The sequence below is a fragment of the Oncorhynchus nerka genome, linkage group LG3 (genome assembly GCF_034236695.1).
Source record: "Oncorhynchus nerka isolate Pitt River linkage group LG3, Oner_Uvic_2.0, whole genome shotgun sequence".
Lineage (NCBI taxonomy): Eukaryota > Metazoa > Chordata > Actinopteri > Salmoniformes > Salmonidae > Oncorhynchus > Oncorhynchus nerka.
Window position 1 is genome coordinate 81,367,115 of NC_088398.1, and position 61,982 is coordinate 81,429,096.

General features: G+C 42.6%; 1 protein-coding gene across 2 annotated transcripts; it reads right to left on the bottom strand.

Annotated features, from left to right (window-relative positions):
* Positions 1-30,741: 30,741 nt before the first annotated feature.
* On the bottom strand, positions 30,742-52,374 carry LOC115127605 (hemopexin-like). Of its 2 annotated transcripts, XM_065016091.1 has the most exons (9): positions 52,202-52,374; positions 49,966-50,085; positions 45,500-45,657; positions 42,871-43,024; positions 39,580-39,792; positions 38,719-38,814; positions 32,629-32,759; positions 31,516-31,663; positions 30,742-31,288 (listed from the first exon to the last, which is right to left on the bottom strand). In XM_065016091.1, exons 1-9 carry the CDS (start codon positions 52,287-52,289, stop codon positions 31,059-31,061), a joined length of 1,338 nt encoding a protein of 445 aa, XP_064872163.1. In that variant the 5' UTR covers positions 52,290-52,374; the 3' UTR covers positions 30,742-31,058. The 2 variants fall into 2 exon arrangements, with proteins under 2 accessions (XP_064872163.1, XP_064872162.1); XM_065016090.1 differs by lacking the exon at positions 52,202-52,374 and having other exon boundaries at positions 49,966-50,118.
* Positions 52,375-61,982: the final 9,608 nt, after the last annotated feature.

Genomic DNA, 61,982 nt, shown 5'->3' on the forward strand with positions numbered 1-61,982 from the left:
TATATAACCTCTCTACTGTATATAGCCTCTCTACTGTATATAGCCTCTCTACTGTATATAGCCTCTCCTGTATATAGCCTCTCTACTGTATAGAGCCTCTCTACTGTATATAGCCTCTCTACTGTGTATAGCCTCACTACTGTATATAGCCTCTCTACTGTATATAGCCTCTCTACTGTATATAGCCTCACTACTGTATATAGTCTCTCTACTGTATAGAGCCTCTCTACTGTATATAGCCTCTACTGTATATAGCCTCACTACTGTATATAGCCTCTCTACTGTATAGAGCCTCTCTACTGTATAGAGCCTCTACTGTATAGAGCCTCTCTACTGTATATAGACTCTACTGTATATAGCCTCTACTGTATATAGCCTAAACTACTGTATATAGCCCCTCTACTATATATAGCCTCTCTACTGTATAGAGCCTCTCTACTATATATAGCCTCTCTACTGTATAGAGCCTCTCTACTGTATATAGCCTCTCTACTGTATATAGCCTCTCTACTGTATATAGCCTCTCTACCCTTTATAGCCTCTCTACTGTATATAGCCTCTCTACTGTATATAGCCTCACTACTGTATATAGCCTCTCTACTGTATATAGCCTCTCTACTGTATATAGCCTCTCTACTGTATATAGAGCCTCTACTGTATATAGAGCCTCTACTGTATATAGCCTCTCTACTGTATATAGCCTCTCTACTGTATATAGCCTCTCTACTGTATATAGAGCCTCTACTGTATATAGCCTCTCTACTGTATAGAGCCTCTCTACTGTATATAGCCTCTCTACTGTATATAGCCTCTCTACTGTATATAGCCTCACTACTGTATATAGCCTCTCTACTGTATATAGCCTCTCTACTGTATATAGCCTCTCTACTGAATATAGCCTCTCTACTGTATATAGCCTCTACTGTATATAGCCTCTCTACTGTATATAGCCTCTCTACTGTATATAGCCTCACTACTGTATATAGCCTCTCTACTGTATATAGCCCCTCTACTGTATATAGCCCCTCTACTGTATATAGCCCCTCTACTGTATATAGCCTCACTACTGTATATAGCCTCTCTACTGTATATAGCCTCTACTGTATAGAGCCTCTCTACTGTATATAGCCTCTCTACTGTATATAGCCCCTCTACTGTATATAGCCTCTCTACTGTATATAGCCTCACTACTGTATATAGCCCCTCTACTGTATATAGCCCCTCTACTGTATATAGCCCTCTACTGTATATAGCCTCTACTGTATATAGCCTCACTACTGTATATAGCCTCACTACTGTATATAGCCTCTACTGTATATAGCCTCACTACTGTATATAGCCTCTCTACTGTATATAGCCTCTCTACTGTATATAGCCTCTCTACTGTATATAGCCTCACTACTGTATATAGCCTCTCTACTGTATATAGCCTCACTACTGTATATAGCCTCACTACTGTATATAGCCTCTACTGTATATAGCCTCACTACTGTATATAGCCTCACTACTGTATATAGCCTCTCTACTGTATATAGCCTCTCTACTGTATATAGCCTCTCTACTGTATAGAGCCTCTCTACTGTATAGAGCCTCTCTACTGTATATAGCACTACTGTATATACTACTGTATATAGCCTCTCTACTGTATATAGCCTCTCTACTGTATATAGCCTCTCTACTGTATATAGCTCTCTACTGTATAGAGCCCTCTACTGTATAGAGCCTCTACTGTATATAGACTCTACTGTATATAGCCTCTCTACTGTATATAGCCTAAACTACTGTATATAGCCCCTCTACTGTATATAGCCTCTCTACTGTATAGAGCCTCTCTACTGTATATAGCCTCACTACTGTATATAGCCTCTCTACTGTATATAGTCTCTCTACTGTATAGAGCCTCTCTACTGTATATAGCCTCTCTACTGTATATAGCCTCACTACTGTATATATCCTCACTACTGTATATAGCCTCACTACTGTATATAGCCTCTACTGTATATAGCCTCTCTACTGTATATAGCCCCTCAACTGTATATAGCCTCTCTACTGTATATAGCCCCTCAACTGTATATAGCCTCTCTACTGTATATAGCCCCTCTACTGTATAGAGCCTCTCTACTGTATAGAGCCTCTCTACTGTATATAGCCTCACTACTGTATAGAGCCTCTACTGTATAGTTCCTCTCTACTGTATATAGCCTCTCTACTGTGTATAGCCTCACTAATGTATATAGCCTCTACTGTATATAGCCTCTCTACTGTGTATAGCCTCACTACTGTATAGAGCCTCTCTACTGTATATAGCCTCTCTACTGTATATAGCCTCTCTACTGTATATAGCCTCACTACTGTATATAGCCTCTCTACTGTATATAGCCTCTCTACTGTATATAGCCTCTCTACTGTATATAGCCTCTACTGTATATAGCCTCTCTACTGTATATAGCCTCACTACTGTATATAGCCTCACTACTGTATATAGCCCCTCTACTGTATATAGCCTCTACTGTATATAGCCTCTACTGTATAGAGCCTCTCTACTGTATAGAGCCTCTCTACTGTATATAGAGACTCTACTGTATATAGCCTCTCTACTGTATATAGCCTCTCTACTGTATAGAGCCTCTACTGTATAGAGCCTCTCTACTGTATATAGCCTCTCTACTGTATATAGCCTCACTACTGTATATAGCCTCTCTACCCTTCATAGCTTCTCTACTGTATATAGCCTCTCTACTGTATATAGCCTCTCTACTGTATATAGCCTCTCTACTGTATATAGCCTCTCTACTGTATATAGCCCCTCTACTGTATATAGCCCCTCTACTGTATATAGCCTCTCTACTGTATATAGCCTCTCTACTGTATATAGCCTCTCTACTGTATATAGCCTCACTACTGTATATAGCCTCTACTGTATATAGCCCCTCTACTGTATATAGCCTCTCTACTGTATATAGCCTCTCTACTGTATATATCCCCTCTACTGTATATAGCCTCTCTACTGTATATAGCTTCTCTACTGTATATAGCCTCTCTACTGTATATAGCCTCACTACTGTATATAGCCTCACTACTGTATATAGCCTCTCTACTGTATATAACCTCTCTACTGTATATAGCCTCTCTACTGTATATAGCCTCTCTACTGTATATAGCCCCTCTACTGTATATAGCCTCTCCTGTATATAGCCTCTCTACTGTATAGAGCCTCTCTACTGTATATAGCCTCTCTACTGTGTATAGCCTCACTACTGTATATAGCCTCTCTACTGTATATAGCCTCTCTACTGTATATAGCCTCACTACTGTATATAGCCTCACTACTGTATATAGTCTCTCTACTGTATAGAGCCTCTCTACTGTATATAGCCTCTCTACTGTATAGAGCCTCTCTACTGTATAGAGCCTCTCTACTGTATAGAGCCTCTCTACTGTATATAGCCTCACTACTGTATATAGCCTCTACTGTATATAGCCCCTCTACTGTATATAGCCTCTCTACTGTATATAGCCTCTCTACTGTATATATCCCCTCTACTGTATATAGCCTCTCTACTGTATATAGCTTCTCTACTGTATATAGCCTCTCTACTGTATATAGCCTCACTACTGTATATAGCCTCACTACTGTATATAGCCTCTCTACTGTATATAACCTCTCTACTGTATATAGCCTCTCTACTGTATATAGCCTCTCTACTGTATATAGCCCCTCTACTGTATATAGCCTCTCCTGTATATAGCCTCTCTACTGTATAGAGCCTCTCTACTGTATATAGCCTCTCTACTGTGTATAGCCTCACTACTGTATATAGCCTCTCTACTGTATATAGCCTCTCTACTGTATATAGCCTCACTACTGTATATAGCCTCACTACTGTATATAGTCTCTCTACTGTATAGAGCCTCTCTACTGTATATAGCCTCTCTACTGTATAGAGCCTCTCTACTGTATAGAGCCTCTCTACTGTATATAGACTCTACTGTATATAGCCTCTCTACTGTATATAGCCTAAACTACTGTATATAGTCCCTCTACTGTATATAGACTCTCTACTGTATAGAGCCTCTCTACTGTATAGAGCCTCTCTACTGTATATAGCCTCTCTACTGTATATAGCCTCTCTACTGTATATAGCCTCTCTACCCTTTATAGCCTCTCTACCCTTTATAGCCTCTCTACTGTATATAGCCTCTCTACTGTATATAGCCTCACTACTGTATATAGAGCCTCTACTGTATATAGCCTCTACTGTATATAGCCTCTCTACTGTATATAGCCTCTCTACTGTATATAGAGCCTCTACTGTATATAGAGCCTCTACTGTATATAGCCTCTCTACTGTATATAGCCTCTCTACTGTATATAGCCTCTCTACTGTATATAGAGCCTCTACTGTATATAGCCTCTCTACTGTATAGAGCCTCTCTACTGTATATAGCCTCTCTACTGTATATAGCCTCTCTACTGTATATAGCCTCACTACTGTATATAGCCTCTCTACTGTATATAGCTCTCTACTGTATATAGCCTCTCTACTGAATATAGCTCTACTGTATCTCTACTGTATATAGCCTCTCTACTGTATATAGCCTCTCTACTGTATATAGCCTCTCTACTGTATATAGCCTCACTACTGTATATAGCCTCTCTACTGTATATAGCCCCTCTACTGTATATAGCCCCTCTACTGTATATAGCCCCTCTACTGTATATAGCCTCACTACTGTATATAGCCTCTCTACTGTATATAGCCTCTACTGTATAGAGCCTCTCTACTGTATATAGCCTCTCTACTGTATATAGCCCTCTACTGTATATAGCCTCTCTACTGTATATAGCCTCACTACTGTATATAGCCCCTCTACTGTATATAGCCCCTCTACTGTATATAGCCCCTCTACTGTATATAGCCTCTCTACTGTATATAGCCTCACTACTGTATATATCCTCACTACTGTATATAGCCTCTCTACTGTATATAGCCTCACTACTGTATATAGCCTCTACTGTATATAGCCTCTCTACTGTATATAGCCTCTCTACTGTATATAGCCTCACTACTGTATATAGCCTCTCTACTGTATATAGCCTCACTACTGTATATAGCCTCACTACTGTATATAGCCTCTACTGTATATAGCCTCACTACTGTATATAGCCTCACTACTGTATATAGCCTCTCTACTGTATATAGCCTCTCTACTGTATATAGCCTCTCTACTGTATAGAGCCTCTCTACTGTATAGAGCCTCTCTACTGTATATAGCCTCACTACTGTATATAGCCTCTCTACTGTATATAGCCTCTCTACTGTATATAGCCTCTCTACTGTATATAGCCTCTCTACTGTATATAGCCTCTCTACTGTATAGAGCCCCTCTACTGTATAGAGCCTCTCTACTGTATATAGACTCTACTGTATATAGCCTCTCTACTGTATATAGCCTAAACTACTGTATATAGCCCCTCTACTGTATATAGCCTCTCTACTGTATAGAGCCTCTCTACTGTATATAGCCTCACTACTGTATATAGCCTCTCTACTGTATATAGTCTCTCTACTGTATAGAGCCTCTCTACTGTATATAGCCTCTCTACTGTATATAGCCTCACTACTGTATATATCCTCACTACTGTATATAGCCTCACTACTGTATATAGCCTCTACTGTATATAGCCTCTCTACTGTATATAGCCCCTCAACTGTATATAGCCTCTCTACTGTATATAGCCCCTCAACTGTATATAGCCTCTCTACTGTATATAGCCCCTCTACTGTATAGAGCCTCTCTACTGTATAGAGCCTCTCTACTGTATATAGCCTCTCTACTGTATATAGCCTCACTACTGTATAGAGCCTCTACTGTATAGTGCCTCTCTACTGTATATAGCCTCTCTACTGTGTATAGCCTCACTAATGTATATAGCCTCTACTGTATATAGCCTCTCTACTGTGTATAGCCTCACTACTGTATAGAGCCTCTCTACTGTATATAGCCTCTCTACTGTATATAGCCTCTCTACTGTATATAGCCTCACTACTGTATATAGCCTCTCTACTGTATATAGCCTCTCTACTGTATATAGCCTCTCTACTGTATATAGCCTCTACTGTATATAGCCTCTCTACTGTATATAGCCTCTCTACTGTATATAGCCTCTCTACTGTATATAGCCTCACTACTGTATATAGCCTCACTACTGTATATAGCCCCTCTACTGTATATAGCCTCTACTGTATATAGCCTCTACTGTATAGAGCCTCTCTACTGTATAGAGCCTCTCTACTGTATATAGAGACTCTACTGTATATAGCCTCTCTACTGTATATAGCCTCTCTACTGTATAGAGCCTCTACTGTATAGAGCCTCTCTACTGTATATAGCCTCTCTACTGTATATAGCCTCACTACTGTATATAGCCTCTCTACCCTTCGTAGCTTCTCTACTGTATATAGCCTCTCTACTGTATATAGCCTCACTACTGTATATAGCCTCTCTACTGTATATAGCCTCTCTACTGTATATAGCCTCTCTACTGTATATAGCCCCTCTACTGTATATAGCCCCTCTACTGTATATAGCCTCTCTACTGTATATAGCCTCTCTACTGTATATAGCCTCTCTACTGTATATAGCCTCACTACTGTATATAGCCTCTACTGTATATAGCCCCTCTACTGTATATAGCCTCTCTACTGTATATAGCCTCTCTACTGTATATATCCCCTCTACTGTATATAGCCTCTCTACTGTATATAGCTTCTCTACTGTATATAGCCTCTCTACTGTATATAGCCTCACTACTGTATATAGCCTCTCTACTGTATATAGCCTCTCTACTGTATATAGCCTCTCTACTGTATATAGCCCTCTCTACTGTATATAGCCCCTCTACTGTATATAGCCTCTCCTGTATATAGCCTCTCTACTGTATAGAGCCTCTCTACTGTATATAGCCTCTCTACTGTGTATAGCCTCACTACTGTATATAGCCTCTCTACTGTATATAGCCTCTCTACTGTATATAGCCTCACTACTGTATATAGCCTCACTACTGTATATAGTCTCTCTACTGTATAGAGCCTCTCTACTGTATATAGCCTCTCTACTGTATAGAGCCTCTCTACTGTATAGAGCCTCTCTACTGTATAGAGCCTCTCTACTGTATATAGCCTCACTACTGTATATAGCCTCTACTGTATATAGCCCCTCTACTGTATATAGCCTCTCTACTGTATATAGCCTCTCTACTGTATATATCCCCTCTACTGTATATAGCCTCTCTACTGTATATAGCTTCTCTACTGTATATAGCCTCTCTACTGTATATAGCCTCACTACTGTATATAGCCTCACTACTGTATATAGCCTCTCTACTGTATATAACCTCTCTACTGTATATAGCCTCTCTACTGTATATAGCCTCTCTACTGTATATAGCCCCTCTACTGTATATAGCCTCTCCTGTATATAGCCTCTCTACTGTATAGAGCCTCTCTACTGTATATAGCCTCTCTACTGTGTATAGCCTCACTACTGTATATAGCCTCTCTACTGTATATAGCCTCTCTACTGTATATAGCCTCACTACTGTATATAGCCTCACTACTGTATATAGTCTCTCTACTGTATAGAGCCTCTCTACTGTATATAGCCTCTCTACTGTATAGAGCCTCTCTACTGTATAGAGCCTCTCTACTGTATATAGACTCTACTGTATATAGCCTCTCTACTGTATATAGCCTAAACTACTGTATATAGTCCCTCTACTGTATATAGCCTCTCTACTGTATAGAGCCTCTCTACTGTATAGAGCCTCTCTACTGTATATAGCCTCTCTACTGTATATAGCCTCTCTACTGTATATAGCCTCTCTACCCTTTATAGCCTCTCTACCCTTTATAGCCTCTCTACTGTATATAGCCTCTCTACTGTATATAGCCTCACTACTGTATATAGCCTCTCTACTGTATAGAGCCTCTCTACTGCATATAGCCTCTCTACTGTATATAGCCTCTCTACTGTATATAGCCTCTACTGTATATAGCCTCTCTACTGTATATAGAGCCTCTACTGTATATAGCCTCTACTGTATATAGCCTCTCTACTGTATATAGCCTCTCTACTGTATATAGAGCCTCTACTGTATATAGCCTCTCTACTGTATATAGCCTCTCTACTGTATATAGCCTCTCTACTGTATAGAGCCTCTCTACTGTATATAGCCTCTCTACTGTATATAGCCTCTCTACTGTATATAGCCTCACTACTGTATAGAGCCTCTCTACTGTATAGAGCCTCTACTGTATAGAGCCTCTCTACTGTATATAGACTCTACTGTATATAGCCTCTCTACTGTATATAGCCTAAACTACTGTATATAGCCCCTCTACTGTATATAGCCTCTCTACTGTATAGAGCCTCTCTACTGTATATAGCCTCTCTACTGTATAGAGCCTCTCTACTGTATATAGCCTCTCTACTGTATATAGCCTCTCTACTGTATATAGCCTCTACTGTATATAGCCTCTCTACCCTTTATAGCCTCTCTACTGTATATAGCCTCTCTACTGTATATAGCCTCTCTACTGTATATAGCCTCTCTACTGTATATAGCCTCTCTACTGTATATAGAGCCTCTACTGTATATAGCCTCTCTACTGTATATAGCCTCTCTACTGTATATAGCCTCTCTACTGTATATAGAGCCTCTACTGTATATAGCCTCTCTACTGTATAGAGCCTCTCTACTGTATATAGCCTCTCTACTGTATATAGCCTCACTACTGTATATAGCCTCTCTACTGTATATAGCCTCACTACTGTATATAGCCTCACTACTGTATATAGCCTCTCTACTGTATATAGCCTCTACTGTATATAGCCTCTCTACTGTATATAGCCTCTCTACTGTATATAGCCTCACTACTGTATATAGCCTCACTACTGTATATAGCCTCTCTACTGTATATAGCCCCTCTACTGTATATAGCCTCTCTACTGTATATAGCCTCTCTACTGTATATAGCCTCACTACTGTATATAGCCTCTCTACTGTATATAGCCTCTACTGTATATAGCCTCTCTACTGTATAGAGCCTCTCTACTGTATATAGCCTCTCTACTGTATATAGCCTCTCTACTGTATATAGCCTCACTACTGTATATATCCTCACTACTGTATATAGCCTCTACTGTATATAGCCTCTACTGTATATAGCCTCTCTACTGTATATAGCCTCTCTACTGTATATAGAGCCTCTACTGTATATAGCCTCTCTACTGTATATAGCCTCTCTACTGTATATAGCCTCTCTACTGTATAGAGCCTCTCTACTGTATAGAGCCTCTCTACTGTATAGAGCCTCTACTGTATAGAGCCTCTCTACTGTATATAGACTCTACTGTATATAGCCTCTACTGTATATAGACTCTACTGTATATAGCCTCTCTACTGTATATAGCCTAAACTACTGTATATAGCCCCTCTACTGTATATAGCCTCTCTACTGTATAGAGCCTCTCTACTGTATAGAGCCTCTCTACTGTATAGAGCCTCTCTACTGTATATAGCCTCTCTACTGTATATAGCCTCTACTGTATATAGCCTCTACTGTATATAGCCTCTCTACTGTATATAGCCTCTCTACTGTATATAGCCTCACTACTGTATATAGCCTCTCTACTGTATATAGCCTCTCTACTGTATATAGCCTCTCTACTGTATATAGCCTCTCTACTGTATATAGCCTCTCTACTGTATATAGCCTCTCTACTGTATATAGCCTCACTACTGTATATAGCCTCACTACTGTATATAGCCTCTCTACTGTATATAGCCCCTCTACTGTATATAGCCTCTCTACTGTATATAGCCTCTCTACTGTATATAGCCTCACTACTGTATATAGCCTCTCTACTGTATATAGCCTCTACTGTATATAGCCTCTCTACTGTATAGAGCCTCTCTACTGTATATAGCCTCTCTACTGTATATAGCCTCTCTACTGTATATAGCCTCACTACTGTATATATCCTCACTACTGTATATAGCCTCTACTGTATATAGCCTCTACTGTATATAGCCTCTACTGTATATAGCCTCTCTACTGTATATAGAGCCTCTACTGTATATAGCCTCTCTACTGTATATAGCCTCTCTACTGTATATAGCCTCTCTACTGTATAGAGCCTCTCTACTGTATATAGCCTCTCTACTGTATATAGCCTCTCTACTGTATAGAGCCTCTCTACTGTATAGAGCCTCTACTGTATAGAGCCTCTCTACTGTATATAGACTCTACTGTATATAGCCTCTCTACTGTATATAGACTCTACTGTATATAGCCTCTCTACTGTATATAGCCTAAACTACTGTATATAGCCCTCTACTGTATATAGCCTCTCTACTGTATATAGCCTCTCTACTGTATATAGCCTCTCTACTGTATATAGCCTCTACTGTATATAGCCTCTCTACTGTATATAGCCTCTACTGTATATAGCCTCTCTACTGTATATAGCCTCTCTACTGTATATAGCCTCTCTACTGTATATAGCCTCTACTGTATATAGCCTCTCTACTGTATATAGCCTCTCTACTGTATATAGCCTCTCTACTGTATATAGCCTCTACTGTATATAGCCTCTCTACTGTATATAGAGCCTCTACTGTATATAGCCTCTCTACTGTATAGAGCCTCTCTACTGTATATAGAGCCTCTACTGTATATAGCCTCTCTACTGTATAGAGCCTCTCTACTGTATATAGCCTCTCTACTGTATATAGCCTCTCTACTGTATATAGCCTCTACTGTATATAGCCTCTCTACTGTATATAGCCTCACTACTGTATATAGCCTCACTACTGTATATAGCCTCACTACTGTATATAGCCTCTCTACTGTATATAGCCTCTCTACTGTATATAGCCTCTCTACTGTATATAGCCTCACTACTGTATATAGCCTCACTACTGTATATAGCCTCTCTACTGTATATAGCCTCTCTACTGTATATAGCCTCTCTACTGTATAGAGCCTCTCTACTGTATAGAGCCTCTACTGTATAGAGCCTCTCTACTGTATATAGACTCTACTGTATATAGCCTCTACTGTATATAGACTCTACTGTATATAGCCTCTCTACTGTATATAGCCTCTACTGTATATAGCCTCTACTGTATATAGCCTCTCTACTGTATATAGCCTCTCTACTGTATATAGAGCCTCTACTGTATATAGCCTCTCTACTGTATATAGCCTCTCTACTGTATATAGAGCCTCTACTGTATATAGCCTCTCTACTGTATATAGCCTCTCTACTGTATATAGCCTCTCTACTGTATATAGCCTCTCTACTGTATAGAGCCTCTCTACTGTATAGAGCCTCTCTACTGTATAGAGCCTCTACTGTATAGAGCCTCTCTACTGTATATAGACTCTACTGTATATAGCCTCTACTGTATATAGACTCTACTGTATATAGCCTCTCTACTGTATATAGCCTAAACTACTGTATATAGCCCCTCTACTGTATATAGCCTCTCTACTGTATAGAGCCTCTCTACTGTATAGAGCCTCTCTACTGTATATAGCCTCTCTACTGTATATAGCCTCTACTGTATATAGCCCCTACTGTATATAGCCTCTCTACTGTATATAGCCTCTCTACTGTATATAGCCTCACTACTGTATATAGCCTCTCTACTGTATATAGCCTCTCTACTGTATATAGCCTCTCTACTGTATATAGCCTCTACTGTATATAGCCTCTCTACTGTATATAGCCTCTCTACTGTATATAGCCTCACTACTGTATATAGCCTCACTACTGTATATAGCCTCACTACTGTATATAGCCTCTCTACTGTATATAGCCTCTCTACTGTATATAGCCTCTCTACTGTATATAGCCTCTCTACTGTATATAGCCTCTCTACTGTATATAGCCTCACTACTGTATATAGCCTCACTACTGTATATAGCCTCTCTACTGTATATAGCCCCTCTACTGTATATAGCCTCTCTACTGTATATAGCCTCTCTACTGTATATAGCCTCACTACTGTATATAGCCTCTCTACTGTATATAGCCTCTACTGTATATAGCCTCTCTACTGTATAGAGCCTCTCTACTGTATATAGAAACTCTACTGTATATAGCCTCTCTACTGTATATAGCCTCACTACTGTATATATCCTCACTACTGTATATAGCCTCTACTGTATATAGCCTCTACTGTATATAGCTCTCTACTGTATATAGCTCTCTACTGTATATAGAGCCTCTACTGTATATAGCCTCTCTACTGTATATAGCCTCTCTACTATATAGCCTCTCTACTGTATAGAGCCTCTCTACTGTATATAGCCTCTCTACTGTATATAGCCTCTCTACTGTATATAGCTCTCTACTGTATAGAGCCTCTACTGTATAGAGCCTCTCTACTGTATATAGACTCTACTGTATATAGCCTCTCTACTGTATATAGACTCTACTGTATATAGCCTCTCTACTGTATATAGCCTAAACTACTGTATATAGCCCCTCTACTGTATATAGCCTCTCTACTGTATATAGCCTCTCTACTGTATAGAGCCTCTCTACTGTATATAGCCTCTCTACTGTATATAGCCTCTCTACTGTATATAGCCTCTACTGTATATAGCCTCTCTACTGTATATAGCCTCTCTACTGTATATAGCCTCTCTACTGTATATAGCCTCACTACTGTATATAGCCTCTCTACTGTATATAGCCTCTCTACTGTATATAGCCTCTCTACTGTATATAGCCTCTCTACTGTATATAGCCTCTACTGTATATAGCCTCTCTACTGTATATAGCCTCTACTGTATATAGCCTCTCTACTGTATAGAGCCTCTCTACTGTATATAGAGCCTCTACTGTATATAGCCTCTCTACTGTATAGCCTCTCTACTGTATATAGCCTCTCTACTGTATATAGCCTCTCTACTGTATATATAGCCTCTACTGTATATAGCCTCTCTACTGTATATAGCCTCACTACTGTATATAGCCTCACTACTGTATATAGCCTCACTACTGTATATAGCCTCTCTACTGTATATAGCCTCTCTACTGTATATAGCCTCTCTACTGTATATAGCCTCACTACTGTATATAGCCTCACTACTGTATATAGCCTCTCTACTGTATATAGCCTCTCTACTGTATATAGCTCTCTACTGTATAGAGCCTCTACTGTATAGAGCCTCTCTACTGTATATAGACTCTACTGTATATAGCCTCTACTGTATATAGACTCTACTGTATATAGCCTCTCTACTGTATATAGCCTCTACTGTATATAGCCTCTACTGTATATAGCCTCTCTACTGTATATAGCCTCTACTGTATATAGAGCCTCTACTGTATATAGCCTCTCTACTGTATATAGCCTCTCTACTGTATATAGCTCTCTACTGTATATAGCCTCTCTACTGTATATAGCCTCTCTACTGTATATAGCCTCTCTACTGTATATAGACTCTACTGTATATAGCCTCTACTGTATATAGACTCTACTGTATATAGCCTCTCTACTGTATATAGCCTAAACTACTGTATATAGCCCTCTACTGTATATAGCCTCTACTGTATAGAGCCTCTCTACTGTATAGAGCTCTCTACTGTATATAGCCTCTCTACTGTATATAGCCTCTCTACTGTATATAGCCTCTACTGTATATAGCCTCTACTGTATATAGCCTCTCTACTGTATATAGCCTCTCTACTGTATATAGCCTCACTACTGTATATAGCCTCTCTACTGTATATAGCCTCTACTGTATATAGCCTCTCTACTGTATATAGCCTCTCTACTGTATATAGCCTCTACTGTATATAGCCTCTCTACTGTATATAGCCTCTCTACTGTATATAGCCTCTCTACTGTATATAGCCTCACTACTGTATATAGCCTCACTACTGTATATAGCCTCTCTACTGTATATAGCCCCTCTACTGTATATAGCCTCACTACTGTATATAGCCTCTCTACTGTATATAGCCTCTACTGTATATAGCCTCTCTACTGTATAGAGCCTCTCTACTGTATATAGCCTCTCTACTGTATATAGCCTCTCTACTGTATATAGCCTCTCTACTGTATATATCCTCACTACTGTATATAGCCTCTACTGTATATAGCCTCTACTGTATATAGCCTCTACTGTATATAGCCTCTCTACTGTATATAGAGCCTCTACTGTATATAGCCTCTCTACTGTATATAGCCTCTCTACTGTATATAGCCTCTCTACTGTATAGAGCCTCTCTACTGTATATAGCCTCTCTACTGTATATAGCCTCTCTACTGTATATAGCCTCTCTACTGTATAGAGCCTCTCTACTGTATAGAGCCTCTCTACTGTATATAGACTCTACTGTATATAGCCTCTCTACTGTATATAGACTCTACTGTATATAGCCTCTCTACTGTATATAGCCTAAACTACTGTATATAGACCCTCTACTGTATATAGCCTCTCTACTGTATATAGCCTCTCTACTGTATAGAGCCTCTCTACTGTATATAGCCTCTCTACTGTATATAGCCTCTCTACTGTATATAGCCTCTACTGTATATAGCTCTCTACTGTATATAGCCTCTCTACTGTATATAGCCTCTCTACTGTATATAGCCTCACTACTGTATATAGCCTCTCTACTGTATATAGCCTCTCTACTGTATATAGCCTCTCTACTGTATATAGCCTCTACTGTATATAGCCTCTCTACTGTATATAGAGCCTCTACTGTATATAGCCTCTCTACTGTATAGAGCCTCTCTACTGTATATAGCCTCTACTGTATATAGCCTCTCTACTGTATAGAGCCTCTCTACTGTATATAGCCTCTCTACTGTATATAGCCTCTCTACTGTATATAGCCTCTACTGTATATAGCCTCTCTACTGTATATAGCCTCACTACTGTATATAGCCTCACTACTGTATATAGCCTCACTACTGTATATAGCCTCTCTACTGTATATAGCCTCTCTACTGTATATAGCCTCTCTACTGTATATAGCCTCACTACTGTATATAGCCTCACTACTGTATATAGCCTCTCTACTGTATATAGCCTCTCTACTGTATAGAGCCTCTCTACTGTATAGAGCCTCTCTACTGTATAGAGCCTCTACTGTATAGAGCCTCTCTACTGTATATAGACTCTACTGTATATAGACTCTACTGTATATAGCCTCTCTACTGTATATAGCCTCTCTACTGTATATAGCCTCTACTGTATATAGCCTCTACTGTATATAGCCTCTCTACTGTATATAGCCTCTCTACTGTATATAGAGCCTCTACTGTATATAGCCTCTCTACTGTATATAGCCTCTCTACTGTATATAGCCTCTCTACTGTATATAGCCTCTCTACTGTATAGAGCCTCTCTACTGTATAGAGCCTCTACTGTATAGAGCCTCTCTACTGTATATAGACTCTACTGTATATAGCCTCTACTGTATATAGACTCTACTGTATATAGCCTCTCTACTGTATATAGCCTAAACTACTGTATATAGCCCCTCTACTGTATATAGCCTCTCTACTGTATAGAGCCTCTCTACTGTATAGAGCCTCTCTACTGTATATAGCCTCTCTACTGTATATAGCCTCTACTGTATATAGCCTCTCTACTGTATATAGCCTCACTACTGTATATAGCCTCTCTACTGTATATAGCCTCTCTACTGTATATAGCCTCTCTACTGTATATAGCCTCTCTACTGTATATAGCCTCTACTGTATATAGCCTCTCTACTGTATATAGCCTCTCTACTGTATATAGCCTCACTACTGTATATAGCCTCACTACTGTATATAGCCTCTCTACTGTATATAGCCCCTCTACTGTATATAGCCTCTCTACTGTATATAGCCTCTCTACTGTATATAGCCTCACTACTGTATATAGCCTCTCTACTGTATATAGCCTCTACTGTATATAGCCTCTCTACTGTATAGAGCCTCTCTACTGTATATAGCCTCTCTACTGTATATAGCCTCTCTACTGTATATAGCCTCACTACTGTATATATCCTCACTACTGTATATAGCCTCTACTGTATATAGCCTCTACTGTATATAGCCTCTACTGTATATAGCCTCTCTACTGTATATAGAGCCTCTACTGTATATAGCCTCTCTACTGTATATAGCCTCTCTACTGTATATAGCCTCTCTACTGTATAGAGCCTCTCTACTGTATATAGCCTCTCTACTGTATATAGCCTCTCTACTGTATAGAGCCTCTCTACTGTATAGAGCCTCTACTGTATAGAGCCTCTCTACTGTATATAGACTCTACTGTATATAGCCTCTCTACTGTATATAGACTCTACTGTATATAGCCTCTCTACTGTATATAGCCTAAACTACTGTATATAGCCCCTCTACTGTATATAGCCTCTCTACTGTATATAGCCTCTCTACTGTATAGAGCCTCTCTACTGTATATAGCCTCTCTACTGTATATAGCCTCTCTACTGTATATAGCCTCTACTGTATATAGCCTCTCTACTGTATATAGCCTCTCTACTGTATATAGCCTCTCTACTGTATATAGCCTCACTACTGTATATAGCCTCTCTACTGTATATAGCCTCTCTACTGTATATAGCCTCTCTACTGTATATAGCCTCTCTACTGTATATAGCCTCTACTGTATATAGCCTCTCTACTGTATATAGAGCCTCTACTGTATATAGCCTCTCTACTGTATAGAGCCTCTCTACTGTATATAGCCTCTCTACTGTATATAGCCTCTACTGTATATAGCCTCTCTACTGTATATAGAGCCTCTACTGTATATAGCCTCTCTACTGTATAGAGCCTCTCTACTGTATATAGAGCCTCTACTGTATATAGCCTCTCTACTGTATAGAGCCTCTCTACTGTATATAGCCTCTCTACTGTATATAGCCTCTCTACTGTATATAGCCTCTACTGTATATAGCCTCTCTACTGTATATAGCCTCACTACTGTATATAGCCTCACTACTGTATATAGCCTCTCTACTGTATATAGCCTCTCTACTGTATATAGCCTCTCTACTGTATATAGCCTCACTACTGTATATAGCCTCACTACTGTATATAGCCTCTCTACTGTATATAGCCTCTCTACTGTATATAGCCTCTCTACTGTATAGAGACTCTCTACTGTATAGAGCCTCTACTGTATAGAGCCTCTCTACTGTATATAGACTCTACTGTATATAGCCTCTACTGTATATAGACTCTACTGTATATAGCCTCTCTACTGTATATAGCCTCTCTACTGTATATAGCCTCTACTGTATATAGCCTCTACTGTATATAGCCTCTCTACTGTATATAGCCTCTCTACTGTATATAGCCTCTACTGTATATAGCCTCTCTACTGTATATAGCCTCTCTACTGTATATAGCCTCTCTACTGTATATAGCCTCTACTGTATATAGCCTCTCTACTGTATATAGCCTCTCTACTGTATATAGCCTCTCTACTGTATATAGCCTCACTACTGTATATAGCCTCACTACTGTATATAGCCTCTCTACTGTATATAGCCCCTCTACTGTATATAGCTCTCTACTGTATATAGCCTCTCTACTGTATATAGCCTCACTACTGTATATAGCCTCTACTGTATATAGCCTCTACTGTATATAGCCTCTCTACTGTATATAGCCTCTCTACTGTATATAGCCTCTCTACTGTATATAGCCTCTCTACTGTATATAGCCTCACTACTGTATATATCCTCACTACTGTATATAGCCTCTACTGTATATAGCCTCTACTGTATATAGCCTCTACTGTATATAGCCTCTCTACTGTATATAGAGCCTCTACTGTATATAGCCTCTCTACTGTATATAGCCTCTCTACTGTATATAGCCTCTCTACTGTATAGAGCCTCTCTACTGTATATAGCCTCTCTACTGTATATAGCCTCTCTACTGTATAGAGCCTCTCTACTGTATAGAGCCTCTACTGTATAGAGCCTCTCTACTGTATATAGACTCTACTGTATATAGCCTCTCTACTGTATATAGACTCTACTGTATATAGCCTCTCTACTGTATATAGCCTAAACTACTGTATATAGCCCCTCTACTGTATATAGCCTCTCTACTGTATATAGCCTCTCTACTGTATAGAGCCTCTCTACTGTATATAGCCTCTCTACTGTATATAGCCTCTCTACTGTATATAGCCTCTACTGTATATAGCCTCTCTACTGTATATAGCCTCTCTACTGTATATAGCCTCTCTACTGTATATAGCCTCACTACTGTATATAGCCTCTCTACTGTATATAGCCTCTCTACTGTATATAGCCTCTCTACTGTATATAGCCTCTCTACTGTATATAGCCTCTACTGTATATAGCCTCTCTACTGTATATAGCCCTCTACTGTATATAGCCTCTCTACTGTATAGAGCCTCTCTACTGTATATAGAGCCTCTACTGTATATAGCCTCTCTACTGTATAGAGCCTCTCTACTGTATATAGCCTCTCTACTGTATATAGCCTCTCTACTGTATATAGCCTCTACTGTATATAGCCTCTCTACTGTATATAGCCTCACTACTGTATATAGCCTCACTACTGTATATAGCCTCACTACTGTATATAGCCTCTCTACTGTATATAGCCTCTCTACTGTATATAGCCTCTCTACTGTATATAGCCTCACTACTGTATATAGCCTCACTACTGTATATAGCCTCTCTACTGTATATAGCCTCTCTACTGTATATAGCCTCTCTACTGTATAGAGCCTCTCTACTGTATAGAGCCTCTACTGTATAGAGCCTCTCTACTGTATATAGACTCTACTGTATATAGCCTCTACTGTATATAGACTCTACTGTATATAGCCTCTCTACTGTATATAGCCTCTACTGTATATAGCCTCTACTGTATATAGCCTCTCTACTGTATATAGCCTCTCTACTGTATATAGAGCCTCTACTGTATATAGCCTCTCTACTGTATATAGCCTCTCTACTGTATATAGCCTCTCTACAGTATATAGCCTCTCTACTGTATATAGCCTCTCTACTGTATAGAGCCTCTCTACTGTATAGAGCTCTCTACTGTATAGAGCCTCTCTACTGTATATAGACTCTACTGTATATAGCCTCTACTGTATATAGACTCTACTGTATATAGCCTCTCTACTGTATATAGCCTAAACTACTGTATATAGCCCCTCTACTGTATATAGCCTCTCTACTGTATAGAGCCTCTCTACTGTATAGAGCCTCTCTACTGTATATAGCCTCTCTACTGTATATAGCCTCTACTGTATATAGCCTCTACTGTATATAGCCTCTCTACTGTATATAGCCTCTCTACTGTATATAGCCTCACTACTGTATATAGCCTCTCTACTGTATATAGCCTCTCTACTGTATATAGCCTCTCTACTGTATATAGCCTCTACTGTATATAGCCTCTCTACTGTATATAGCCTCTCTACTGTATATAGCCTCTCTACTGTATATAGCCTCACTACTGTATATAGCCTCACTACTGTATATAGCCTCTCTACTGTATATAGCCCCTCTACTGTATATAGCCTCTCTACTGTATATAGCCTCTCTACTGTATATAGCCTCACTACTGTATATAGCCTCTCTACTGTATATAGCCTCTACTGTATATAGCCTCTCTACTGTATAGAGCCTCTCTACTGTATATAGCCTCTCTACTGTATATAGCCTCTCTACTGTATATAGCCTCACTACTGTATATATCCTCACTACTGTATATAGCCTCTACTGTATATAGCCTCTACTGTATATAGCCTCTACTGTATATAGCCTCTACTGTATATAGAGCCTCTACTGTATATAGCCTCTCTACTGTATATAGCCTCTCTACTGTATATAGCCTCTCTACTGTATAGAGCCTCTCTACTGTATATAGCCTCTCTACTGTATATAGCCTCTCTACTGTATAGAGCCTCTCTACTGTATAGAGCCTCTACTGTATAGAGCCTCTCTACTGTATATAGACTCTACTGTATATAGCCTCTCTACTGTATATAGACTCTACTGTATATAGCCTCTCTACTGTATATAGCCTAAACTACTGTATATAGCCCCTCTACTGTATATAGCCTCTCTACTGTATATAGCCTCTCTACTGTATAGAGCCTCTCTACTGTATAGAGCCTCTCTACTGTATATAGCCTCACTACTGTATATAGCCTCTCTACTGTATATAGCCTCTCTACTGTATATAGCCTCTCTACTGTATATAGCCTCTCTACTGTATATAGCCTCTCTACTGTATATAGCCTCACTACTGTATATAGCCTCTCTACTGTATATAGCCTCTCTACTGTATATAGCCTCTCTACTGTATATAGTCTCTCTACTGTATATAGCCTCTACTGTATATAGCCTCTCTACTGTATATAGAGCCTCTACTGTATATAGCCTCTCTACTGTATAGAGCCTCTCTACTGTATATAGAGCCTCTACTGTATATAGCCTCTCTACTGTATAGAGCCTCTCTACTGTATATAGCCTCTCTACTGTATATAGCCTCTCTACTGTATATAGCCTCTCTACTGTATATAGCCTCACTACTGTATATAGCCTCACTACTGTATATAGCCTCACTACTGTATATAGCCTCTCTACTGTATATAGCCTCTCTACTGTATATAGCCCCTCTACTGTATATAGCCTCTCTACTGTATATAGCCTCACTACTGTATATATCCTCACTACTGTATATAGCCTCTACTGTATATAGCCTCTCTACTGTATATAGCCTCTCTACTGTATATAGCCTCTACTGTATATAGCCTCTCTACTGTATAGAGCCTCTCTACTGTATATAGCCTCTCTACTGTATATAGCCTCTCTACTGTATAGAGCCTCTCTACTGTATAGAGCCTCTCTACTGTATATAGCCTCTCTACTGTATATAGCCTCTCTACTGTATATAGCCTCTACTCAATATAGCCTCTCTACTGTATATAGCCTCACTACTGTATATAGCCTCTCTACTGTATATAGTCTCTCTACTGTATATAGCCTCTCTACTGTATAGAGCCTCTCTACTGTATAGAGCCTCTACTGTATAGAGCCTCTCTACTGTATATAGACTCTACTGTATATAGCCTCTCTACTGTATATAGCCTAAACTACTGTATATAGCCCCTCTACTGTATATAGCCTCTCTACTGTATAGAGCCTCTCTACTGTATATAGCCTCACTACTGTATATAGCCTCTCTACTGTATATAGTCTCTCTACTGTATAGAGCCTCTCTACTGTATATAGCCTCACTACTGTATATAGCCTCACTACTGTATATAGCCTCACTACTGTATATAGCCTCTCCTGTATATAGCCTCTCCTGTATATAGCCTCTCCTGTATATAGCCTCTCTACTGTATATAGCCCCTCAACTGTATATAGCCTCTCTACTGTATATAGCCCCTCAACTGTATATAGCCTCTCTACTGTATATAGCCCCTCTACTGTATAGAGCCTCTCTACTGTATATAGCCTCTCTACTGTATATAGTCTCACTACTGTATAGAGCCTCTCTACTGTATAGAGCCTCTACTGTATATAGCCTCTCTACTGTGTATAGCCTCACTAATGTATATAGCCTCTCTACTGTATATAACCTCTCTACTGTGTATAGCCTCACTACTGTATATAGCCTCTCTACTGTATATAGTCTCTCTACTGTATAGAGCCTCTCTACTGTATATAGCCTCTCTACTGTGTATAGCCTCACTAATGTATATAGCCTCTCTACTGTATATAACCTCTCTACTGTGTATAGCCTCACTACTGTATATAGCCTCTACTGTATATAGCCTCTCTACTGTATAGAGCCTCTCTACTGTATATAGCCTCTCTACTGTATATAGCCCCTCTACTGTATATAGCCTCTCTACTGTATATAGCCTCACTACTGTATATAGCCTCTCTACTGTATATAGCCCCTCTACTGTATATAGCCCCTCTACTCTATATAGCCTCTCTACTGTATATAGCCTCACTACTGTATATATCCTCACTACTGTATATAGCCTCTCTACTGTATATAGCCTCACTACTGTATATAGCCTCTCTACTGTATATAGCCTCTCTACTGTATATAGCCTCTCTACTGTATAGAGCCTCACTACTGTATATAGCCTCTCTACTGTATGTAGCCTCACTACTGTATATATCCTCACTACTGTATATAGCCTCACTACTGTATATAGCCTCTACTGTATATAGCCTCACTACTGTATATAGCCTCTCTACTGTATATAGCCTCTCTACTGTATATAGCCTCTCTACTGTATATAGCCTCACTACTGTATATATCCTCACTACTGTATATAGCCTCACTACTGTATATAGCCTCTACTGTATATAGCCTCTCTACTGTATATAGCCCCTCTACTGTATATAGCCTCTACTGTATATAGCCTCTACTGTATATAGCCTCTCTACTGTATATAGAGCCTCTACTGTATATAGCCTCTCTACTGTATATAGCCTCTCTACTGTATATAGCCTCTCTACTGTATAGAGCCTCTCTACTGTATATAGCCTCTCTACTGTATATAGCCTCTCTACTGTATAGAGCCTCTCTACTGTATAGAGCCTCTACTGTATAGAGCCTCTCTACTGTATATAGACTCTACTGTATATAGCCTCTCTACTGTATATAGACTCTACTGTATATAGCCTCTCTACTGTATATAGCCTAAACTACTGTATATAGCCCCTCTACTGTATATAGCCTCTCTACTGTATATAGCCTCTCTACTGTATAGAGCCTCTCTACTGTATAGAGCCTCTCTACTGTATATAGCCTCTCTACTGTATATAGCCTCTCTACTGTATATAGCCTCTACTGTATATAGCCTCTCTACTGTATATAGCCTCTCTACTGTATATAGCCTCTCTACTGTATATAGCCTCACTACTGTATATAGCCTCTCTACTGTATATAGCCTCTCTACTGTATATAGCCTCTCTACTGTATATAGCCTCTCTACTGTATATAGCCTCTACTGTATATAGCCTCTCTACTGTATATAGAGCCTCTACTGTATATAGCCTCTCTACTGTATAGAGCCTCTCTACTGTATATAGAGCCTCTACTGTATATAGCCTCTCTACTGTATAGAGCCTCTCTACTGTATATAGCCTCTCTACTGTATATAGCCTCTCTACTGTATATAGCCTCTCTACTGTATATAGCCTCTCTACTGTATATAGCCTCACTACTGTATATAGCCTCACTACTGTATATAGCCCCACTACTGTATATAGCCTCACTACTGTATATAGCCTCTCTACTGTATATAGCCTCTCTACTGTATATAGCCCCTCTACTGTATATAGCCTCTCTACTGTATATAGCCTCACTACTGTATATATCCTCACTACTGTATATAGCCTCTACTGTATATAGCCTCTCTACTGTATATAGCCTCTCTACTGTATATAGCCTCTACTGTATATAGCCTCTCTACTGTATAGAGCCTCTCTACTGTATATAGCCTCTCTACTGTATATAGCCTCTCTACTGTATAGAGCCTCTCTACTGTATAGAGCCTCTCTACTGTATATAGCCTCTCTACTGTATATAGCCTCTACTGTATATAGCCTCTCTACTGTATATAGCCTCTACTCTATATAGCCTCTACTGTATATAGCCTCACTACTGTATATAGCCTCTCTACTGTATATAGTCTCTCTACTGTATATAGCCTCTCTACTGTATAGAGCCTCTCTACTGTATAGAGCCTCTACTGTATAGAGCCTCTCTACTGTATATAGACTCTACTGTATATAGCCTCTCTACTGTATATAGCCTAAACTACTGTATATAGCCCCTCTACTGTATATAGCCTCTCTACTGTATAGAGCCTCTCTACTGTATATAGCCTCACTACTGTATATAGCCTCTCTACTGTATATAGTCTCTCTACTGTATAGAGCCTCTCTACTGTATATAGCCTCACTACTGTATATAGCCTCACTACTGTATATAGCCTCACTACTGTATATAGCCTCTCCTGTATATAGCCTCTCCTGTATATAGCCTCTCCTGTATATAGCCTCTCTACTGTATATAGCCCCTCAACTGTATATAGCCTCTCTACTGTATATAGCCCCTCAACTGTATATAGCCTCTCTACTGTATATAGCCCCTCTACTGTATAGAGCCTCTCTACTGTATATAGCCTCTCTACTGTATATAGCCTCACTACTGTATAGAGCCTCTCTACTGTATAGAGCCTCTACTGTATATAGCCTCTCTACTGTGTATAGCCTCACTAATGTATATAGCCTCTCTACTGTATATAACCTCTCTACTGTGTATAGCCTCACTACTGTATATAGCCTCTCTACTGTATATAGTCTCTCTACTGTATAGAGCCTCTCTACTGTATATAGCCTCTCTACTGTGTATAGCCTCACTAATGTATATAGCCTCTCTACTGTATATAACCTCTCTACTGTGTATAGCCTCACTACTGTATATAGCCTCTACTGTATATAGCCTCTCTACTGTATAGAGCCTCTACTGTATATAGCCTCTCTACTGTATATAGCCCCTCTACTGTATATAGCCCCTCTACTGTATATAGCCTCTCTACTGTATATAGCCTCACTACTGTATATAGCCTCTCTACTGTATATAGCCCCTCTACTGTATATAGCCCCTCTACTCTATATAGCCTCTCTACTGTATATAGCCTCACTACTGTATATATCCTCACTACTGTATATAGCCTCTCTACTGTATATAGCCTCACTACTGTATATAGCCTCTCTACTGTATATAGCCTCTCTACTGTATATAGCCTCTCTACTGTATAGAGCCTCACTACTGTATATAGCCTCTCTACTGTATGTAGCCTCACTACTGTATATATCCTCACTACTGTATATAGCCTCACTACTGTATATAGCCTCTACTGTATATAGCCTCACTACTGTATATAGCCTCTCTACTGTATATAGCCTCTCTACTGTATATAGCCTCTCTACTGTATATAGCCTCTCTACTGTATATAGCCTCACTACTGTATATATCCTCACTACTGTATATAGCCTCACTACTGTATATAGCCTCTACTGTATATAGCCTCTCTACTGTATATAGCATCTCTACTGTATATAGCCTCTACTGTATATAGAGCCTCTACTGTATATAGCCTCTCTACTGTATATAGCCTCTCTACTGTATAGAGCCTCTCTACTGTATAGAGCCTCTACTGTATATAGCCTCTCTACTGTATATAGCCTCTCTACTGTATATAGCCTCACTACTGTATATAGCCTCACTACTGTATATAGCCTCTCTACTGTATATAGCCTCACTACTGTATATAGCCTCTCTACTGTATATAGCCCCTCTACTGTATATAGCCCCTCTACTGTATATAGCCTCTCTACTGTATATAGCCCCTCTACTGTATATAGCCCCTCTACTGTATATAGCCCCTCTACTGTATATAGCCTCACTACTGTATATAGCCTCTCTACTGTATATAACCTCTCTACTGTATATAGCCCTCTACTGTATATAGCCCTCTACTGTATATAGCCCCTCTACTGTATATAGCCCCTCTACTGTATATAGCCCCTCTACTGTATATAGCCCTCTACTGTATATAGCCTCTCTACTGTATATAGCCTCTCTACTGTATATAGCCTCACTACTGTATATAGCCTCACTACTGTATATATCCTCTCTACTGTATATAGCCTCTCTACTGTATATAGCCTCTCTACTGTATATATCCTCTCTACTGTATATAGCCTCACTACTGTATATAGCCTCACTACTGTATATAGCCTCTCTACTGTATATAGCCTCTACTGTATATAGCCTCTCTACTGTATATATCCTCACTACTGTATATAGCCTCTCTACTGTATATAGCCTCTCTACTGTATATAGCCTCTCTACTGTATAGAGCCTCTCTACTGTATAGAGCCTCTACTGTATATAGCCTCTCTACTGTATATAGCCTCTCTACTGTATATAGCCTCACTACTGTATATAGCCTCTCTACTGTATATAGCCTCTCTACTGTATATAGCCTCTCTACTGTATATAGCCCTCTACTGTATATAGCCCTCTACTGTATATAGCCCCTCTACTGTATATAGCCCTCTACTGTATATAGCCCCTCTACTGTATATAGCCCCTCTACTGTATATAGCCTCACTACTGTATATAGCCTCTCTACTGTATATAACCTCTCTACTGTATATAGCCCCTCTACTGTATATAGCCCCTCTACTGTATATAGCCCCTCTACTGTATATAGCCCCTCTACTGTATATAGCCTCTCTACTGTATATAGCCCCTCTACTGTATATAGCCTCTCTACTGTATATAGCCTCTCTACTGTATATAGCCTCACTACTGTATATATCCTCTCTACTGTATATAGACTCACTACTGTATATAACCTCTCTACTGTATATAGCCTCACTACTGTATATAGCCTCTCTACTGTATATAGCCTCTCTACTGTATATAGCCTCTCTACTGTATATAGCCTCACTACTGTATATAGCCTCTCTACTGTATATAGCCTCACTACTGTATATAGCCTCTCTACTGTATATAGCCTCACTACTGTATATAGCCTCTCTACTGTATAAAGCCTCTCTAGTGTTATTTTTCACTGTCTTTTTACTGTTGTTTTATTTATTTACTTACCTATTGTTCACCTAATGCCTTTTTGCACTGTAGGTTAGAGCCTGTAAGTAAGCATGTCACCCTAAGTTTCTACACCTGTTGTATTCAGCATTTCACCCTAAGTTCAACACCTGTTGTATTCAGCATTTCACCCTAAGTTCAACACCTGTTGTATTCAGCATTTCACCCTAAGTTCAACACCTGTTGTATTCAGCATTTCACCCTAAGTTCAACACCTGTTGTATTCAGCATTTCACCCTAAGTTCAACACCTGTTGTATTCAGCATTTCACCCTAAGTTCAACACCTGTTGTATTCAGCATTTCACCCTAAGTTCAACACCTGTTGTATTCAGCATTTCACCCTAAGTTCAACACCTGTTGTATTCAGCATTTCACCCTAAGTTCAACACCTGTTGTATTCAGCATTTCACCCTAAGTTCAACACCTGTTGTATTCGGCGCACGTGATAAATACACTTTGATTTGATCATTTTCACATTGCCGCTGGAAAAATATTGTGAAGACCTGACAACAACAAAACAAAGTGCTATATAATCTATCATAGATATATGACTGTGATACGTGGTTGTGTCTCCTCGATGAATGCTCTTTACTGGAAGTATCCCTGGTTACGAGCGTCTGCTAAATGACTACAACTTAAATTATATAGAGATGCAGATCCTTGTTGACCTTGTAGTCTGGACCGTCCACAGCAAACGTAGACCTGCCACACAACCAAACACAACCAAAATAGATGAGTCTGAGAGGGACATAAGGATCAGTATGAGAGAGACATGTAGATCAGTATGAGAGAGACATGTAGATCAGTATGAGAGAGACAGAGAGACATGTAGATCAGTATGAGAGAGACAGAGAGACATGTAGATCAGTATGAGAGAGACAGAGAGACATGTAGATCAGTCAGAGAGAGACAGAGAGACATGTAGATCAGTCAGAGAGAGACAGAGAGACATGTAGATCAGTATGAGAGGGACAGAGAGACATGTAGATCAGTATGAGAGAGACAGAGAGACATGTAGATCAGTATGAGAGAGACAGAGAGACATGTAGATCAGTATGAGAGAGACAGAGAGACATGTAGATCAGTATGAGAGAGACAGAGAGACATGTAGATCAGTATGAGAGGGACAGAGAGACATGTAGATCAGTATGAGAGGGACAGAGAGACATGTAGATCAGTCAGAGAGAGACATGTAGATCAGTATGAGAGAGACAGAGAGACATGTAGATCAGTCAGAGAGAGACAGAGAGACATGTAGATCAGTATGAGAGGGACAGAGAGACATGTAGATCAGTATGAGAGAGACAGAGAGACATGTAGATCAGTATGAGAGAGACAGAGAGACATGTAGATCAGTATGAGAGAGACAGAGAGACATGTAGATCAGTATGAGAGAGACAGAGAGACATGTAGATCAGTATGAGAGGGACAGAGAGACATGTAGATCAGTATGAGAGGGACAGAGAGACATGTAGATCAGTCAGAGAGAGACATGTAGATCAGTATGAGAGAGACAGAGAGACATGTAGATCAGTATGAGAGAGACAGAGAGACATGTAGATCAGTCAGAGAGAGACAGAGAGACATGTAGATCAGTCAGAGAGAGACAGAGAGACATGTAGATCAGTCAGAGAGAGACAGAGATACATGTAGATCAGTATGAGAGAGACAGAGGGACATACGGATCAGTATGAGAGAGACAGAGAGACAAATAGTAGATAATAGTTGATTGAGTCCTTCGGTATGTGAGACACCATGAACGATATTTTAACGGGAAAATGTTCAGTTCAGACGATAAGAAAGTGACCGCTCCGCTGAGGGGCGGGGCTGGAGAAATGTGGACAGAGCTTCAGACACAGCGACTAATCATCTATGTGATCAAAATGATAGTTTTAACTGTGATGTGGGGCTAGACATTGTTTGTTTACAAAACAATGAATTGAAGAAAGCTTTAATAAATTGCTACCTTTTAAAAGCTGTCCCAGCTACAGGCTGTTGTCTGCCTCCCAAAGCCCCCTGGGAAGCTGATGGTGTCATGGTTGTAGATGTAGACGGTCAGTTTGGCCAGATCAGCGACTTGCCCCAAGCGATGGTCAGTTTGGCTAAATCTGTTACGTTGCCCCTAGTGATGGTCAGTTTGGCCAAATCTGTGACGTTGCCCCTAGCGATGGTCAGTTTGGCTAAATCTGTGACGTTGCGCCTAGCGATGGTCAGTTTGGCCAGATCTGTGACGTTGCCCCTAGCGATGGTCAGTTTGGCTAAATCTGTTACGTTGCCCCTAGCGATGGTCAGTTTGGCCAAATCTGTGACGTTGCGCCTAGCGATGGTCAGTTTGGCCAGATCTGTGACGTTGCCCCTGGCGATGGTCAGTTTGGCTAAATCTGTTACGTTGCCCCTAGCGATGGTCAGTTTGGCCAAATCTGTGACGTTGCGCCTAGCGATGGTCAGTTTGGCCAGATCTGTGACGTTGCCCCTAGCGATGGTCAGTTTGGCCAAATCTGTTACGTTGCCCCTAGCGATGGTCAGTTTGGCCAAATCTGTGACGTTGCCCCTAGCGATAGTCAGTTTGGCCAGATCTGTGACGTTGCCCCTAGCGATGGTCAGTTTGGCCGAATCTGTGACGTTGCCCCTAGCGATGGTCAGTTTGGCCAGATCTGTGACGTTGCCCCTAACGATACGTGCAGACTCTGACAGGACATTCCTGGACTCGTTCTCAACTGGCGCTCTCTTCCCGTGGGTGATGACATACGTCCATCTGGGACACATCAGGGGTGTACATCTATACCTCTGCCTTCTGGCTTGTAGAGGTCGTGAAAAAGGAAACGTTCTTGAATCAAAAACTGATTTCTGCCCGACATAGAATTCAATGCAATTCAACGTCAGGTTTCCAGGCAACTGCTTGTAGACAAATGCACTAGACAGCAGAAAGTGCACAACAAATGTGTCAGCTCATGTGGCAGGTTTCATGCAGTCGTGCAGAGATAACTAGCTATGCCAAATGCAGTCGTGCAGGGATAACTAGCTATGCCAAATGCAGTCGTGCAGGGATAACTAGCTATGCCAAACGTGAAATTATTTTAGCTAGCTATGCCAAATGCAGTCGTGCAGATATAACTAGCTATGCCAAATGCAGTCGTGCAGAGATAACTAGCTATGCCAAATGCAGTCGTGCAGAGATAACTAGCTATGCCAAATGCAGTCGTGCAGAGATAACTAGCTATGCCAAATGCAGTCGTGCAGGGATAACTAGCTATGCCAAACGTGAAATTATTTTAGCTAGCTATGCCAAATGCAGTCGTGCAGGGATAACTAGCTATGCCAAATGCAGTCATGCAGGGATAACTAGCTATGCCAAACGTGAAATTATTTTAGCTAGCTATGCCAAATGCAGTCGTGCAGGGATAACTAGCTATGCCAAATGCAGTCGTGCAGGGATAACTAGCTATCATGCAATGAAAATACAACAAGATGTTTTGCGTCTGTCAAATGTTATTAGTAACCTGACGGTGAATCGTTTATTTTCTTTCACGTGAATTTAGATTTCACCTGGAAAATCTTTCAACTAGTTTGATAGTTATCGTAATGTTTGAAAAGTGCTTGTATTAGCTCTCATATCTGGTCCTCTCGACATAAACCAAATAAAAAATGAACAGCATATAGCCGTAATTACGGTATATTCTTATTTGCTGATTGTCCGTCTATCAATGATTTCACAAGGCTACAGCACCCCCATGTGGCCCAGTGATGACAACGCATACAATAATTGACCTTGGGCAAAATTTACACAGACTCCCCATGTCAATAGACCCCCCCCCCCCCCACACAAAAACAATCAGACATAAAAAGTGATGGATCATTTGACACCTATATAATTCTACTAATATCGTGAATCTTTACGACAATCTTTCATATGAATCAATCTCAACAAGAGTGTGAAAATAGAGATAAACAGAAATAGAAACCAGTCAAATTAGTTTTGTTGGGTGTTTATTATAGAACAACACCATAGAACATTAATCAGAAAGATTCTACGCCCTCGATAACTTTCCATGTCAACCTTTTGGGACGGGACCATAACAAAACGAAACCGGCTCATAGGGGGAAAACTGCTGCACATTAAAAGAGGGACAATAGACAATGGCAATGTATGTTGGAGGTAAAGAGACAGTTGATATATCAGTTTAAAGGAAGAGGAGAATGACATCATAATGACTATAGTGACGTGGTGGATGAACCACTTGGTTGTTGTTGTTGTAGATAAATTGATTCTGTCTACTTTCTCAGCCTCTAGTGGTCACAGCCAAACAGCTCCAGGGCTGTCTTGTGCTCCTCGGGAATAGCCTTGGCCATCAGCATGACCTTGACGCTCTGAAAGTGGAAGTAGTGGTTTCCCTTGAACAGCTTCACGCCCTCTGGGCCGCACATCGCAGCGTCCACCTTGTTGAAGAGTGTGAAGGAGCCTTCTTTAACTGGAACAGGTGGGGAGGCCTTCAGGTCAACATCGTAGACTGTCTGACCTGGGATGGGGGGGGAGAAGCTCAATCAATGCATCCGTCTCTCATTTATGCCCATCTCTGAGTGACACACGTTTACGGGGAGTACCTGTCAGTGGGACTATGTCTCCACCTGTTGGCCTTCGTTTGTATTGCACCGTGAGTCCATGTTGATTTGTTGCGTTTGAACATGGCTGAAGTGATTTGCCCATATAGTTGATAATGTAGGTGACTATCGGTCACACGGTTACCTTTAATGACGTGAGCGATGTGGTGGTCCTGACACACGAAGGCAGCGTCGATAGGGCCCTCCACTCCCAGCACCTCCTTCAAGGGTTTGGGGTACCCGTCCAGGTGGGTGTGGGGCTCCCCAACTTTGTAAACGTACACCTTGTCATCCTGCACACAATGAGAGAAGTGTTGGTTTATGATTTGATTTGATCTAGTGATTTTATTTGACAGCTTAAAGGAAATGATGTATTGACCTAATTGTATTATCTCTTGACTAGTTTTAAAATGTGTACATTGGTGCAATACATTACATAGATACAGACATAATTAACCATCACCCACAACTAAAGTACTGGGGCTTGATTGAACCGGAGTTACCTCTCATTCAGAAAATCTGTTATTTAACTGGGGCTTGATTGAACCGGAGTTACCTCTCATTCAGAAAATCTGTTATTTAACTGGGGCTTGATTGAACAACCTCTCATTCAGAAAATCTGTTATTTAACTGGGGCTTGATTGAACCGGAGTTACCTCTCATTCAGAAAATCTGTTATTTAACTGGGGCTTGATTGAACCGGAGTTACCTCTCATTCAGAAAATCTGTTATTTAACTGGGGCTTGATTGAACCGGAGTTACCTCTCATTCAGAAAATCTGTTATTTAACTGGGGCTTGATTGAGTTACCTCTCATTCAGAAAATCTGTTATTTAACTGGGGCTTGATTGAACCGGAGTTACCTCTCATTCAGAAAATCTGTTATTTAACTGGGGCTTGATTGAACCGGAGTTACCTCTCATTCAGAAAATCTGTTATTTAACTGGGGCTTGATTGAACCGGAGTTACCTCTCATTCAGAAAATCTGTTATTTAACTGGGGCTTGATTGAACCAGTTACCTCTCATTCATAAAACCTGGCGATGCTCAATGTCAAAATGCATGTCAATAAATCACTGGGGTTAGAGCGGGAGCTCATCCAGGGTCTTGTTACGAGTCTGGCTAACAAATCCCTTCTCCTGACCTCTTCCTGACCTCTTCCTGACCCTGACCTCTTCCTGACCTCTTCTTGTCTGCCTTCTTCTGTCCAAGGTGTGTGTGTGTGTGTGCGTGTGTCTGCAGCAAACGACAGTAGCTTACCTTGACCATGTAGAGGTGGTTTTCATAGGAGAAGGTGGCATCCACCTCGCTGTGCAGCTCCTTGAAGTCGCTCTCGATGGTGTCGGCTGCCCACGTGTCATTGCCAGCATCTTGCTCCAGGAAGTGGTGGCCTAAAGGTCAAGGGTCGGGAGGAGAGGTTAGTAGGAGAGAAATAAGAGGAACATATTATTCATAAAAAAAATATTTAAAAAAAACACAAACAGCAAAACGCTCGATGAGCAGGATGTCCCTTCAGGATGTCCCTTCAGGATGTCCCTTCAGGATGTCGTATCGATCCCTTCAGGATGTCGTATCGTATCGATCCCTTCAGGATGTCGTATCGATCCCTTCAGGATGTCGCTCGATGTAATGAGCAGGATGTCCCTTCAGGATGTCGTATCGATCCCTTCAGGATGTCGCTCGATGTAATGAGCAGGATGTCCCTTCAGGATGTCGTATCGATCCCTTCAGGATGTCGCTCGATGTAATGAGCAGGATGTCCCTTCAGGATGTCGTATCGATGTAATGAGCAGGATGTCCCTTCAGGATGTCGTATCGATCCCTTCAGGATGTCGTATCGATCCCTTCAGGATGTCGTATCGATCCCTTCAGGATGTCGTATCGTATCCCTTCAGGATGTCGTATCGTATCCCTTCAGGATGTCGTATCGTATCCCTTCAGGATGTCGTATCGTATCGATCCCTTCAGGATGTCGTATCGTGTCCCTTCAGGATGTCGTATCGATCCCTTCAGGATGTCGTATCGATCCCTTCAGGATGTCGTATCGTATCGATCCCTTCAGGATGTCGTATCGATCCCTTCAGGATGTCGTATCGTGTCCCTTCAGGATGTCGTATCGTGTCCCTTCAGGATGTCGTATCGATCCCTTCAGGATGTCGTATCGATCCCTTCAGGATGTCGTATCGTGTCCCTTCAGGATGTCGTATCGATCCCTTCAGGATGTCGTATCGATCCCTTCAGGATGTCGTATCGATCCCTTCAGGATGTCGTATCGATCCCTTCAGGATGTCGTATCGATCCCTTCAAGATGTCGTATCGATCCCTTCAGGATGTCGTATCGATCCCTTCAGGATGTCGTATCGATCCCTTCAGGATGTCGTATCGATCCCTTCAGGATGTCGTATCGATCCCTTCAGGATGTCGTATCGTGTCCCTTCAGGATGTCGTATCGATCCCTTCAGGATGTCGTATCGATCCCTTCAGGATGTCGTATCAATCCCTTCAGGATGTCGTATCGATCCCTTCAGGATGTCGTATCGTGTCCCTTCAGGATGTCGTATCGATCCCTTCAGGATGTCGTATCGATCCCTTCAGGATGTCGTATCGATCCCTTCAGGATGTCGTATCGATCCCTTCAGGATGTCGTATCGATCCCTTCAGGATGTCGTATCGTATCGATCCCTTCAGGATGTCGTATCGATCCCTTCAGGATGTCGTATCGTGTCCCTTCAGGATGTCGTATCGTGTCCCTTCAGGATGTCGTATCGATCCCTTCAGGATGTCGTATCGTGTCCCTTCAGGATGTCGTATCGTGTCCCTTCAGGATGTCGTATCGTATCGATCCCTTCAGGATGTCGTATCGTATCGATCCCTTCAGGATGTCGTATCGTATCGATCCCTTCAGGATGTCGTATCGATCCCTTCAGGATGTCGTATCGTATCGATCCCTTCAGGATGTCGTATCGTATCGATCCCTTCAGGATGTCGTATCGTATCCCTTCAGGATGTCGTATCGATCCCTTCAGGATGTCGTATCGTGTCCCTTCAGGATGTCGTATCGTATCGATCCCTTCAGGATGTCGTATCGTATCGATCCCTTCAGGATGTCGTATCGTATCGATCCCTTCAGGATGTCGTATCGTGTCCCTTCAGGATGTCGTATCGATCCCTTCAGGATGTCGTATCGATCCCTTCAGGATGTCGTATCGATCCCTTCAGGATGTCGTATCGATCCCTTCAGGATGTCGTATCGTATCGATCCCTTCAGGATGTCGTATCGATCCCTTCAGGATGTCGTATCGTGTCCCTTCAGGATGTCGTATCGATCCCTTCAGGATGTCGTATCGTGTCCCTTCAGGATGTCGTATCGTATCGATCCCTTCAGGATGTCGTGTCGATCCCTTCAGGATGTCGTATCGATCCCTTCAGGATGTCGATCCCTTCAGGATGTCGTATCGATCCCTTCAGGATGTCGTATCGATCCCTTCAGGATGTCGTATCGTATCGATCCCTTCAGGATGTCGTGTCGATCCCTTCAGGATGTCGTATCGATCCCTTCAGGATGTCGTATCGTATCGATCCCTTCAGGATGTCGTATCGTATCGATCCCTTCAGGATGTCGTATCGTATCGATCCCTTCAGGATGTCGTATCGATCCCTTCAGGATGTCGTATCGATCCCTTCAGGATGTCGTGTCGATCCCTTCAGGATGTCGTATCGTATCGATCCCTTCAGGATGTCGTATCGATCCCTTCAGGATGTCGTGTCGATCCCTTCAGGATGTCGTATCGTGTCCCTTCAGGATGTCGTATCGATCCCTTCAGGATGTCGTATCGATCCCTTCAGGATGTCGTATCGATCCCTTCAGGATGTCGTATCGTATCGATCCCTTCAGGATGTCGTATCGTGTCCCTTCAGGATGTCGTATCGATCCCTTCAGGATGTCGTATCGATCCCTTCAGGATGTCGTATCGTGTCCCTTCAGGATGTCGTATCGTGTCCCTTCAGGATGTCGTATCGATCCCTTCAGGATGTCGTATCGATCCCTTCAGGATGTCGTATCGTGTCCCTTCAGGATGTCGTATCGATCCCTTCAGGATGTCGTATCGTGTCGATCCCTTCAGGATGTCGTATCGATCCCTTCAGGATGTCGTATCGATCCCTTCAGGATGTCGTATCGTGTCGATCCCTTCAGGATGTCGTGTCGATCCCTTCAGGATGTCGTATCGTGTCGATCCCTTCAGGATGTCGTATCGTGTCGATCCCTTCAGGATGTCGTATCGATCCCTTCAGGATGTCGTATCGATCCCTTCAGGATGTCGTATCGATCCCTTCAGGATGTCGTATCGTATCGATCCCTTCAGGATGTCTTATCGTGTCGATCCCTTCAGGATGTCGTATCGTATCGATCCATTCAGGATGTCGTATCGATCCCTTCAGGATGTCGTATCGTGTCGATCCCTTCAGGATGTCGTATCGTATCGATCCCTTCAGGATGTCGTATCGATCCCTTCAGGATGTCGTGTCGATCCATTCAGGATGTCGTATCGATCCCTTCAGGATGTCGTATCGTATCGATCCCTTCAGGATGTCGTATCGTGTCGATCCCTTCAGGATGTCGTATCGATCCCTTCAGGATGTCGTATCGTATCGATCCCTTCAGGATGTCGTATCGATCCCTTCAGGATGTCGTGTCGATCCCTTCAGGATGTCGTATCGATCCCTTCAGGATGTCGTATCGTATCGATCCCTTCAGGATGTCGTATCGTGTCGATCCCTTCAGGATGTCGTATCGTGTCGATCCCTTCAGGATGTCGTATCGTATCGATCCCTTCAGGATGTCGTATCGTATCGATCCCTTCAGGATGTCGTATCGTATCGATCCCTTCAGGATGTCGTATCGTATCGATCCATTCAGGATGTCGTATCGATCCCTTCAGGATGTCGTATCGTATCGATCCATTCAGGATGTCGTATCGAGCCATTCAGGATGTCGTATCGATCCCTTCAGGATGTCGTGTCGATCCCTTCAGGATGTCGTGTCGTATCGATCCCTTCAGGATGTCGTATCGTATCGATCCATTCAGGATGTCGTATCGATCCCTTCAGGATGTCGTGTCGATCCCTTCAGGATGTCGTATCGTATCGATCCCTTCAGGATGTCGTATCGTATCGATCCCTTCAGGATGTCGTATCGTATCGATCCCTTCAGGATGTCGTATCGATCCCTTCAGGATGTCGTATCGATCCCTTCAGGATGTCGTATCGATCCCTTCAGGATGTCGTGTCGATCCCTTCAGGATGTCGTATCGATCCATTCAGGATGTCGTATCGTATCGATCCATTCAGGATGTCGTATCGATCCCTTCAGGATGTCGTGTCGATCCCTTCAGGATGTCGTATCGATCCCTTCAGGATGTCGTATCGATCCCTTCAGGATGTCGTATCGATCCCTTCAGGATGTCGTATCGATCCCTTCAGGATGTCGTATCGTATCGATCCCTTCAGGATGTCGTATCGTATCGATCCCTTCAGGATGTCGTATCGATCCCTTCAGGATGTCGTATCGATCCCTTCAGGATGTCGTATCGATCCCTTCAGGATGTCGTATCGATCCCTTCAGGATGTCGTATCGTATCGATCCCTTCAGGATGTCGTATCGATCCCTTCAGGATGTCGTATCGATCCCTTCAGGATGTCGTATCGATCCCTTCAGGATGTCGTAGCGATCCCTTCAGGATGTCGTAGCGATCCCTTCAGGATGTCGTAGCGATTTGTTTGTGATAGTTGCTTTGTTTTGCTGCAGCGATTCTGACATTTTGTATAGAAATCTGTGAAGATTGATTGGACCATTTTATCAGTAAAAGTGTGATGATTGGTTTGAAGTGCGGTGATGTCACTGTTTTATGTGGTAATATTGCAGTAATTTGACTGTTTTATGCGGTAGTATTGCAGTAATTTGACTGTTTTATGTGGTAATATTGCAGTAATTTGACTGTTTTATGTGGTAATATTGCAGTAATTTGACTGTTTTATGTGGTAATATTGCAGTAATTTGACTGTTTTATGTGGTAATATTGCAGTAATTTGACTGTTTTATGTGGTAATATTGCAGTAATTTGACTGTTTTATGTGGTAATATTGCAGTAATTTGACAGTTTTATGTGGTAATATTGCAGTAATTTGACTGTTTTCTGTGGTAATATTGCAGTAATTTGACTGTTTTCTGTGGTAATATTGCAGTAATTTGACTGTTTTCTGTGGTAATATTGCAGTAATTTGACTGTTTTCTGTGGTAATATTGCAGTAATTTGACTGTTTTCTGTGGTAATATTGCAGTAATTTGACTGTTTTATGTGGTAATATTATTGCAGTAATTTGACTGTTTTATGTGGTAATATTGCAGTAATTTGACTGTTTTCTGTGGTAATATTGCAGTAATTTGACTGTTTTCTGTGGTAATATTGCAGTAATTTGACTGTTTTCTGTGGTAATATTGCAGTAATTTGACTGTTTTCTGTGGTAATATTGCAGTAATTTGACTGTTTTCTGTGGTAATATTGCAGTAATTTGACTGTTTTCTGTGGTAATATTGCAGTAATTTGACTGTTTTATGTGGTAATATTGCAGTAATTTGACTGTTTTCTGTGGTAATATTGCAGTAATTTGACTGTTTTCTGTGGTAATATTGCAGTAATTTGACTGTTTTCTGTGGTAATATTGCAGTAATTTGACTGTTTTCTGTGGTAATATTGCAGTAATTTGACTGTTTTCTGTGGTAATATTGCAGTAATTTGACTGTTTTATGTGGTAATATTGCAGTAATTTGACTGTTTTATGTGGTAATATTGCAGTAATTTGACTGTTTTATGTGGTAATATTGCAGTAATTTGACTGTTTTCTGTGGTAATATTGCAGTAATTTGACTGTTTTCTGTGGTAATATTGCAGTAATTTGACTGTTTTATGTGGTAATATTGCAGTAATTTGACTGTTTTATGTGGTAATATTGCAGTAATTTGACTGTTTTATGTGGTAATATTGCAGTAATTTGACTGTTTTCTGTGGTAATATTGCAGTAATTTGACTGTTTTATGTGGTAATATTGCAGTAATTTGACTGTAATTTGCAGTAATTTGACTGTTTTATGTGGTAATATTGCAGTAATTTGACTGTTTTATGTGGTAATATTGCAGTAATTTGACTGTTTTATGTGGTAATATTGCAGTAATTTGACTGTTTTATGTGGTAATATTGCAGTAATTTGACTGTTTTATGTGGTAATATTGCAGTAATTTGACCGTTTTATGTGGTTAAGACATCCAGCTACAGTAAGTAACAGTGGTCTGACCTCTGAAGGCGTAGATGTTTCCGGCGTCGTCAGAGGTGATGGCGTCCAGGTGCACACGGCTGCACCGCTCTCTCTCGATGTGGTCTGTGGTTTCTCCTGCAGCAGAGACACAATACTGGAGCGTGAGCTGTTTGTGTTAGATATTATTCCTTCTCAGGTTTGGTGTGATGAGGAGACTACAATCTCTCTCTCTCTCGTTATCGCTCACACTCTCCCCCTCTCGCTCTCTATCTCTTCCCCCTTCTCTCTCTCCCCCTCTACCTCTCTCTCTCTCTCTTCCCCCTCTCTCTCCCTCTCTCTCCCCCTCTATCCCCCCCTCTCTCTCTCTCTCTCTCCCCCTCTCTCCCTCTCTCTTCCTCTCTGTCTCTCTCCCACCTTCTCTCTCTCTCGCTCTCTGTGCCCCCTCTCTTTCACCCCTTCTCTCTCTCTTAATCTCTCTCTCCCTCTCCACCTCTCTCTCCCTCTCTCTTCCCCCTTCTCTCTCTCCCTCTCTCCCTCTTTCTCTCTCGCTCTTTCCCCCTTTCTCCCTCTCTCTCTCTCGCTCTTTCCCCCTTTCTCCCTCTCTCTCTCTCCCTCTCCACCCTCTCTCTCCCTCTCTCTCGCTCTCTCTCCCTCTCTCTCCCTCTCTTTCCCCCTTCTCTCTCTCCCTCTCTTTTGCCCTCTTTCTCTCTCGCTCTTTCCCCCTTTCTCCCTCTCTCTCTCTCTCTCTTTCCCCCTCTCTCTTCCCCCTTCTCTCTCTCTCTCGCCCTCTCGCTCCCTCTCTCCCTCTCTCTCCCTCTCGCCCTTTTTCTCTCTCTCTCGCTCTTTCCCCCCTCTCTCTCTCTCAAACATAAAATCTTGCTATTGTCTTTAGTCTCTCACCGAACTTGGAGCACTTCATGAAGTAATCGCGTGCCTCCTTGGGGTATCTCCCGTGCACCTCCCCTGTCTTAGGGTCGAACTTGGAGAACTGGTGTCCATGGAAACAGTAGTAATGCTCCATGAAACGGAATGCACTGGTGCAGTTGGGCATTCCCTCAAACTTTTTCTCCTCCACCTTCTTCGTCTTCACATTGTAGTGGTAGATTTCATCACCTGGGAATAAATGATATGGACAGTTTTACCGCAAGCAGCTGCTGAGCCAGATAAACTGTAGCCAGTGTTACAGACTGCTTCACCTCTATCTACAGACTGCTGTGCGACCAACAGAGCAAGACGAGATGTCGCCAGCTCTCCAGCCTGCTTCACCTCTATCTACAGACTGCCGTGCGACCAACAGAGCAAGTCGAGATGTCACCAGCTCTCCAGCCTGCTTCTCTATCTACAGACTGCCGTGCGACCAACAGAGCAAGTCGAGATGTCGCCAGCTCTCCAGCCTGCTTCACCTCTATCTACAGACTGCCGTGCGACCAACAGAGCAAGTCGAGATGTCGCCAGCTCTCCAGCCTGCTTCTCCTCTATCTACAGACTGCCGTGCGACCAACAGAGCAAGTCGAGATGTCGCCAGCCTGCTTCACCTCTATCTACAGACTGCCGTGCGACCAACAGAGCAGCTCTCCAGTCGAGATGTCGCCAGCTCTCCAGCCTGCTTCGCCTCTATCTACAGACTGCCGTGCGACCAACAGAGCAAGTCGAGATGTCGCCAGCTCTCCAGCCTGCTTCTCCTCTATCTACAGACTGCCGTGCGACCAACAGAGCAAGTCGAGATGTCGCCAGCCTGCTTCACCTCTATCTACAGACTGCCGTGCGACCAACAGAGCAAGTCGAGATGTCGCCAGCTCTCCAGCCTGCTTCGCCTCTATCTACAGACTGCCGTGCGACCAACAGAGCAAGTCGAGATGTCGCCAGCTCTCCAGCCTGCTTCACCTCTATCTACAGACTGCCGTGCGACCAACAGAGCAAGTCGAGATGTCGCCAGCTCTCCAGCCTGCTTCTCCTCTATCTATAGACTGCCGTGCGACCAACAGAGCAAGTCGAGATGTCGCCAGCCTGCTTCACCTCTATCTACAGACTGCCGTGCGACCAACAGAGCAAGTCGAGATGTCGCCAGCTCTCCAGCCTGCTTCGCCTCTATCTACAGACTGCCATGCGACAAACAGAGCAAGTCGAGATGTCGCTCCAGCCTGCTTCACCTCTATCAACAGACTGCCGTGCGACCAACAGAGCAAGTCGAGATGTCGCCAGCTCTCCAGCCTGCTTCTCCTCTATCTACAGACTGCCGCAAGTCGAGATGTCGCCAGCTCTCCAGCCTGACCAACAGAGCAAGTCGAGATGTCGCCAGCGCTCCAGCCTGCTTCGCCTCTATCTACAGACTGCCGTGCGACCAACAGAGCAAGTCGAGATGTCGCCAGCGCTCCAGCCTGCTTCGCCTCTATCTACAGACTGCCGTGCGACCAACAGAGCAAGTCGAGATGTCGCCAGCTCTCCAGCCTGCTTCGCCTCTATCTACAGACTGCCGTGCGACCAACAGAGCAAGTCGAGATGTCGCCAGCGCTCCAGCCTGCTTCGCCTCTATCTACAGACTGCCATGCGACAAACAGAGCAAGTCGAGATGTCGCTCCAGACTGCTTCACCTCTATCAACAGACTGCCGTGCGACCAACAGAGCAAGTCGAGATGTCGCCAGCTCTCCAGCCTGCTTCTCCTCTATCTACAGACTGCCGTGCGACCAACAGAGCAAGTCGAGATGTCGCCAGCGCTCCAGCCTGCTTCGCCTCTATCTACAGACTGCCGTGCGACCAACAGAGCAAGTCGAGATGTCGCCAGCCTGCTTCACCTCTATCTACAGACTGCCGTGCGACCAACAGAGCAAGTCGAGATGTCGCCAGCGCTCCAGCCTGCTTCACCTCTATCTACAGACTGCCGTGCGACCAACAGAGCAAGTCGAGATGTCGCCAGCGCTCCAGCCTGCTTCGCCTCTATCTACAGACTGCCATGCGACAAACAGAGCAAGTCGAGATGTCGCCAGCTCTCCAGCCTGCTTCGCCTCTATCTACAGACTGCCGTGCGACCAACAGAGCAAGTCGAGATGACGCCAACTCTCCAGCCTGCTTCGCCTCTATCTACAGACTGCCGTGCGACCAACAGAGCAAGTCGAGATGTCGCCAGCTCTCCAGCCTGCTTCTCCTCTATCTACAGACTGCCGTGCGACCAACAGAGCAAGTCGAGATGTCGCCAGCCTGCTTCACCTCTATCTACAGACTGCCGTGCGACCAACAGAGCAAGTCGAGATGTCGCCAGCGCTCCAGCCTGCTTCACCTCTATCTACAGACTGCCAGCCAGACCTGCAGCCATCGGTGCCCAAGCCAGCACCTCAAACGACACTCCAGCTAGTGTCGCTCTTGGACCAGCCATCACCGGACTCAACTCCGATGCTGGTCTTGTACTTGCAGATCTGCTCGGGCGTGGACTTGACACCACCAGATTCAGTGCCAGATCCTGGATCCACAGGCCTCGACCGGATCTGGGCCTACTGGAAATGACCAGTAGGAGAACAGTAGTGTCCAGAACACATGTTTATTGCCACACTCATGACAGGCACACGCAGCAAACAGGAAGTGAACCTGATAGTGTATAGTGGTAGTGTATAGTGGTAGTGTATAGTGGTAGTGTATAGTGGTAGTGTATAGTGGTAGTGTATAGTGGTAGTGTACAGTGGTAGTGTATAGTGGTAGTGTATAGTGGTAGTGTATAGTGGTAGTGTATAGTGGTAGTGTATAGTGGTAGTGTATAGTGATAGTGTATAGTGGTAGTGTATAGTGGTAGTGTATAGTGGTAGTGTATAGTGGTAGTGTATAGTGGTAGTGTATAGTGGTAGTGTACAGTGGTAGTGTAATGGAACAGAAGAAACAGGTAATATACTGTATATTACCACAGAGTATCAGCAGTGTTGGCTATACACTAGTACTATAGTGATATATACAAAGCAGCAATGGTATAGCAATGGGCTAGCAGACAGTAGTAATAGATATAGTAGCATTGACGGTGCTAATAGTATTGACTGGTAATAAGCATACAGTGACACATAGGGATCACCCTGTACTCTAAACCGACATCTCTATCGGCAACCACCACACGGTGGCCATCTTTTTTCAGAGCCTTTATAATACCTTGTAATCTTCCATAGGTTTTTTGGGGGGGGAGAGTTTCACAGAATATGGAGATATCGACTCACCCTTGAAGAAGATGACGGCGTCTTCCTCACAGTCGGGAGCGGGACACACCACAGCAGCATCCAGGTGGTCAGGGATACCAGGGAACACCTCAGAGATGTCCTTGGGGAAGCCTGTCTCCAGTTGGTGTTTGTAGAAGCTGAAGACTTTGGTGTCCTGCACCAGAGCAACACAGGACAGAGGTCAGAGGTCAGCCACCTCAGTTAGTGAGCTAATAAATAAAAGTGGATTTAGGCCCTGGCTTCTTTAGTGAATAATATGAATAATATGAAATATATATCTAGTCAGAACAACTCATCCTCTACTCATCCTCTACTCAGAGAATCTAATCCTCTACTCAGAGCAACTCATCCTCTATATCCTCCTTTACTCATCCTCTACTCAGAGAAACTCATCCTCTACTCAGAGAAACTCATTCTCTACTCAGAGCAACTCACCCTCTACTCATCCTCTACTCAGAGCAACTCATCCTCTAATCATCCTCTACTCATCCTTTACTCATCCTCTACTCAGAGAAACTCATCCTCTACTCAGAGAAACTCATCCTGTACTCATCCTCTAGTCAGATAAACATATCCTCTACTCAGAGCAACTCATCCTCTAGCCATCCTCTACTCAGAACAACTCACCCTCTACTCATCCTCTAATCATCCTCTACTCAGACTAACGCATCCTCTTCTCAGAGAAACATATCATCTACTCAGAGAAACTCATCCTCTACTCATCCTCTACTCAGAGAAAGTCGTCCTCTACTGAGAGCGACAATATAACTTTTATGAGTCCTTGTTGGAGGGGAATTTGAAATGTTCATTATAACTTTCATGAACATGTATGAGTTCTTTAGAGGAACATTAGAACATGTATGTGTTCTTTAGAACAACATTAGAACATGTATGTGTTCTTTAGAACAACATTAGAACATGTATGAGTTCTTTAGAGCAACATTAGAACATGATGTGTTCTTTAGAACAACATTAGAACATGTATGAGTTCTTTAGAGCAACATTAGAACATGTATGAGTTCTTTAGAGCAACATTAGAACATGTATGAATTCTTTACAACAACATTAGAACATGTATGAGTTCTTTACAACAACATTAGAACATGTATGAGTTCTTTAGAACAACATTAGAACATGTATGTGTTCTTTAGAACAACATTAGAACATGTATGAGTTCTTTAGAACAACATTAGAACATGTATGAGTTCTTTAGAACAACATTAGAACATGTATGAGTTCTTTAGAACAACATTAGAACATGTATGAGTTCTTTAGAACAACATTAGAACATGTATGAGTTCTTTAGAACAACATTAGAACATGTATGAGTTCTTTAGAACAACATTAGAACATGTATGAGTTCTTTAGAACAACATTAGAACATGTATGAGTTCTTTAGAACAACATTAGAACATGTATGAGTTCTTTAGAACAACATTAGAACATGTATGAGTTCTTTAGAACAACATTAGAACATGTATGAGTTCTTTAGAACAACATTAGAACATGTATGAGTTCTTTAGAACAACATTAGAACATGTATGAGTTCTTCAGAACAACATTAGAACTTTTATGAGTTCTTTAGAACAACATTAGAACTTTTATGAGTTATTGTAGGAGGGATGCAGTATATATGGACTGTACCAAGTGTTTCTATGGTATGCAGTATATATGGACTGTACCAAGTGTTTCTAAGGGATGCAGTATATATGGACTGTACCAAGTGTTGTTAAGGTATGCAGTATATATGGACTGTACCAAGTGTTTCTCAGGGATGCAGTATATATGGACTGTACCAAGTGTTTCTAAGGGATGCAGTATATATGGACTGTACCAGGTGTTGTTAAGGTATGCAGTATATATGGACTGTACCAAGTGTTTCTCAGGGATGCAGTATATATGGACTGTACCAAGTGTTGTTAAGGTATGCAGTATATATGGACTGTACCAGGTGTTGTTAAGGTATGCAGTATATATGGACTGTACCAAGTGTTTCTCAGGGATGCAGTATATATGGACTGTACCAAGTGTTTCTAAGGGATGCAGTATATATGGACTGTACCAGGTGTTGTTAAGGTATGGACTGTACCAGGTGTTGGTAAGGTATGGACTGTACCAGGTGTTGGTAAGGTATGGACTGTACCAGGTGTTGGTAAGGTATGGACTGTACCAGGTGTTGTTAAGGTATGGCCTGTACCAGGTGTTGGTAAGGTATGGACTGTACCAGGTGTTGGTAAGGTATGGACTGTACCAGGTGTTGTTAAGGTATGGACTGTACCAGGTGTTGTTAAGGTATGGACTGTACCAGGTGGTGTTAAGGTATGGACTGTACCAGGTGGTGTTAAGGTATGGACTGTACCAGGTGTTGGTAAGGTATGGACTGTACCAGGTGTTGTTAAGGTATGGACTGTACCAGGTGTTGGTAAGGTATGGACTGTACCAGGTGTTGGTAAGGTATGGACTGTACCAGGTGTTGTTAAGGTATGGACTGTACCAGGTGGTGTTAAGGTATGGACTGTACCAGGTGGTGTTAAGGTATGGACTGTACCAGGTGTTGGTAAGGTATGGACTGTACCAGGTAGTGTTAAGGTATGGACTGGACCAGGTGTTGTTAAGGTATGGACTGTACCAGCATGAAGAAGATGTGGTCATGCTCAGTGGGTTTGTCTGGAAAGTGCATGAGGAAGGCAGCGTCCACGTGCCCCAGATGGTGATGGTCGTCCAGCTCAGCGAATGATTGGTTGGAGAGCTCAGCTTTACCATGGAAACCCTTGAACACATGGCCACCTGGTAGGGAACACATTAGGTCAGCCACCATGGGAACAGAGAAAAGGACATTCCACAGAGCCAAACCCTAGTTTCCTCAACTTGCTTACAAAACTGATTCAGTATGCATTAATAGCTAGACAATGTGGATTGGACACCCCTTGGAGTCTGGTTCCTCTGTAGGTTTCTTCCTATGTTCCTGCCTTCTAGGGAGTATCTCCTAGCCACTATGATTCTGCATTACTTCCTCTCTGGGGTTTTAGCCTGGGTATCTGTAAAGCACTTTGTGACAACTGAAAAAGGGCTTTATAAAATACATTTTATAAAGCCTACTGCTGAAGAGCACCTGTCCGATGACAGAAAGCACATGACTTGTGACCAGAGTATTTGAGCAGAGTTGAGCGGTTGGAAATCCTGCTCATCAATCATGGAGAGGTGCTTGAATCCAGTTCTCCATGTCCTTTCCGCAACAACAACAAAACAACGCTGCTACAAATTCACTCCATTCATTAGAAATGAATGACTACCTGCACTAACCAATTTGTTTTTTTTAAAAGTATTTAAAACAAACCATATGAATTTTAAAGAAAAGTATTATGAATTAACAGGAAAAGGTGATTGTAAGAAGCCAAAATAATTTCAAATAGGTTACAGGCCATATTGAACAGCATATAAACACTCTGAATTAGGTCAGGAGCCAGACAGGGTGCCCAAGAAGGAATGAAAATGAATTATTTTAGGCTATGTTATTTAAATTATTTCAAGGCTGTAGCCTACAAAGAAATACATTGTGAAGCATTTGCGAGTGTCGACACAATAGACTGGTAGGTGTACCACAATAGACTGGTAGGGCCACAATAGACTGGTAGGTGTACCACAATAGACTGGTAGGGCCACAATAGACTGGTAGGTGTACCACAATAGACTGGTAGGGCCACAATAGACTGGTAGGTGTACCACAATAGACTGGTAGGGCCACAATAGACTGGTAGGGCCACAATAGACTGGTAGGTGTACCACAATAGACTGGTAGGGCCACAATAGACTGGTAGGGCCACAATAGACTGGTAGGTGTACCACAATAGACTGGTAGGGCCACAATAGACTGGTAGGTGTACTACAATAGACTGGTAGGGCCACAATAGACTGGTAGGTGTACCACAATAGACTGGTAGGTGTACCACAATAGACTGGTAGGGCCACAATAGACTGGTAGGGCCACAATAGACTGGTAGGGCCACAATAGACTGGTAGGGCCACAATAGACTGGTAGGGACACAATAGACTGGTAGGTGTACCACAATAGACTGGTAGGTACACAATAGACTGGTAGGTACACAATAGACTGGTAGGTACACAATAGACTGGTAGGTGTGCCACAATAGACTGGTAGGTGTACCACAATAGACTGGTAGGTGTACCACAATAGACTGGTAGGGCCACAATAGACTGGCAGGTGTACCACAATAGACTGGTAGGGACACAATATACTGGTAGGGCCACAATAGACTGGTAGGTGTACCACAATAGACTGGTAGGGACACAATATACTGGTAGGGCCACAATAGACTGGTAGGTGTACCACAATAGACTGGTAGGTGTACCACAATAGACTGGTAGGGCCACAATAGACTGGTAGGTGTACCACAATAGACTGGTAGGGACACAATATACTGGTAGGGCCACAATAGACTGGTAGGTGTACCACAATAGACTGGTAGGTGTACCACAATAGACTGGTAGGTGTACCACAATAGACTGGTAGGTGTACCACAATAGACTGGTAGGTGTACCACAATAGACTGGTAGGGCCACAATAGACTGGTAGGTGTACCACAATAGACTGGTAGGGCCACAATAGACTGGTAGGTGTACCACAATAGACTGGTAGGGACAAAAAGCTCTCAGCATTTAAACAACATTTCGTTGTATTAAATCATTATAGTCTATAAATTGCGCATATAGGCTCTGACTTACTTAGACTGAAATACAAATTAAATGAAAAATGACTTATTAGTGCCTTTTGAATTCATTTTTATAAACAGGAGTCTGGCCAGTCTGGGGTTTCAGGCTCATGTGATGTTACCTGGAGAGCAGGTGGTCAGCGGGGAATCTCCTCTCCACACTTACAGAGCCACTGGGGATGATAAACATCATTTTGGACAGTCTTGCCAGGCTAGGCAGAGATGCAGTATTTTTTTTAATTTTTTTTTTATGTTTCTATAGGTACACTTAAACGTTTTTAGCCAAAAGAATCCAATCAAAACGGAAAGCTCCATGAACGTGGGAATATGCCAGGACTATATTGTGTCAAAATCATGTATGGCCTTTTGTATAGATACTAGATCAAAATAGAACAAAACGTTTAAAAGATCAGATTTTTTTGTTTATAAATACTTTGCTACAATGACACACTTACCTACTCACCTCATTCCTTTATTTTACCTCATTCCTTTATGTTTATTCCTTTACGTATCGTAAATACATCACTATACTTCTGGTATAAGTGTGATTTCAGCTTCGTCAATGATTCTTTAGGACCTTTCATGTAGCCAGCGTGTAACAACTGTCATATCCTGCGACTAAAATATCCCGCGCGTAACAATGACGTCAGGTCGGTAACCTAACAGTTTAGCATCGTACCAGCAGGTGGCAATCAAGCCTTTACACATAACAGTGGACATCTAGATCACCACACTCCCTCGTCTTTGTAAGGCTTCGAACACACCGACAGTGTCAATGTGTGTCAAAATAGGACGCAGCATCACCTGGATATGTGTGCAAAAAAAGGTTTTAACGTTCACCTCCCGCTACCAGTTCTGTCCAGCCGTCACACACATACAGTTTGACACATACGTTTCATAAATCCAATGTGTTTTATTTATTTATTTTACCTTTATTTAAATAGGCAAGTCAGTTAAGAACAAATTCTTATTTTCAATGACGGCCTAGAAACAGTGGGTTAACTGCCTGTTCAGGGGGAAGAACAACAGAGGGTTTGAACTTGCAACCTTCCGGTTACTAGTCCAATGCTCTAACCACTAGGCTACCCCGCCGCCGTGTATGCACCACACCCACCACCCCAACTGCCTCTGCAATGCAATGCTGCAAGGCAGACGTAGCGTTTCATTGGAAATTAACGTAATTAATATGCATACGTATATACTGTACTCTATATCATCTACTGCACCCTTATGTAATACATGTACCACTAGCCACTTTAACTATGCCACTTTGTTTACATACTCATCTCATATGTATATACTGTACTCGATACCATCTACTGTATGCTGCTCTGTACCATCACTCATTCATATATCCTTATGTACATATTCTTTATCCCCTTACACTGTGTATAAGGAAGTAGTTTTGGAATTGTTAGTTAGATTACTTGTTGGTTATTACTGCATTGTCGGAACTAGAAGTACAAGTATTTCACTACACTCGCATTAACATCTGCTAACCATGTGTATGTGACAAATACAATTTGATTTGATTTGATTTGATTTATATAGCTACTGACCCTGGAACTGTCCCTGTAAATAGCTACTGACCCTGGAACTTACCCAGGAACTGTCCCTGTATATAGCTACTGACCCTGGAACTTACCCAGGAACTGTCCCTGTATATAGCTACTGACCCAGGAACTGTCCCTGTATATAGCTACTGACCCAGGAACTGTACCTGTATATAGCTACTGACCCAGGAACTGTCCCTGTATATAACTACTGACCCAGGAACTGTCCCTGTATATAACTACTGACCCAGGAACTGTCCCTGTATATAGCTACTGAGTGTAAATCAGTGTAAATCACCTTGATTTAGCACCTGTGTATTTGTATGAGTTTCTTTATTAAAATAATGAGAGAATTCGTATGACAGTAGCTAAAGCAAGGGAGCTATGAGCAGCATACAAGTAGACCACAGATGCATGCTGGGACGGGGATGCCCTGAGCTCCTGTGGAGCGAAACCAGAGGGTCCGAGAAGGCAGAGGTTTGTGAATCTCGCTCAATGCTCAGCTTCTCCAGCTCCCCTCACATACTCTGTTGCTCAATGCTTAGCTTCTCCAGCTCCCCTCACATACTCTGTTGCTCAATGCTTAGCTTCTCCAGCTCCCCTCACATACTCTGTTGCTCAATGCTTAGCTTCTCCAACTCCCCTCACATACTCTGTTGCTCAATGCTCAGCTTCTCCAGCTCCCCTCACATACTCTGTCGCTCAATGCTCAGCTTCTCCAGCTCCGCTCACACACTCTGCTCGTGACCAACGGCTAAATGAGTGACAGTTGGTTCTAGCAGGACGAGGAGTCGTCTCTGTCCATGACTCACCCTTGAAGAAGTAAGGGATTCCTTCCTCAGTCACAGCAACAGCATCCATCTCAATCCCCTGGCAGCGGTCGAGCAAAACACCCGCGTGATCTCCATGGTCGTGTTCCTCATGTCCCTCGCCTTCTGAGAAAGCCATAGGATTAAATCAAATATTACTGTTTCATCCCACACACAGTCACCGGAGTAGATTTAGGGTGATTTTATTAAGACAAGCCCAAATGGAATTTTTTTCCAATAAAGTAAATTAGCTAGTAAAAATACCATTTTGTTTGAAGTATGTGCTAGTTCTCAAAGTGCCTTTGACCATTAATCTGCCTGGTCACTAGGCAGGGGGGAACAGGGGGGTGATGGAGGGTGGGGGGGGGGACTTGGCAAACACCCCTTAAGTAGACCGAAACGGTGAAACATTTGTTCCCTTTTTTGCATCCCTTCCTCTACAATCTCTGCTTGTTACTAAAGTTCAATCAGAAAGGCTGGTCTGAATGGATTGTCATTTCATTCGTCTAGTAACTCTGTAAATCACATCGCTTCCTGTCTCACTCGTTTAGCATAGCAGGTGGTAATATGGTCGTGTTTATAACGATATCTCGTCACAATAACAGGTGTTTATATAGTAGTGTTTTTAATGATACCACATCAGCATAGTTAGCCAACCAGGCCAAAGACCCCACAGAGACAACAATACTCCTTAAGAATGGAATGGTCTACCGTGTCATCAGCATAGTTAGCCAACCAGGCCAAAGACCCCACAGAGACAACAATACTCCTTAAGAATGGAATGGTCTACCGTGTCATCAGCATAGTTAGCCAACCAGACCAAAGACCCCACAGAGACAACAATACTCCTTAAGAATGGAATGGTCTACCGTGTCATCAGCATAGTTAGCCAACCAGGCCAAAGACCCCACAGAGACAACAATACTCCTTAAGAATGGAATGGTCTACCGTGTCAAAAGCTTTGGACAAGTCAACAACAACAACATAGCTTAGAAGGTGACATCATTTAGGACACTTAGTAATCTAAGGACACTGGTTAGGTCTCTGTCCAAGGACACTTAGTAATCTATGGACACTGGTTAGGTCTCTATCTAAGGACACTGGTTAGGTCCCTGTCTAAGGACACTTAGTAATCTCAGGACACTGGTTAGGTCTCTGTCCAAGGACACTTAGTAATCTCAGGACACTGGTTAGGTCCCTGTCTAAGGACACTTAGTAATCTAAGGACACTGGTTAGGTCCCTGTCTAAGGACACTGGTTAGGTCTCTGTCTAAGGACACTGGTTAGGTCTCTATCTAAGGACACTTAGTAATCTCAGGACACTGGTTAGGTCCCTGTCTAAGGACACTGGTTAGGTCTCTATCTAAGGACACTTAGTAATCTCAGGACACTGGTTAGGTCCCTGTCTAAGGACACTTAGTAATCTCAGGACACTGGTTAGGTCCCTGTCTAAGGACACTTAGTAATCTAAGGACACTGGTTAGGTCCCTGTCTAAGGACACTGGTTAGGTCTCTGTCTAAGGACACTGGTTAGGTCTCTATCTAAGGACACTTAGTAATCTAAGGACACTGGTTAGCTCCCTGTCTAAGGACACTTAGTAATCTAAGGACACTGGTTAGGTCTCTGTCTAAGGACACTTAGTAATCTATGGACACTGGTTAGGTCCCTGTCTAAGGACACTTAGTAATCTCAGGACACTGGTTAGGTCCCTGTCTAAGGACACTGGTTAGGTCTCTGTCCAAGGACACTTAGTAATCTAAGGACACTGGTTAGGTCCCTGTCTAAGGACACTTAGTAATCTAAGGACACTGGTTAGGTCCCTGTCTAAGGACACTGGTTAGGTCTCTGCCCAAGGACACTTAGTAATCTAAGGACACTGGTTAGGTCCCTGTCTAAGGACACTGGTTAGGTCTCTGTCTAAGGACACTTAGTAATCTAAGGACACTGGTTAGGTCCCTGTCTAAGGACACTGGTTAGGTCTCTGTCTAAGGACACTTAGTAATCTCAGGACACTGGTTAGGTCCCTGGGTTTTACAACATCATGTGACATGCCTGGTACTTTCTTTAAAGCTTTTTTTTCAGTTTTCTTTTCATGTCACATGGTCCAGCACCATCCTCAGACAATCACTTTCATTTTTGGTGTAAATCTAATTTCTGGATAAGGTTTAAAATACAGAATGAAATCTTATGTCACATGATAGCGAAAAACACAGGGCCCCTCATACCCTCTCCTGACACTCACCTCCCCTTGATGTCCAGCATGGTGGTGGGCATGGCTGAGAGCCAGCACCAGGCACAGACACAGTGTCTGGGAGAGCAGATTCATGGTGTCCTTCAGGTCCAGGAGTAAGTTCTGGGTAAAGGTGCCTGGTCTGCGGCTGGACGGGTCTTTTATCTCTGAGCCAGGGCTGTGGGCTGTCTGTCTGTCACCTTGGTCACAAAGAATGGATGAGTCAGGTGGGTAGTGCAAAGGAGGTGGGGTGTGTGTGTGTGTGTGTGTGTGTGTGTGTGTGTGTGTGTGTGTGTGTGTGTGTGTGTGTGTGTGGTGTGTGAGTGTGTGTGTACGTGTGTGTACATGTGTGTGTGTGTGTGTGGTGTGTGGTGTGTGGTGTGTGTACGTGTGTGTATGTGTGTGTACGTATGTGTATGTGTGTGTGTGTATGTGTGTACGTGTGTGTGTGTGTGTGTGGGTACGTGTGTGTGTGTGTGTGTGTGTGTGTGTGTGTGTGTGTGTGTGTGTGTGTGTGTGTGTGTGTGTGTGTGTGTGTGTGTGTGTGTGTGTGTGTGTGTGTGTGTGTGTGTGTGTATGTGTGTGTATGTGTGTGTGTGTGTGTGTGTGTGTGTGTGTGTGTGTGTGTGTGTGTGTACGTGCAGTCCAGAGCACAGCCGGGGGCAGACCTGGCGTCACCTGCCGTCCCACAAAGACGCCCACACGTTCGCAAACAGAGAGAGATTCTGTGTGTGTGTGTCTGCCATTGGTCAAGGTGAATCCATCCCTTCAATCAGATACTAGAATCAATAGAGGTAGATGTCCAGCCTTATGTCCAGTGTTATGTAAGTCATTGCAGACACTGTATCCATATACAAACATTGTGTTTTTGATCGGGGATGACTCCAGAGCATGCTTGGGGTCAGGATTACAATCAGGACTTTTCTACCCTCCGCAAGGTAAATATGTAGAGACTAAAATAAATAAAACCGATGACCATTGTACTTCAGAACCCTTTATATCAATGTTTTTGATAGGGTGAATGTTCTACAGGCCTACTGGGATCATGTGTATTTGAGGCTTGTATTTTCAAGGGAGATCGTTCCTTTTCTGTCCGCAGACATTTTAAACATTATGAATTAGAATTAGCATAAAAGACATATGGTTTTGTAGTTCATTTACAGTTGTAGTTACAGTTTTTCTCACGTGCTTTGGTGCATTTTTCACATCATCCCTAACATGTGCAAAATAATAAGTGCATTTCTCAGAACTATTTGTACAAGCTGCAATATAGAATAGATATGTTCCTAAAGCTAGTCAGTCACTAAAAATCCTTAGTACATCTCTCAGAAGTAAATATTCATGCCAATGATCATGTCAGTGTCATCAGAATGATAAGTCATTGAGTCCTTGTTCACGAACAAGGTCGTCAAAATGTTTAGGCATGTTGTCAATGTAACTGTGTACTTTGACAGTATTACCTGATGTAAACTTAGGCTACACTTTGGATGACAGTTACTGTATTGAAAATGCACAAGGCTGCACTTCTATGGCATATATCAATTTTAACAGTGCTATTTACTTATTACTGTATGTGGGTTATTGATTGAAAGAGACTGGACCAACCCAAGAGGCACAAAGGAAAAAAAAAAAATTAGAAAGAAACACAGGAAACCACCCCTAAGGCACAACTTTGCCCGCAGCACTGTTGTGCTGTCTCTACACATCCAGACGTTCCTGTCTGTCGGCCCACATATTCTCATCCACATCACACCGGATATTCTCCCTTCCAATGCAACGTGGAAAGAATATTTTGGAATGCCTTCTCCATCCTCTGCAGGCGTCTACTGTGATGTCCTCACATGCTGCATCCATTGCAGCCAGCAGGGTCATCTGTGTGTGTGGCTGACGATCGTACACCTTCCACCTCCATGCTGAAAATAACTCCTCAATTTGCTTAAGGAATGGTGAATAAGGTGGGAGGAATTTTATGAGCATCCTCGGGTCGGTCACAAACCATTGCCTTATGTTTGATCGATGGAAACTCACATTATCACAAATGACCACATACTTTGGCAAATCCTCTCTAAACAGACCCCTCTCATCATCAGGGATGAGAGCCCTGTAGAGAGTCTCTAAAAAGTTGAGTAGATGCTGGGTGTTGTATGGCCCTATAAGGGGGATATGGGTTAGGACACCATGCTCCGAAATAGCAGCACACATGGTGATATTTCCTCCCCGTTGGCCTGGCAAATCCACAGTAGCTCTGTGACCGATGATATTCCGACCCCGTCTTCTGCATGTGGGAGGGTTAACTTGATTCCAACTCCATTATACGCTATATCCAAGAACACACAGTTGAATTTGTTTTGGTAAGGAAGAGTGACATAACATGTACATATATTGCATGTTCCTTCCACCTTCCACCAGGCTATGAGGGGTGGCCAGTCCTCTTCTGGCTGTGCCGGGTGGAGATTATAAACCTAGAGAGGAACCAGGCTATGAGGGGTGGCCAGTCCTCTTCTGGCTGTGCCAGGTGTAGCCTATGTCCTCTTCTGCCTCTTCCTCTGTTTTGCCTTCCACCATGCATCCTTGCTCCTCTTCTTCCTCCTCTTGGCTGTTGACCCTGTTCATTTCCTGGTCCATCCATTATTGGAAAATTGCAACTCTGTGTTTTTGGTCTGTCTATATATGCTTGCCAATTGATTCTTCATGAGATGCACCTTTGAGAAATTTAGACAACTGGTTGATTGTTGGTTGAACTAACACTTTACATTCCTTCATGAGTGAGGGTCAATTTCACCTGCACGATTCATCAATTCACGTTTTTGTACAAAAGGTCTAATAGAAATGTGTAAAACTATGCTTGACAGTTTATGACAAATAGTTCAACAATTTTGCATGTAATGGCTTATGCAAGGAACTAATGCCTAGATGTTTTGAGGGGTAAGACTATTCAACAGAGAACCATCTACTACATTTTGATCAACATGACATGAGCAATTGATAATGTGGAAAAAAGCTGACACTTGTACATTATCAATTGTAATTTGCTCTAAAGGAATAAGAAATTGCTTTAATGATGTGCACAAGTGACTAGATGATTTGGAATTTGTACAAGTAGTTTCAAGAATTGCACTTTTGATCTAAGAAATGCACCAAAGCGACTGAGAAAAACTGTAATTTAATTTACAGTTGCTTACCACATCTAATCAAATTATGTAGATATGTATAAATAACTAAAGTAAATAGCCAGATGGGATCAAACATGCGTGATTGCATGGGGGAAAAACACCAATATCAATGACTCACAAGACAAGACAAAATGAATAAACTCTAAAGACAAAAGTTTTATGTTGACGTTTTGGATCTGGTGTCTATGTTTGCAGCACTCCTACACATTGTCAAATAGAGTCACTGAGTTCTGGGCAGAATCAATGAGTTCTGGACAGAGTCACTGGGTTCTGTACAGAGTCACTGGGTTCTGGACAGAGTCAATGAGTTCTGGACAGAGTCACTGAGTTCTGGACAGAGTCACTGAGTTCTGGACAGAGTCACTGGGTTCTGGACAGAGTCACTGACTTCTGGACAGAAACACTGGGTTCTGGACAGAGTCACTGGGTTCTGGACAGGGCTACTGGGTTCTGGACAGAGTCACTGGGTTCTGGACAGAGTCACTGGGTTCTGGACAGGGCTACTGGGTTCTGGACAGAGTCACTGGGTTCTGGACAGAGTCACTGAGTTCTGGACAGAGTCACTGGGTCAATTATGAGGGTACTGTATCTTGTCACAATCACAAACCATCTAGATTATTCCAATTGACAGAGGTCAGGGGTCAAGCTAAAGCCTCAGTACTGCTCAATCTGTTGTTCTGCCCCCTTGCAAGGCAGTTGACCTACTGTTCCCTGCTGTCTATTACGGCATACCCCCCCGCACCTCTCTGATTCAGAGGGGTTGGGTTAAATGCAGAAGACACATTTCAGTTGAATACATTCAGTTGTCCAACTGACTCGGTATCCCTCGTTCCCCTTTAAGAGGTATAATTATTAATACTGCATGCATTTTGGTATTTGGATAGTACTCTTTCCCACACATACACACCTCTTTAATTTTGGTGGGTTGGTTAATTTCACCCCGGAATGTGGTCAATTTCACCCCAGAATGTGGTGAATTTCACCCCGGAATGTGGTCAATTTCACCCCGGAATGTGGTGAATTTCACCCCGGAATGTGGTCAATTTCACCCCTGAAGGAAGGTGGTCAATTTCACCCCGGAAGGAAGGTGGTCAATTTCACCCCGGAAGGAAGGTGGTCAATTTCACCCCAGAAGGTGGTCAATTTCACCCCAGAAGGTGGTCAATTTCACCCCAGAAGGTGGTCAATTTCACCCCGGAAGGTGGTCAATTTCACCCCGGAAGGTGGTCAATTTCACCCCGGAAGGTGGTCAATTTCACCCCGGAAGACAGCATTGTTAGGATACATAGTGAACTTCTATTTAACACATAATATTATATTTCATGCAATATGTCTGTCGACAGCATACATTTTGTCCACTGCACTGAATTGTACAGAATATAAATGTGTCTTTGATCTACAAAGTAGTGGAGTCTCTGCTTTACTGATCCTCTCTGGGTGTTTAACGTATCGGAATTAAGAATGTATTTTGTCATTCTTTCCCGGGAAACATATTTCCAAACATTCTAAGAGAACACTGTATCAGTAATAGAATTCCTTTTGAAGGGAACGACAGAATGTTGACCCCCTATAAATCGCGTCTAAGTCCAGTCAAACACAAAACACTCGTTTTCTCTTTTTCTCCTGCCTGGGGAATGAAAGGTGCCCTGTCGGCTCGCCTGGGGAATGAAAGGTGCCCTGGGGAATGAAAGGTGCCCTGTCGGCTCGCCTGGGGAATGAGAGGTGCCCTGTCGGCTCGCCTGGGGAATGAGAGGTGCCCTGGGGAATGAAAGGTGCCCTGTCGGCTCGCCTGGGGAATGACAGGTGTCCTGGGGAATGAAAGGTGCCCTGTCAGTCTGCCTGGGGAATGAAAGGTGCCCTGTCGGCCTGCCTGGGGAATGAAAGGTGCCCTGGGGAATGAAAGGTGCCCCGTCGGCCTGCCTGGGGAATGAAAGGTGCCCTGGGGAATGAAAGGTGCCCTGTCGGCTCGCCTGGGGAATGAGAGGTGTCCTGTCGGCTCGCCTGGGGAATGAGAGGTGCCCTGTCGGCTCGCCTGGGGAATGAGAGGTGCCCTGTCGGCTCGCCTGGGGAATGAAAGGTGCCCTGTAGTGGAGGGATATGTATCATAGTAGTGTAGTGGAGGGATACGTATCATAGTGGTGTAGTGGAGGGATACGTATCATAGTAGTGTAGTGGAGGGATACGTATCATAGTAGTGTAGTGGAGGGATACGTATCATAGTAGTGTAGTGGAGGGATACGTATCATAGTAGTGTAGTGGAGGGATACGTATCATAGTAGTGTAGTGGAGGATACGGATAGTGGGAGTGGAGGGATACGTATCATAGTAGTGTAGTGGAGGGATACGTATCATAGTAGTGTAGTGGAGGGATACGTACCATAGTAGTGTAGTGGAGGGTGTATCATAGTAGTGTAGTGGAGGGATACGTATCATAGTAGTGTAGTGGAGGGATACATAGTAGTGGTGGGGGTATCATAGTAGTGTAGTGGAGGGATACGTATCATAGTAGTGTAGTGGAGGGTAGTGTAGTGGAGGGATACGTATCATAGTAGTGTAGTGGAGGGATACGTATCATAGTAGTGTAGTGGAGTGATACGTACCATAGTAGTGTAGTAGTGTAGTGGAGGGATACGTATCATAGTAGTGTAATGGAGGGATACGTATCATAGTAGTGTAGTGGAGGGATACGTATCATAGTAGTGTAGTGGAGGGATACGTATCATAGTAGTGTAATGGAGGGATACGTATCATAGTAGTGTAGTGGAGGGATACGTATCATAGTAGTGTAGTGGAGGGATACGTATCATAGTAGTGTAGTGGAGGGATACGTATCATAGTAGTGTAGTGGAGGGATACGTATCATAGTAGTGTAGTGGAGGGATACGTATCATAGTAGTGTAGTGGAGGGATACGTATCATAGTGGTGTAGTAGAGGGATACGTATCATAGTAGTGTAGTAGTGTAGTGGAGGGATACGTATCATAGTAGTGTAGTGGAGGGATACGTATCATAGTAGTGTAGTGGAGGGATACGTATCATAGTAGTGTAGTGGAGGGATACGTATCATAGTGGTGTAGTGGAGGGATACGTATCATAGTAGTGTAGTGGAGGGATACGTATCATAGTGGTGTAGTAGAGGGATACGTATCATAGTAGTGTAGTAGTGTAGTGGAGGGATACCTATCATAGTAGTGTAGTGGAGGGATGCGTATCATAGTAGTGTAGTGGAGGGATACGTATCATAGTAGTGTAGTGGAGGGATACGTACCATAGTAGTGTAGTGGAGGGATACGTATCATAGTAGTGTAGTGGAGGGATACGTATCATAGTAGTGTAGTGGAGGGATACGTATCATAGTAGTGTAGTGGAGGGATACGTATCATAGTAGTGTAGTGGAGGGATACGTACCATAGTAGTGTAGTGGAGGGATACGTATCATAGTAGTGTAGTGGAGGGATACGTATCATAGTAGTGTAGTGGAGGGATACGTATCATAGTAGTGTAGTGGAGGATACGTATCATAGTGGTGTAATGGAGGATACGTATCATAGTAGTGTAGTGGAGGGATACGTATCATAGTAGTGTAGTGGAGGGATACGTATCATAGTAGTGTAGTGGAGGGATACGTATCATAGTAGTGTAGTGGAGTGATACGTATCATAGTAGTGTAGTAGTGTAGTGGAGGGATACGTATCATAGTAGTGTAGTGGAGGGATACGTATCATAGTAGTGTAGTGGAGGGATACGTATCATAGTAGTGTAGTGGAGGGATACGTATCATAGTAGTGTAGTGGAGGGATACGTATCATAGTAGTGTAGTAGTGTAGTGGAGGGATACGTATCATAGTAGTGTAGTAGTGTAGTGGAGGGATACGTATCATAGTAGTGTAATGGAGGGATACGTATCATAGTAGTGTAGTGGAGGGATACGTATCATAGTAGTGTAGTGGAGGGATACGTATCATAGTAGTGTAGTGGAGGGATACGTATCATAGTAGTGTAGTGGAGGGATACGTATCATAGTAGTGTAGTGGAGGGATACGTATCATAGTAGTGTAGTGGAGGGATATATCATAGTAGTGTAGTGGAGGGATACGTATCATAGTAGTGTAGTGGAGGGATACGTATCATAGTATATGGATTTACCATCATAGTAGTGTAGTGGAGGGATATTTACCATAGTAGTGTAAGTGGAGGGATATATATCATAGTAGTGTAGTGGAGGGACTGTAACAATAGTGTAGTGGAGGGATATATTTACCATTGTTACAGTGTTAATATGTATATATTTACCATTGTTGCAGTGTAAATATATTGTAAATATATATATATATTAAGACTGTAACAATATGTATATATTTACCATTGTTACAGTGTTACTATGTATATATTTACCATTGTTACAGTGTTACTATGTATATATTTACCATTACTACTGTGTTAATATGTATATTTTTATTTTATTTTTTTATTTCACCTTTATTTAACCAGGTAGGCTAGTTGAGAACAGGTTCTCATTTGCAACTGCGACCTGGCCAAGATAAAGCATAGCAGTGTGAGCAGACAACACAGAGTTACACATGGAATAAACAATTAACAAGTCAATAACACAGTAGAGAAAAAAAAGGGGAGTCTATATACAATGTGTGCAAAAGGCATGAGGAGGTAGGCGAATAATTACAATATTGCAGATTAACACTGGAGTGATAAATGATCAGATGATCATGTACAGGTAGAGATATTTGTGTGCAAAAGAGCAGAAAAGTAAATAAATAAAAACTGTGGGGATGAGGTAGGTGAAAATGGGTGGGCTATTTACCAATAGATTATGTACAGCTGCAGCGATCGGTTAGCTGCTCGGATAGCTGATGTTTGAAGTTGGTGAGGGAGATAAAAGTCTCCAACTTCAGCGATTTTTGCAATTCGTTCCAGTCACAGGCAGCAGAGTACTGGAACGAAAGGCGGCCGAATGAGGTGTGTTGGCTTTGGGGATGCTCAATGAGATACACCTGCTGGAGCGCGTGCTACGGATGGGTGTTGCCATCGTGACCAGTGAGCTGAGATAAGGCGGAGCTTTGCCTAGCATGGCCTTGTAGATGACCTAGAGCCAGTGGGTCTGGCGACGAATATGTAGCGAGGGCCAGCCGACTAGAGCATACAAGTCGCAGTGGTGGGTAGTATAAGGTGCTTTAGTGACAAAACGGATGGCACTGTGATAAACTGCATCCAGTTTGCTGAGAAGAGTGTTGGAAGCCATTTTGTAGATGACATCGCCGAAGTCGAGGATCGGTAGGATAGTCAGTTTTACTACGGTAAGCTTGGCAGCGTGAGTGAAGGAGGCTTTGTTGCGGAATAGAAAGCCGACTCTTGATTTGATTTTCGATTGGAGATGTTTGATATGGGTCTGGAAGGAGAGTTTGCAGTCTAGCCAGACACCTAGGTACTTATAGGTGTCCACATATTCAAGGTCGGAACCATCCAGTGTGGTGATGCTAGTCGGGCAGGCGGGTGCAGGCAGCGATCGGTTGAAAAGCATGCATTTGGTTTTACTAGCGTTTAAGAGCAGTTGGAGGCCACGGAAGGAGTGTTGTATGGCATTGAAGCTCGATTGGAGGTTAGATAGCACAGTGTCCAATGACGGGCCGAAAGTGTATAGAATGGTGTCGTCTGCGTAGAGGTGGATCAGGGAATCGCCCGCAGCAAGAGCAACATCATTGATATACACAGAGAAAAGAGTCGGCCCGAGAATTGAACCCTGTGGCACCCCCATAGAGACTGCCAGAGGACCGGACAACATGCCCTCCGATTTGACACGCTGAACTCTGTCTGCAAAGTAATTGGTGAACCAGGCAAGGCAGTCATCCGAAAAGCCGAGGCTACTGAGTCTGCCGATAAGAATATGGTGATTGACAGAGTCGAAAGCCTTGGCAAGGTCGATGAAGACGGCTGCACAGTACTGTCTTTTATCGATGGCGGTTATGATGTCGTTTAGTACCTTGAGTGTGGCTGAGGTGCACCCGTGACCGGCTCGGAAACCAGATTGCATAGCGGAGAAGGTACGGTGGGATTCGAGATGGTCAGTGACCTGTTTGTTGACTTGGCTTTCGAAGACCTTAGATAGGCAGGGCAGAATGGATATAGGTCTGTAACAGTTTGGGTCCAGGGTGTCTCCCCCTTTGAAGAGGGGATGACTCGGCAGCTTTCCAATCCTTGGGGATCTCAGACGATATGAAAGAGAGGTTGAACAGGCTGGTAATAGGGGTTGCGACAATGGCGGCGGATAGTTTCAGAAATAGAGGGTCCAGATTGTCAAGCCCAGCTGATTTATACGGGTCCAGGTTTTGCAGCTCTTTCAGAACATCTGCTATCTGGATTTGGGTAAAGGAGAACCTGGAGAGGCTTGGGCGAGGAGCTGCGGGGGGCCGGAGCTGTTGGCCGAGGTAGGAGTAGCCAGGCGGAAGGCATGGCCAGCCGTTGAGAAATGCTTGTTGAAGTTTTCGATAATCATGGATTTGTCGGTGGTGACCGTGTTCCCTAGCCTCAGTGCAGTGGGCAGCTGGGAGGAGGTGCTCTTGTTCTCCATGGACTTCACAGTGTCCCAGAACTTTTTGGAGTT

Bases quoted from the DNA above. Each gene is read 5' to 3' on its own strand.
- LOC115127605 (XM_065016091.1), bottom strand. From the start codon at position 52,289: ATGAATCTGCTCTCCCAGACACTGTGTCTGTGCCTGGTGCTGGCTCTC. The intron at 39,793-42,870 runs GTGAGTCGATAT...ATTTATTCCCAG, and splicing joins CGCCGTCATCTTCTTCAAGG to GTGATGAAATCTACCACTAC. The intron at 32,760-38,718 runs GTCAGACCACTG...CTTGACCTTTAG, and splicing joins AAACATCTACGCCTTCAGAG to GCCACCACTTCCTGGAGCAA.